Source organism: Mobula hypostoma, chromosome 5 (genome assembly GCF_963921235.1).
Source record: "Mobula hypostoma chromosome 5, sMobHyp1.1, whole genome shotgun sequence".
NCBI lineage: Eukaryota > Metazoa > Chordata > Chondrichthyes > Myliobatiformes > Myliobatidae > Mobula > Mobula hypostoma.
In genome coordinates, this window is record NC_086101.1 from 54,934,866 (window position 1) to 55,006,954 (window position 72,089).

General features: G+C 39.3%; 1 long non-coding RNA gene across 1 annotated transcript; it reads left to right on the top strand.

Moving 5' to 3' along the window:
* The first annotated feature begins 11,146 nt into the window (after nt 1-11,146).
* On the top strand, nt 11,147-36,885 carry LOC134346813 (uncharacterized). The gene is made up of 3 exons (XR_010018037.1): nt 11,147-11,278; nt 15,445-15,519; nt 31,152-36,885. It is a non-coding gene; the product is annotated as an uncharacterized LOC134346813 (long non-coding RNA).
* Nucleotides 36,886-72,089: the final 35,204 nt, after the last annotated feature.

Here is a 72,089-nt window from a genome sequence, read left to right on the forward strand (position 1 = left end):
TACACAGCAAAATTAGATTTCAACAAGAAACTTTATTAAATGGATCAATAAACTCATGTGCTGTTCATTTTGGACACCAACATTTAAAGATACAAATGATGTTTGGAATTTGTTCAGTCTACTTGTACACATGATGCTGCTAGTCTGTTTTATTGACTAGCCACTTAGAAAGGAACATGATGCTACATGACACTCTTTGTAACGTTGATGGTTTGACATGTGCATGTTTTCCTTTTGTAGGGGATGACAGTTATTCAGACTTCTCATCCCAGCTTAATAGCTTTTATGCTGTTACTTTGCCGTCCATTTAATTGTCAGAGTATTTTGTCATCCAGAGCTCAACTCATGGAACAGCAGAAGATTATCTAATGCTTGTATCATCTTCTTTTCAATAAAATGTACTTTCTTCCCTTTGAAATCCCTTCTCGGTGCCATTTATCCAGGATACTTCATTGCACAAACCTTTTCGAAGTCTAAAGGTTGTTATTAAAGGCTCCCATTACAAGAACATGATAGGCCTCTGGAATAGAGATTTAACATAAAACACATAATTAAACTATCAATTGTAATAGATGTCAAATCAACAGGGCAATGGACTATAAAATGCTCAGCAAATAAATTATTGGTCGCTGTTTAAATAATCTGAACACTTGGGTTGCTTTTTAATCTTATCAGTATTTTTTAAAAAATTCTTAGCTCAGTCCTTTAATAATTCCAACTGGAAGGATTACTAATTCCTTGGAACTTTTTGTACACTTCTGGGAGTCTCCTAAGCTGATAGGTTTCAAGAGGAACAGAGCTGTCAGGTAACTCAAAATGAATGGGATATGCCCTGCCATTACTTTCTGTACCCCTTACAACTGTATCTTCAAACAGACCAAATCAGCTCTCGCTCTGAATGAAAACTTGACCATACAAGACTCTCTGTTTCTGAAGAAAGCTTATATAGTACTTCACAATCAGCCTTTATAGTGTTTGACTATTCACTGTAGGCACTTAAATTACAATGTTTTCTGTTCTTTGTGATAGTGTAAAATCAGAGATTATGCTGTCCAAGCTCGAAGTATAAACATAACATAAGAAACAACTGCAGAAGTACAGTATTTCAGACCATAAGATATAGGAGCACAATTAGGCCACTTGGCCCATCAAGTCTGCTCAGCCATTTCATCATGGCTGATCCAATTTTCCTCTCAGCCCAATCTCCAGCCTTCATATCCCTTCATACCCTGATCAATCAAGAATCTATCAACTTCTGCCTTAAACATGCATAAAGACTTGGCCTCAACAGCTGTCTATGGCGTATAATTGCCATAGATTCACCATAGCAGCATCATGTGTAAAAGTAGACTGAACAAATTCCAAACATCATTTGTATGTTTAAATGTTGGTGTCTAAAATGAACAGCACATAATTTAATAAAGTTTCTTGTTGAAATCTAATTTTGTTGTGTAAAAAAATTCCAATTTCGATATTTTGTTGCCACATAGTGGAGCAGAGCAGGTTTATCAAACCACTGCTGAAAACAAACAGTGATCATGCGATGTGATGCACTTTAACCAGCTGCCTTCACAACAGCAACACTCTAATTGGTCCAAATCTTCATTTGAGTGAGAGTAAAGTGGAGATCAACACACTGATCTGATCTTTGAACTTTGGTCTGTTTGGTCCACGGTGGGAGACAGCTTTGTAAAAGTCTGCTCTGTAGGTAAATACGTACTGACAAGGGTGCTGCAACTCTTGATTGTCTCTCCTGGTTAGTTTCAGGAATGTTGAAGTAGCTAGTACAAAACTGCAACTGAAGCTACATTTCTTAAAACAAAGTTGGCCAAATTTGGAGCATTGTAAGCAGTTCTGATCACCTACTTGCAGGGAATATAACCTACCTAAAGGTTAAGTTGAAGGTTGAGTCAAAAGGTTAACTTACAGGTTGGGTCAGTGGTGAGGAAGGCAAATGCTATGTTAGCATTCATTTCAAGAGATCTAGAATACAAGAGCAAGGATGTGATGCTGAGGCTTTATAAGGCACTGGTGAGGCCTCACCTTGAGTATTGTGAACAGTTTTGGGTCCCTCCTCTTAGAAAAGGTGTGCTGAACCAGAGTAGGTTCACAAGGATGATTCCAGGAGTGAAAGGGTTATCATATGAGGAACGTTTGATGGCTCTGGGTCTGAACTTGCTAGAATTCAGAAGGATGAGGGGGGATCTCACTGAAACTTTTGATATGTTGAAAGACCTAGACAGAGTAGATGTGGAAATGATGTTTCCCATGGTGGAAGAGTCCAGGACGAGAGAGCACAGCCTCAGCATGGGGGCCGGGGGGTGGCGGGTGGCACCATCTCAAAAACAGAGATGTGGAGAAATTTCTTTAGCCAAAGGATATTGAATTTGTGGAATTTGTTGCCACATGCAGCTGTGGAGGCCAGGTCATTGGGTGTATTTAAGGCAGAGGCTGATAGATTCTTGATTAAAACATGGCATCAAAGATTACGGGGAGAAGTCCGGAAACTGGGGTTGAGGAGGAGAAAAAAAAAAAGAATCGGCCATGATTGAATGGCGGAGCAGACTCGATGGGCCAGATGGTGTATATTTGCTCCTATGTCTTAGGGTCTCATAATATATCTATAAGATTGAAAGAATGCAGAGAAAATTTACAAGGATTTTGACAAGACTTGAGGATCTGAGTTATAGGGAAAGGTTGAATAGGGTACGTTTTTATTCTCTAGGGTGCAGGAGAATGAGGGAGAACTTAAATATAGAGGTATACAAAACTATGAGGGGGATAGATAATTTAAATGCAAGCAGGCTTTTTCTCCACTGAAGTTGTGAGGAACTAGAATGAGATATGATCAGTTATAGGTTTAAGAGGGAATTTCTTCATTCAGTTGGGTGGTGAGAGTGTGAAACAAACCACCAGCAGAAGCGGTGGGTGTGGATTCAATTTCAACACTTAGGAGAAATTTGGATAGGTACATAGATGATAGGGCTATAGAAGGCTATGGTCCAGATGCTGGTCGATGGGACTAGACAGATTAAAAGTTCAGTAGGACTGAATGGACTAAAGGACCTGATTCAGTGCTGTAGTGCCCTATGATTCTATAAAGTCATAAAGTCATGGAGAAGTACAGCACAGAAACAGGCCCTAAAGTCCATCTAGTCAAAGCAAAAACCATTTAAACTGCCTGAGACCATCGACCTTCACTGGAACCGTAGCCCTCCATACACTTACCATCTATGCACCTATCCAAATTTTTCTTAAACGTTGAAATTGAGCTTGCATGCACCACTTGTGCTGACAGCTCATTCCACACTCACGACCCTCTGAGTGAAGAAGTTTCCCTTCACGTTCCCCTTAAACCTTTCACCTTTAAACCATGAACTCTGGTTGGAGTCCCACACAAACTCAATGGAAACGGCCTGCTTGCATTTACCCAATTTATGCCCTCATAATTTTGAATACCTCTATCAAATCTTCTCTCAATCTTCTACATTCTATGGAATACAGACCTAACCTAATCAACCTTTCCTTTTATCTCAAGTCATCCAGACCCAATAACATCCTTGTAAATTTTCTCTGTTCTCTTCAACTTTGTTTACATCTGTCCTGTAGGTAGGTGAACAATAATTGGGGGAAGATGGCGGCGCGACGACAGCGCGCACGGCCTCTCCGGTGATGAATATCTGTTTTCTGTTAAGTAGGGGACCGTGCACAATCCTGATTTGATGGAGACAGACATGAGTGCATAGCGGAACATCTGGAAAACTTCTGAAATGTCCGCTTTGCTACCGCTGCTACTGTGTGGTAACCGGAATCTCTGGAGCTGAAGGCCTCGAAATCCTCGGCTTTGCGTGTTTCAGCGGCTGGGGAGAGGTCGAAGGCGCTGGGCAGAGGATGGCGCTCGGGAGGCTGTATTGCAGAGGCCACTCGGAAGCTCGGAGTTTTCGGATGGATGGACTCGGGGTCGGCTGTGGTCAGCTACTTCCAAGGTATCGGCAAGTTGACAGTGCCTGCAGGTTTATGGCAGGGAGTTTCTCCCTTTTGCCGCCGCTATCGGGGACTCGGGAGTCGATCGACTCGGGGGCTTTGAGGCAATTTTTTTTTACTGTGCCTATGGACTGTTCTTCATCAAATTATGGTATTGCTTTGCACTGCTGTAACTATATGGTATAATTATGTGGTTTTGTCACTGTTAGTCTTTGGTCTGTCTTGTTTTCTGTGATATCATGCTGGAGAAACATTGTATCATTTCTTAATGCATGTATGCATTTCTAAATGACAATAAAAGAGGACTGAGTGTTCTCATAATCTAAAAAAAACTGCAAATAATACTCCAAATTAGACTTCACCAAAGTCATCAACAACCACAAATAACATTCCATCTCCTGTACTCAATACATTGATTTATGAAGGCCAACGTGCCTTTATGACTCACGCTACCTGTTTCGCCACCTTCAACAAATTATGGACCTGTATTCCCAGATCACTTTGTTCCACCTAACTCCTCAGTGTCCTAATATTCACTGTGTAAGATCTACCCTGGTCCTACCTGTCACATACCCCGTGACAGGTTAAAGATCCAGCAGAAATGGAAAACACTTTGGAGTCTGGTATTGCTATTCACTAATGGTATTTATTAGTAACTACGCAATACAGTAATATAAAATCAGATATAAAAACAGGTTAGCAATGATTATATACAAGTAAGTGTGGAAATATATGAAAACCAAGCTTCTTCAACTCTAAGGGTAAGTAGATAGTTTTACGATGATAAGTAAAGTTCAGTTCAGTTCGTGGTATTGAGTTGATTAGTGATGGGGAGAGAGAGAGAGAGAGAGTTTTGAGTCTTCAGGTGAGCTGACGCCGTCGATCTTCCCGTTGTCCTCCGAAGTCCTTTAAAAGTCACCGACTGTGACCACAACAAAGGGGACCGTTCTTCTGTTGTGGAATTATCGACCCAGGCGAGGGTTGGACACACGAATAACTCCCCACCGGTCACACCATTTTCACACTGCAAGAGCCACTCTCACACTCTCACCACCCATCTGAATGAAGAAATTCCCTCTTAAACCTATAACTGATCATATCTCATTCTAGTTCCTCACAACTTCAGTGGAGAAAAAGCCTGCTTGCATTTAAATTATCTATCCCCCTCATAGTTTTGTATACCTCTATATTTAAGTTCTCCCTCATTCTCCTGCACCCTAGAGAATAAAAACGTACCCTATTCAACCTTTCCCTATAACTCAGATCCTCAAGTCTTGTCAAAATCCTTGTAAATTTTCTCTGCATTCTTTCAATCTTATAGATATATTATGAGACCCTAAGACATAGGAGCAAATATACACCATCTGGCCCATCGAGTCTGCTCCGCCATTCAATCATGGCCGATTCTTTTTTTTTTTCTCCTCCTCAACCCCAGTTTCCGGACTTCTCCCCGTAATCTTTGATGCCATGTTTTAATCAAGAATCTATCAGCCTCTGCCTTAAATACACCCAATGACCTGGCCTCCACAGCTGCATGTGGCAACAAATTCCACAAATTCAATATCCTTTGGCTAAAGAAATTTCTCCACATCTCTGTTTTTGAGATGGTGCCACCCGCCACCCCCCGGCCCCCATGCTGAGGCTGTGCTCTCTCGTCCTGGACTCTTCCACCATGGGAAACATCATTTCCACATCTACTCTGTCTAGGTCTTTCAACATATCAAAAGTTTCAGTGAGATCCCCCCTCATCCTTCTGAATTCTAGCAAGTTCAGACCCAGAGCCATCAAACGTTCCTCATATGATAACCCTTTCACTCCTGGAATCATCCTTGTGAACCTACTCTGGTTCAGCACACCTTTTCTAAGAGGAGGGACCCAAAACTGTTCACAATACTCAAGGTGAGGCCTCACCAGTGCCTTATAAAGCCTCAGCATCACATCCTTGCTCTTGTATTCTAGATCTCTTGAAATGAATGCTAACATAGCATTTGCCTTCCTCACCACCGACTCAACCTGTAAGTTCACCAGCAACTTTGATGTATGTTGCTTGCCTTCTTAATAACCTGTTTTTATCTGCAAGCCAACTTTTTGCAATTCATGCACAAGTTCTCCCAAGTCCCTCTGCACAACAGCATGCTGCAATCTTTCACCATTTAAATAATAATCTGCTCTTCTATTATTCCTTCCAAAGTGGATGACCTCGCATTTACCAACGTTGTATTCCATATGCCAGACCTTGGCCCACTCACTTAACTTATCTATATCTCTCTGCAGACTCTCCACATCCTCTGTACAATTTGCTTTTCCACTCAGTTTAGTGTGTGACGAGAATACACATAAAATTAAGATGTTTGCTGGCCTGGGCTAGCATCAGTGGCATCAGCAGTTGGTCTGCCACCTGCCCTCAGGGGAAGGAGAGATAAGGAACAATGGAGCAGCGTCTGGAGATGTGTAATGAAGACACGTGGGAGAGAGAGCTGTCTGGAGCGGCTCCCCCCTTTGAACCTTGAACTGTTTGAAGTATGGACAGGCGATACCCCAGCAGGGGGATAAAAAGGGACAGGTTCGCCAAGGCGACACACACGCCACCCGAAGTAACGAGACCCTGGAAGCGGTGCGCCTCTCACGAGTGGGTGAGAAGTATCAGACAACGCCCGGGGTGGAAAGGTACGATCAGCGGGAACCCGGTGTGTGTCCGCCCTTGCCTGGGTGCTGGGTTCACTGCAGAGGATCGACCGCATCTGGAGGTGGGGTCACAGTCGGTGACCTCAGGTGACATCACCAAGGACCCGCCCAAAAGTTGCTTGTGAGCAATCTCGCCGGTCTGTGAGTGAAGCAGTGTTCTGAATGATCAGTTGTTCCTGTTCTATCTCTCTCTTCCCCCACGTTGTCCATCGCCATGGCAACGATTACTGCGAACTGAACTTTGAGTCACTTTGAAATTTGGTCATTTACCCCTAGACAACAATAGAGCTTGATTGATGCTGTTATCTTAATTCTGTGCACATGAGTGGTTATCATTGCTGAACTGTTGCATTTATTATCCTTTCGATTACTGTGTTGCTTATTTCTTTAATAAAACTTTCTTAGTTCTAGTACTCCAGACTCCAACTGAGTGATCCATTTCTGCTGGTTTGGCAACCCAGTTACGGGGTACGTAACAAGTGTCATCAGCAAATTTTGCTACACTTCACTCAGTCCCCTCTTCCAAATTATCAATGTAAATGGTAAACAACTGCGGGCCCAGCACCGCCCTCTGCGATACCCCATTCACTACTGACTGCCAACCGGAGAAACAGCCATTTATACCAACTCTCTGCCTTCTATTGGTTAACCAATCCACTATCCATCCCAATACACTTCCTCCGACTCCATGCATCTGCATCTTATTTAGAAGTCTCTTGTGCCGCACCTTACCAAATGCACCATATCAGACCTATTTTTTGCATATTTACTTTGAAAATAACGACATTGTGGTCACTATATGCAAAGTATTGCCCTATGTAAGCTTCTATCACCTGCCCTGTCTTATTCCCTAATAGCAGATCCAATATCGCACACTCTCTCATTAAGATTTCTATGTACTGATGAAGGAAACTTTCCTGAACACATTTGACAAACTCTATCCCATCTAGTCTTTTTACCGTATGGGATTCCCAGTCAATATGTGGAAAGATAAAATCACCTACTATAACAACCTTATGTTCAGCTGTCACTCCTAATCCTCTTGCAACCAAGTCTCACTAATGGCTACAGTATATTATTTCCATGTGTTAATCCATGCCTTGAGCTCATACGCCTTTCCTAGGATACTTCTTGCATTGAAATATATACAACTCAGGACACTAGTCGCACCATGTTCAACCTTCTGATTTCTGATTTAGTCTGAGATCTTACCAACATCTGTCTTTGCTGCCTCTCCACTAACTGCACTGGCATTCTGCTTCCCATCCCCCTGCAACCCTAGTTTAACCACCCCGCCCCCCCCCGCCTCGCTATTTGCAAACCTTCCCAGTAGAATATTTGTCCCCTTCCGGTTCAGGTGCAAACCGTTTCTTTTGTACAGTTCCAACTTTACTGGAAGAAAGCCCAATGATCCAAATATCTTATGTCCTCCCTCCTACACCAGCTCCTCAGCTTCCTACTTCTGGTCTCACTAGCATAGTCATAGTCATACTTTATTGATCCCAGGGGAAATTGGTTTTCATTACAGTTGCACCATAATTAAATAGAATAATAAAACCATAAATAGTTTAATAGTAATATGTAAATTATGCCAGTAAGTTATGAAATAAGTCCAGGACCAGCCTATTGGCTCAGAGTGTCTGATCCTCCAAGGGAGGAGTTGTAAAGTTTGATGGCCATAGGCAGGAATGACTTCCTATGACGCTCTGTATTGCATCTCGGTGGAATGAGTCTCTGGCTGAATGTACTCCTGTGCCCACCCAGTTCATTATGTAGTGGATGGGAGACATTGTCCAAGATGGCATGCAATGTAGACAGCATCCTCTTTTCAGACACCACCGTCAGAGAGTCCAGTTCCATCCCCACAACATCACTGGCCTCATGAATGAGTTTGTTGATTCTGTTGGTGTCTGCTACCCTCAGCCTGCTGCCCCAGCACACAACAGCAAACATGATCGCACCGGCCACCACAGACTCGTAGAACTCGTAGCATATGACATGGGTAGCATCCTGAGATTACAACCTTAGAGGACCTACCCTTTAAATTAAAACCTAACTCCCTGAGCTTCCTTTGCAAACCTTGTCAGTCGTCCTACCCATGTAATTGGTACCTACTTGGATCACGACCTCTGGTTGTTTGCCGTCCCACTTAAGAATGCTGAGGATTCGATTTGAAATGTCCTGGACCCTGGTGCCTGGCAGGGAACATACCATCCAGGAATCTCATTCTTGCCCATAGAACTTCCTTTCTGTTCCCCTAACTAACAAATCCCCTGTCACCACCTCATACGCCTCTTCTCCTCCTTCCCTTCTGAGTCACAGAGGCAGACTCATTGCCAGGGATCTTACTGCTGTGACTTTCCTCTGTTAGGTCAACCCCCCCGCCCCAACACCAACAGTATCCAAAATGATGGTAGATAGCCACAGAGGTACTCTGCACAGGTTCCTTAACCCATTCACTCTATTGATATAGTATTACTTGTTCTATCAGTGTGGTAATTCTACTCAATGGAGCTCTAGGAGACAAATTCCAGCGTGGTCTGATTAAGAGGCTCAGGGACTCATCTGTACCATGCCTCATGTATTCCTGCTGATTTTAATTTAATTTGCTCTTCAAATTGGACAGGGGGAAGCCTTTTCATGAATTTGCACATAACCGGCCCTTAATGAACAATTAAGTGGTGTCACATTGTGCTTGTACAGTATCTCTCCCTTAATGCACATTACTCTCAGGCAGAAATGAACTGATTTAAAAACAGAAAAATGCTGGAAACATTCAGCAGGTCAGAGAGCAATTGTGCAGCAAGGAACAGAATTAATTTTCAAGTAAATGACCTTTTACCAGAACTGCGTTCTGACATCTCTGTTTTTATATCAGATTTCCAGTATCTCAATTACATTGCTTTTGGAAAAATTAGCTCATATTCTACTATTGTGGATACATCAAATTATAACTTACTAGTGTAGTTAGCTTCAATGAGAAATAAAATGGAACTGTGTATTAGATAGTTACTAGTTAAGATGCTGTAACATTTCCTACAAAAAGGCCTGAGCTGCTAAAACCTTTCACCTTCCGCTAAGAACATGTTGAATATATTGTAGCATTTTAATGACAGATAGAGGAGTATAATAGATATGAACCATTTCCAAGTTGGAGAGAGAGAGAAAAAAAAACACTGCTTTCAAAGTAACTGCTTGCCCCGTTTGGAAAGACTTCCATTATAGCCAATGGCTTTTGAACTACAACATTTTTCCTGATTGTAAAGAACATTATTGGAATAATTTTGGAACAAGCTTGAACTTAGACACTTACGTTTACACCAATATTTATGCACATTCCTGCATAGATAGAGTAATAAAGTTACACAGCACGGAAAATGGCCTTTCACCCCAACTGCTCTGTGCTGATGATTATATTCTAGCTCATCCAATTTGCCCACTTTTAGTCTATAAACCTTAAAAACTTTGCTAATACATGTAACTACTGAACTGTCTTTGAAAAGTTTTTATTGTACCTCCCTCAACCACTTCCTTTGGTAAGTTCATTCTACATATATACGTGCTTTGTGCAAAAAAAAACTTACTCCTCAAGTTCCTATTAAATCTTATCCCCTCTCACCTTAAACCTCTGCTTTCTAGTTGTTAATTCTGCAGCTCTGGAAAACAGATTGAGTGTGTTCACCCTATGCCCCTTGTGGATTTATACTCTTCTGTAAGATTACCACTCAGTCGTCAATAGTCCAAGGTATAATCAGAATCAGAATCAGGTTTATTATCACTGGCATATGACATGAAAGTCACTGTGGTAGGGTTCAAAGTGGCAAATCTTGATAGAAGCATTACTGGCACTAATATCAAATCTCTTCTGGGCGTTTGACAGAATGCTACAAGATGCAATACATCATTATTTTGAGGGCTCCCTTTTGGCTCTATAAGTGCTTACTCAAGATCAAAAATTGTAAGTTGGTTGAATCCGGAAAACACAACCACTAAAGTCAGCTTCATCATCCCTTTTCAATCTAGTAAAAATCTTCCTGCGGGACCTTACATTTTTTTCTGCCTTATTCTCTGGTACAGGGATGGATGATTCTCCCTTGTCTTTTCACCATGTCCCTTGGAATTCTCTACAACTTTGGTAACTTTGACCCTGGAACCAGGTAGGGCATCTTCAGTCCTGGAGTTATACCCATTACAATGGAAATTCCCACAAGTATTGAAGACTTGACCTTTATCTTTTCTTCCTGAACATTAGCGATAGTCTATGGTGTTGACTAATCAGAGCAGCATAGTGGAGCATTAATTGGCACTGATGCCTCACAAGTCCAGTTACTACCATTGATGATTACTGTTATTGGGCAGGAGGTACAAGAGCCTGAAGACCCACACCCAATGTTTTAGGAAAAACCTCTTCATCTGTTGTCAGATTTCTGAATGGTCCATGAAACCGTGAACATTATCTTGCAAACAACAGGAATTCTGCAGATGCTGGAAATTCAAGCAACACACATCAAAGTTGCTGGTGAACGCAGCAGGCCAGGCAGCATCTATAGGAAGAGGCGCAGTCGACGTTTCAGGCCGAGACCCTTCGTCAGGACTAACTGAATGAAGAGTGAGTAAGGGATTTGAAAGCTGGAGGGGGAGGGGGAGATGCAAAATGATAGGAGAAGACAGGAGGGGGAGGGATGGAGCCAAGAGCTGGACAGGTGATAGGCAGAAGGGGATACGAGAGGATCATGGGACAGGAGGTCCGGGAAGAAAGACGGGGGGGGGGGTGACCCAGAGGATGGGCAAGAGGTATATTCAGAGGGACAGAGGGAGAAAAAGGAGAGTGAGAGAAAGAATGTGTGCATAAAAAAGAGTAACAGATGGGGTACGAGGGGGAGGTGGGGCCTAGTGGAAGTTAGAGAAGTCAATGTTCATGCCATCAGGTTGGAGGCTACCCATACGGAATATAAGGTGTTGTTCCTCCAACCTGAGTGTGGCTTCATCTTTACAGTAGAGGAGGCCGTGGATAGACATGTCAGAATGGGAATGGGATGTGGAATTAAAATGTGTGGCCACTGGGAGATCCTGCTTTCTCTGGCGGACAGAGCGTAGATGTTCAGCAAAGCGGTCTCCCAGTCTGCGTCGGGTCTCACCAATATATAAAAGGCCACATCGGGAGCACCGGACGCAGTATATCACCCCAGTCGACTCACAGGTGAAGTGATGCCTCACCTGGAAGGACTGTTTGGGGCCCTGAATGGTGGTAAGGGAGGAAGTGTAAGGGCATGTGTAGCACTTGTTCCGCTTACACGGATAAGTGCCAGGAGGGAGATCAGTGGGGAGGGATGGGGGGGACGAATGGACAAGGGAGTTGTGTAGGGAGCGATCCCTGCGGAATGCAGAGAGAGGGGGGGAGGGAAAGATATGCTTAGTGGTGGGATCCCGTTGGAGGTGGCGGAAGTTACGGAGAATAATATATTGGACCCGGAGGCTGGTGGGGTGGTAGGTGAGGACCAGGGGAACCCTATTCCTAGTGGGGTGGTGGGAGGATGGAGTGAGAGCAGATGTACGTGAAATGGGGGAGATGCGTTTAAGAGCAGAGTTGATAGTGGAGGAAGGGAAACATTATCTTGCTATGCTTCTTCTGACGTGCTTACCTATTTATTCGTAACTTAATCTGGTTTTTATGTTGTGCACTGTACTGCTGCCACACATCAACAAAATTTCACAACACATGTCAGTGATAATAAATCTTACAGTATTCCAATTCTGATTTAGTGATCCAAGTTCAATTCTGACCGAGCCTGCTATCATTTGAAAATCCTCCCTATGAATGTGGAGATTGTCCCCAGAGGCTCTGATATCCTCCCACATCCCAGAAATTAATTGGTTCCTCTAAGTTAGCCACAGTACTGAGAAAATGATGGGAGATTCAGAGAGGAGTTGATAGGTATGTGAAACAGACTAGATGGCGGGGCAATAAGTGTGAGAAAGGGATGGGCAGGAAGGCTATTAGAACAAGCGTAGACTAGATGAGCTGAGCGGCTTCCTTCTTTGATGTAAAAGTTCAATTGGCTCCTGTGAATTTGCTCTAGTGTAGTTGTGTGACAAGGGAACTGGTGGAAGTTGATAAGCATGTGAGAGAGAATAATTGAATAGCTGACAGTAAATGAATGAGGGTGGGGCTAATAGGAATGCTCTGATAGCTAGCATAGAATAATGGATCAAATAGCCCCATTCGATGTTGTGGGGAAATATGAAATATGCCACCTCTCCCTTATCAAGCCTTCAATGAGCCTTTACTCTATAGGAGTGGGAGGTGAGCACCTACTGTGATATGTGACACTCTTGCGATGGACCACAACGATGTTAGCTGCTGCTGGATCTCCATACCACAGAGCTCAAACATCTTCAGCTGATGTCCCTTCCTGGACATGTAGTTATCCTGAAAGAAATGGGAAGCATCCTGGAGTTCTCAGATGTCTTTGGATATGTAACCCATGAGTTGGAGATATCGTCTTTCTGCATCTACTTGTTAATTTAATAGACTATTAGAACGCCATGCTGAAGTAATGAGTTTTTGAGAGTATTTTTTATGACTACCTGACACTTGTCCACCTGATTTCCCTTCCAATTACATATATTTTGTTTTACAGCAACATCCCTATCAGTGACTAAGAGTTAATTTAATTATTTCTGTCTGTTTCTTGACTTTTCTGGCTTCCTAGGAATGGATCATAACAATCTAAATGCTAGAGCTGTAATAAAGAAGCACCATATTGTCAGCAGTGCTATCCTTCAGATAAGTTATGTAACCAGCCTCGTATAATTCTATCTTTTACCATTATAAACATAACAGGATTCCACTTCCTAATTGGAAATTAACCTTAAAAATGTCTTCAAAAGACCAGAGGAAGATCTTAATGGTCCATTCTCTGGTTAACTCCATCTCCTTCCATGGGTGGATATATAAGGTCCTATGATATGCTTTCAAAGTGTTAGTGGTTTTTTGGTGGTTACTCTTTGCCCTAGTTAATATGTAGCTCTCACACAACATTACCAGCGAACATTTGTCTAAAAATGGACTTTGAGCATTTACTGTGTACAAAATATTCTTGAATATAACACTAATGTTGAATAACACAGTACAAAAGTAAATCTTAAATTGATGGATATTTGCTTCGAGAAATCATTTACTTCTGTTTCGGTAATTTAAAAAAGCTGACCTGTCATTTCATAGATAACAACGGCTTTGTAAATAAACAGTTTCTGCATCATGTGTGCACTGACATAGGGGAATCTTGCTCAACATTTTCAAACGGAACATTCCTGGCAGACTGTGGAATATGTATCTCCTAGAGAGAGTATCTCCTGTCAGATGGAATAGGCCAAGAATAGCTCCGATCATAGGTGGCCTGAATCTTTATGAACAAAAGAATTATCTGTCCATAGACCAAGCGTTCTGAAAGCCTTTTGATTGAACTGTTTAGTTTTCAGGGTCCTTCCATATTTTGTATCATTCTTCTTGCTTACCTGAGCTTTGGAAGCTGGTTAAAATTTGGCAGAAAAAATGGAAGGTGATCAGCACGATTTTTTAAAATAAAAAAAAACTACACTGGATGCTACTTTACAGGGAGGAGTAATGTTCGTGATAGAACAGTATTGTCACTAAAATTTATATATGGTTTACTATTGTTCTTCAATGCACTCTTTATTGTTTCTTTATTTGAAAAATTCGTAAGACAATTTTTTTTTAATCTAATTCTTGTCATTGAGTAATGTGCAAGATAATCCAGAGAAATAAGCCTTCACAACAAGAAGTTCCCCATCTACAAAATTGCTAGTGGGACCTCAAAAAGGAATGGGTGCACACACTTCAAAGCAGCCACCTCTGTTTCTCGTGTGAGATTTATAGACAATAAACAGGTGAAAAGAAGTCTAATATACAGAAAATTATCTGAGCACAAAGATATTGCTGATCAGAGACAGCTCTCAACAAATTGGCTGGTAAATTTAATTAATAGCAATGGAAATTACATTGAAAGAACCGATGTGTTACCTGTAAGTGCAGAGGCAGTTGAAATGTTCAATCTGACTTTCACCTCCAGATTCACTCGCCTTGAATTTTTTTTCATGTTGTTTGTTTGGGTTTAGTCTTTGCACTTCCTTTTATGATTTTGTTTGTTGTGCAATGATGCTTTTTTTTTGTTCTTTATCTTTCACTTCCAATATATTCTTTGAAACAATTCAGCAATTTATAAAGTATAGTAAGACCAGGCACCATTCAAGGGAAAAGTTTCCTTGAATATTATCTAATGGCCACCTGGTAATTCATTCCCCTACCAATTCTCATGTAATTAATTGTATAAGTTTCATACAAATATGTTCATCATTCTATAAAAATTATCGGCAGTAACATCTAACAACCTGTGTTCGTTTGTGCACATTGCTCAATAGGCATCAATGCCTCCAGAGAATAAGTAATAAGTAATCATGTTTTACATGGCACCATGCTCCTGCAACAAATGAGGAAAATAATTACTTCATATGTTAATCATTTTATTCACATCCTACTGTCACTTCATCTATTCATCATTAAATATCACTATTCAGCATCGTTACCTTTCCTTCCTTATCACTTTGGCATGTAAATTAGTCTGTAAATTGAAGAAGGATTTATTCTCTTTCACATTCAACACAATGCACTGTCTTTGCTGTATTGCATTCATCACCTTCTTTGTTTTCTTGTGACTGAACTTTTTAATTTTTAGCAACTTTTATTTTTTTCAGCTTGATGGTTTGATTTTGAGTCTTGGAACTTACACCAAGTCACTATCTACACGACTGGAAATAATGTCATTGAAGGTATTTATACTCAGTCCTGTCTTTCGGTCAATGTTCTTCTCCAATTTCAACAACACCATTCCCGATCTGACTTGTCGGTCGATGGTTCATTGCGCCAAAATGAGGCCACCTTCAGGGTGGAGTAGCAACTCCTTATATTCCGTCTGGGTAGCCTCTAACCTGATGGCATGAGCATTGACTTCTCTAACTTCCACTCATGCCCCACGTCCCCCTCGTACCCCATCCGTTATTTATTTATATACACACATTCTTTTTCTCTCTAACCTTTTTCTCCCTCTGTCCCTCTCACTATACCCCTTGCCCATCCTCTGGGCTTCCCCCCTCCACCCCTTTTCTTTCTCCCTGGGCCTCCTGTCCCATGATCCTCTCATATCCCTTTTGCCAATCAACTGTCCAGCTCTTGGCTCCATCCCTCCCCCTCCTGTCTTCTCCTATCCTTTTGGATCTCCCCCTCCCCCTCCCACTTTCAAATCTCTTACTAGCTCTTCTTTCAGTTAGTCCTGATGAAAGGTCTCTGCCCAAAATGTCAATTGTACCTCTTCTTAGAGATGCTGCCTGGCCTGCTGCGTTCACCAGCAATTTTTATGTGTGTTGCTTGAAATTCCAGCATCTGCAGATTTCCTTGTGTTTGCGGCCTCAATATCCTACTTGTTTTTCTTGTCCATTGAAGTAAATAGAAGGGGAAACTGGGTAAAGGCTTCAAGTCCCACTCCTTGGATTGTGCAAATGATCTTGGTTATACTTTCTTCTCTGAAGTGTCTTGGATGCAGCTCTTGCTTTAAAAGATTTCTACCTTCCAAATGAACAACCATTTTCTCAAATAAAGTTTATTTCTCATTTACACATGCATGTCCCCAAATGCATGCAAATTAACCACCAACTTTTCAACTTTAAAAATAATGTTGTGTTGGGATCACCTAACGCTGTGAAATGCGCTATACAAATACAAGCTCCAAATCGTGCATAATGAAGGTAAATCTTTAATTAATGGCTGATAAACAGCTTAGGTCTGTTGGACCACACAAACACGCACCTTAATATGTGCTGATGCAACTTACTTAAATTAAAAGTAAACAGATGAGGATTTGCAAAATAAATATCCGTGAATAATTAAGTATTGTGTTCAAATCAAAAACTACACTGGCTGGAAAGGGTTTGTAGCAATCAATTGAGAGCAATTTTGGTCTTCAAAACTTGGATCTTTCAAGTCACCTACTGTGAAATTAGAGTCTGGCACTCATATAAAATAATTTGCATATGCATTTGTTAAAGTAACGTATTTTCAGTGCTTTTTTTTTGCAATGAATACCCTTTTAAGCTTGATGAATAAAGCATATTTAATACTGAAAAAAACATATTTATAGCAATGTATGCAACCATTTTAAAGTGTTAATCAGTGGAGCTCTCCTTACTTCTTGCTTACAGATCAGTGCTTATTGAATGTTGATACCAAAGCTTCCACAACTGATATTGATAAGTTCATAAGAGATAGAAGCAAAATTGGACCATTTGGCCCATTGAACCTGCTCTGCCATTCCATCAAGGTTGATCATTTATCCCTCTCAATTCCATTCTCCTACATTCTACCCATAAATGTTGGTGCTCCGACTAATCAAGAACCTATGGTGCCTTGAGAAAGTATTTAGCTCTGCAACTACTTTCACATTTTATTGTCTTGTTTTCTAAACTTAAAATATAGCGAAGCAGGATTTTTTGAGCTAATCTACAAAACATTGTGCATCACGTCAAATCAAAAAAAAAATCCAAAACCTTTCAACAGTGTACTAAAAATTTAAAATCAAAATTGTAAGGCTGAAAAAATATTTATCCCCATTTGTAATTACAAAGCTAACTCTCTTCAGTTGCAATATACTGCAATGCCTAACAAACTCACCCAATTTGTTGATGTAGAAATTTGGAGGATCACCTGTTTTCAATAAATTCAGAAGAATAAATACCCCGTCTCTCTGTAAGATTTTCAACAGACCAGACCAAAATGAAGACAAATGATCATTCAAGACAAATCAGGGAAATGATAATCGAGAAGCACAAATCTAGGGAAGGGTACAAGACTATCTCAAAGACACTGAGCATAACTCAGAGCCCAGTGCTGTCCATCGTGAAGCCACAGCAACACCTCTGAGGTCACCAGCCCTGTAAACTTATTCGCTGGAGGAGAATGCCACACATAAGAGAGGCTACTGTAACACAGTCACCCTGAGTGAGCTTTGGAAGTCAGTGTCTGCAATTGGAGCTGAAGTTCATGGCTCCACGACCTCCAAGGCCTTGCACAAAAAAAGTATTTATAGAAGAGTGGCATGGAAGAAGCCTTGGCTAAAAGAAAAACATATCCTTTCCAGTAAAGACTTTGCAATGTGTCACTTGGAAGATACTGCAAAGATGTGGAGGAACATGCTGTGGTCAGATAAGGCTAAAGTGGAATTTTTTTGGCCTCCAACACTAAGCGGTATGTGTGGTGTAAACCTAATACTGTGCCTCAGCCAGGTAACACCATCACCTCTGTAAAGTACGGCAGTGGCAACACCATGCTATGGGAATGCTCTTCAGCACCAGGACTGGATATCTGGTCAGGACTGATGTGAAGACGAAGGCTGCTAAATACAGAGGGAACCTAATAAAATCCTGGTAGCCTCTGCCAGAAAGCTTAAGCTAGTGAGAAAGTTTGACTTTCAGCAGGACAACAAACCAAAGTATATAGGTAGAGCAACCATGGAGTGAGATCTAATGAAGAAAATGAAGAAAATTGATGTCCTTAAGTGGCCAAATCAGAGTCTTGACCTTAATATAATCAGACATCTCTGGCAAGACATCAAGATTGCTGTCTACCGCCGCTTCCCAACTCACCTGGCACAACCTGAACAACCTTCCAGGGAGGAATGGGCATATCTTGCTCCATTACATTGTGCAAAGCTAATAGAGATTTATCCAAAAAGACTCCTGGCTGTAATAACTGCGAGAGGTGATTCAACTAAGTACTGAGTAAAAGGGGATGAATACTTTCGAACTGCTAACATTTCAGTTTTTGAATTTTTAGGTTTTCATGCTTTTCAATTTTCTCTGTTTTTTGTGCTCTACTGTGAAAAAAGGAGCATGTGATTCACAAATACGACTCTGCCTTCTGCCTGTGGACATGTAAGACACAGTGTCTTTCTGTCTGCCTTTAATTTCTCCCTTTCCCGACTTAAACATTGAAGTTTTAACTTTATTCAGTTGGATCTTTCATAGTGTTAATTATAACTATGGCTACCTTGAGAAGCACTAAAAAAATTTCCAATACAGGTAATGGTAAATCTAAAAAAACTGACGAAGCTTCTGAAGAGCCAGCCTGGGTTAATAGATTAGAGAGTCAAATGAGCTCTATTGTCACTGAATTAACTCAACTAAAAGAAAGTCTTCTTCCTTTGGTGGGAAAAATTGATTCTTTGAGCTCGGATCTTAAAGAAGTAACCCATAATGCGGCTGATATTTCCTCTTGTTTGGAAAAAGCACAACGTTGGTTTGTTGATTTGGAATCTCGTTCTTGTCGTTCTAATATTCGAATTGTTGGATTGAAAGAGAGATCAGAATCTGCTGACCTACTGGACTATTTCGCTAAAATGTTTCAATCCCTATTTCCTGAGGCATTTTCACAATTGCCCAACATCGAGGTAGTTCACAGAGTTGCAGCTCCCAGGGAAGGTAAAGACAGGCATGTTATTGTGCGTTTCCTCCATATTCGAGACAAAGACCGTATTATTAAACTGGCAATAAAACAAAGACTGTTTAAATTTCAAGGCTCTGAGATTCGTTTCTTTCAAGATTTTCCACGCAAAGTTGATCGACAACATTCTGGATTCGCGACTGTAATGCAAATGGCCTTTCAGAAACAGATGCATCCCTTGTTTCTTTATCCAGCTAAATTAAGGCTTTTCGCTAAAGACTCTAGGGTTCATATCTTTGAAAATCCAGCCGAAGCACTGCATTTTATTAATTCTCTCTCGGATGAGTCCGAAGTCTGAAGTCTAAAAGACTTCAATTATTCGATTGTTTTGCAGTATAAGGAATGATGAAATAGGAAGAATTGAGAAGTACGGAAAGTCTTGGTATTAAAAAGTACCTTTATCTTTGAAATAGACTGGTTTGGACAGTTTAAACTTTAGAAGATATTTCATGGGATCTATTGGAAGGCTGTAGAAATTTTAAACCATTTAGAATTTCTTTCTGCTTGCTCTATATATGATTTAATTGTTTCTTTTTGCTTTGTATAGTTTTGTTAAGAACTTTTAGCTACTATTCGGGTTTTTTTTTACGTTTTATAGTTAGATGTAAACATTTTAAGATGGCGATGTTTTCTCTTCTGTGCAACTATTTCAAGAATTTGTTTTGGAAGAGCTTTTTTTCTTATCTAATGTTATGAAGGTTACTTTCTAAATTGAAGGCCGTTTCTGTTAATTGTTTTTTCCAATTTAATTGAAATGGGTTGTATGTCAACTGTAATGAGTCATATACCTGGGAGAGGGAGACAGATTACTTTTTTTTAATTCGTACCTTTAACTTAGGCAGGTGGAACTCAGAATTGCTTCTATACATTTCTTAGGGCTTGAGTCGATTAATATTGACTTATTTCTGGGCTTTGTAGGTTGGGTGTGTTTTTTTCTTTTTTTTCTTTCTATTTTTTATTCCCATTATGGAATTCCGGAGCATATACAAATTATTATCATTGCCGCTTATCACTACCATTTAAAATTTCTTTATCCTGACATGTGTTTAACTGTTTTCTTTAGATAGAAAGTTTCATGATGTTAGTTAAACAGTTAAATGTTTTAAGTTGGAATGTCCATGGTTGGAATCATCCTATTAAGTGTAAGAAAACATTTAAAATTATTAATTGATTCCAACCTGATATAATTTTTGTACAAGAGACACATGTCAGGTTATGTGATAACAATCGATTTTTTAAATTTTGGAAGGATACTCAGATTCATGCAAACTCTCAAAGTAAGATTGAGGGTGTTTCTATTTTTATTGATTCCAATATTCCCTTTAATCAGGAGGATATTATATCTGATATTAATGGTAGATTTTTGTTTGTTAAAGGAACCATTTACAATAAGAAAATGGTTTTGGTTAATATATATGGACCAAATACTGATGATCCTTCATTTAAAAAAAAAATATTTTGCTCTATTACATGATTTAAATGAATATATGTTATTAATGGGTGGAGATTTTAATATTTGCTTAAATCCCTTGTTAGATAAATCATCATCTAGACATCAACTCCCTAATTGTTCTGCATCACTTATTAATTCCTTTTTAATTGGTTATGTTTTAATCGAAGTCTGGAGACATATGCATTCTACTGATAGAGAATATTCCTTTTTTTCACATGTCCATAATAAATATTTTATAGCCGACCCTCGACTTTCACTTAAGGTTCAGAAATGCGAATATGATGCAATTGTTATTTCTGATCATGCTCCTTTAAATTTAATATTTGATTTGAAGGGTGTTGTTTCTACAAAACCACCTTGGCGTTTTCCAGAACATTTGTTACAATGTTCAGATTTTGTTGAGTTCATTGAAACTCAGATAAAAGAGTTTTTTTCTCTTTAATAATACAGGAAACTTCTCAAAGTTATTAACTTGGGATATGTTAAAAGCTTATTTACATGGTCAGATTATTTCTTATTTAGCTAAGTTGAAGAAACAGACAAAAATAGAATTAGATAAAATTGCTAAACAAATTAAATAATTAAATAATCTCAACACTATCTTTCCAAATGTTGAATTGTTTAAAAGAAGAGTGAAACTACAATCATAATATAATTTATTATTAACTTATCCCATTGAAGGTTATTTGCTTAAATTAAAAAGTCAGTTTAATATTTTTGGGGATAAAAATAATAGGCTATTAGCATCCCAATTAAGGGCTGTTAAAGCTAAAAAGACAAATGTTAAAGATTTGTAAAGATAATGGAGATATAGTAAGTAATTATGATGATATTAATAATATCTTTCAGGATTTTTTTTCCGATCTTTATAAATCTCAGATTCCAGCAGATACCTCTAAAATGAAAGCTTTTTTATATAAGATTAAATTTCCTCAAATTACTGCTGAAGATCAAGACACCCTTGATGCTCCAATTGTTGAGCATGAGATTCAGAAAGCTATATGATCAATGCAATCAGCTAAAGCTCCTGGACTCGATGGTTATTCGGTAGGATTTTACAAAAAAATTGAAAAATTACTTTCTCCATACCTTTTGGAAATATTTCATGAATCTTTTGAGAAAGGTAATTTACCTTCTTTTATGAAGCTTCTGTTTCTTTAATCCTTAAGAAAGATAAATATCCTACTGAATGCTTATCTTATAGACCTATTTCATTATTAAATGTGGATGCAAAAATTCTTTCCAGGATAATAGCTAACTGTTCGGGAAACATTTTATCTAAAATTATTTCTATGGATCAAACAGGCTTTATTAGGGGCCGTTACTCTTTTACGAATGTTCAGAGATTGATGAATATTATATATTCACCATTATCCAAAACACCCCAATGTGTTATTTCTCTGGATGCAGAAAAGGCATTTGATAGAGTTGAATGGACTTATTTATTTAATGTATTAGAGAGATTTGGCATTGGTAATAATTTTAATAAATGGATTCAAATGATCTATAAGAACCCTATCGCTACCGTCATTACTAATAATCTTAGGTCTTCCTTTTTGTTTACTTTCACGAGGTACTCGACAAGGGTGTCCATTAAATCCTTTATTATTTAATCTCGCATTGGAGCCTTTGGCTATAACAATTTGCGAAGCTGAAAATATTCATGTTATTTCTATAAATGGGACCATACATAAGACTTCTCTTTATGCAGATGATCTTTTGGTTTATATCTCGAATCCTGAAGAATCTATTCCTAATCTTTTGGAATTATTAAATGATTTTGGAAAATTTTCAGGATATAAACTTAATTTAAATAAAAGTGAATTATTCCCTTTAAATGTTCCTGTTTTTATATATAACGATATTCCATTTAGAATTGTGAATTCTTTTAAATATTTGGGTATTATCATTACAAAAAAAATAAAGATTTTTATAAAGCTAATGTAGTTCCTTTATTGAACTCTATGAAACAATTATTTTCTAGATGGAATCCTCTTGCACTTTATTTTATAGGTTATATTCATGCCGTGAAAATTATGATTTTACCTAGATTTTTATATATTTTTCAAAATATACCTATCTTTCTAACTGAAAAAATTTTGATCAAATTGATTCTACTATTTCGTCCTTTATTTGGAATAATAAAAAAACAAGAGTTAATAAGTTTCATTTACAAAAATCTAAAAAAGAAGGTGGACTTGTGCTACCTAATTTAAGACTGTATTATTGGGCTGTTAATATTCGACAATTATGTTTTTGGTTATATTGGCTCAATAAGAACGAAAAACCAGATTGGATTGATTTAGAATTTAAAGCTATGAATCAATTTCATTTAACTTTACTATTAGGAGCTCCATTACCTTTGCAACTTGTTAAAATTTCTAATTTAAATTACTACCCTGTTATTAAATAGTCCTTACGGATTTAGTTTCAGTTTCGCAACTCTTTTAATTTCAAACAATTTAAATTGTCTAGTCCTGTATTTCGAAATTTGCTATTTAAACCTTCAATTACTGATCCCGTCTTTTTTTTATGAAGAAATAAGGGGATTTGTTCTTTTGAAGATTGATTTAGTGATGGTCGATAGATGTCTTTTGAAGAGCTAATAAGTAAATATTCTCTCTCACACACATATTTCTTGCAATATTTACAAGTTAGACATTTTTTACAAAAATATGTTTCAAGATTTCCATATATGCAAGAATCTGATTTGTTGGACACTATTTTGAATATGAATCCCTTAGTGAGAGGTTCCATTGGTAGAATTTATAATTTATTTTTACTACAAAAAGATAACCTCTCACTAAAGATTAAACAAGATTGGGAGAGAGAACTTAATATGGCTTCTGTTAATGAAGACTGGTCACTAGTTTTGAAAATGGTTAATTCTTCTTCGATATATGCCAATCATTGTTTAGTTCAGTTTAAAATTGTTCACCGCTATTATTTAACAAAGGAGAGGCTATCCAAAATATTCCCTAATATAGATAATTACTATGATAGGTGCAAAAATGAAGTAGCTACTTTGTCACATATGTTCTGGTCATGTCCCTCATTGAAATCTTTATGAAGATCCTTTATTTTCTACAATTTCTAAAGCTTTGAAAATTAATTTACAACTTAATATATTGACTGTTCTATTTGGAATAGTTCCGCATCATATTCGGGGTATTTCATTTTCAAACCAACATGTAATTGCATTCGTTACATTGTTGGCAAGAGGAGCTATTTTATTGAAGTGGAAAGGTACCTCTGCTCCTACACTAACTCAATGGTTTTCCCAAGAAATGTTATGTCTTCGTTTGGAAAAAATTAGAAGTAGAACTTTTGATCCTCGATTTGATTTTGAGAGAAGGTGGGGCTCTTTTGCTAAATATTATCATTTAATTTGAATCAATTTACATGGTTTCCTTCCAATTTTATGTTATATAAATGTGATTTGGTGGTTGTTTTTTTCTTAAATGATTGTAAGATGTATTGCTCCGGGAATTGGTTCCTAATGGTTTTTTTTTTCTCTTTTTTTTGTTTTATAGTTAGTGGAATTTTTTTTTGTTAGCTGGGGTTCTCTTTTTTCCTTCTTTTTCTTTTGTAATTTTTTTTCATTAGCATATATGCTTTTTTTCTTCAGCTTTATTAATTATATATATACTAATTTGTTGAATTTCTGTATTTTATAGCTGTAGAAGATTATATATTAATAAAAAGATTTAAAAATGAAGTGATTCACAAATACAAAATCTCAGTTAAATTTGTTGTAAGACTAATTTATGTGAACAAAGGATTGGGCGGTGAACACTTTTACAAGGCACTCAATCAACCTCTGCTTTAAATATGCTTAGTGACTTGACGTCCACAGCCACCCATGGCAAATAATTCTGCAGATAAGAATTTCTTCCTTATCTCTGTTCCAAATAGATATCCCTCTATTTTCAGACTGTGTCCTCTGGTCCTACTCATCCGCTGCAGGAAACATCCTCTCCATATCCAGTCTGGATTCTCCAGTGCATCAGTTGATGATAGTTATTTCAATGCGGAGAATCCTGGATTTCCCAAATTGACTGAAAGTCTCTGTCTATTAATTGGAGTATGGTCTGAAGTACCAAATGCTCTCTTGGGGCTGTGGTCGATATTCACTGTCCAAGGCTGGGGGGGAGGCCCTTTTGCCAATCTCTATTTTCTAACACAGCAGTGGATACTTCGAGTGATCAGAGTTGATTTTGAGTAAATTGAACTTCCGACCAATATTCTCTGTTCAGCTTCTTAGAAACATAGAAAACCTACAGCACAATACAGGCCCTTTGGCCCACAAAGCTGTGCCGAACATGTCCTTACCTTAGAGATTACCTAGAGTTACCGATAGCCCTCTATATCTCTAAGCTCCATGTGCCTATCCAGGAATCGTAAGTGGGAGCCAGTCTTCTGTTTCTAAATGTAAATTGCAAGCAATAATTGGTCTCAAGTAAAAAGGACAGCTTTGTTAACAAACATCACTATCTAAATAGCACAGGTTGCTGACCCACAGCATGGGACTGGTTGCAGTATAAAACAATGGGGTTATCTTAATTGAGCTTTTATCAAACCTGACAACACTGCTAAGTTCAAACAAGAGAAAATCTGTAGATGCTGGAAATCCAAGCAACGCACTCAAAATCCTGGAGGAACTCAGCAAGCCAGGCAGCATGTATGGAAAAATTTTCAGTCAGTAGTTTGGGCTGAGGCTCTACAGCAGGAGTGGACAAAAACAAAGATGAGGAATAGAGTTTAAAGGTGGGGGGAGGGGTGGGAGAAACATAAGGTGATAGGTGAAACTGGGAGGGGAAGGAGTAAAGTAAAGAGCTGGGAGGTTGATTGGTGAAAGAGATACAGGGCTGGAGAAGGGGGAATATAATAGGAGAGGACAGAAGGCCATGGAAGAAAGAAAGGGGGTGTGGGGGAGGAGGACCAGATAGAAGCAATGGGCATGTAAGGAGATAAGGTGAGAGAGGGAAATGGAGAAGTTGGGGGGCATTACTGGAAGTTTGAGAAATCGATGTTCATGCCATCTGGTTGGAGGCTACTGAGACGGAATATAAGATGTTGCTCCTCCAATCTGAGTGTAGCCTCATTGCCACAGTAGAGGAGGCCATAGAGAGGCATTTTGGAACGGGAAGTGGAATTAAAATGAGTGGGCACTGAGAGATCCTGCTTTTTCTGGCAGATGGAGCAGAGGTGCTCGGTGAAGTGGTCTCCCAATCTGTATTGGGTCTCATTGATATACAGGAGGCTACATCAGGAACACCAGACACAGTAGATATCCCCAACAGACTGACAGGGGAAGTGTGAGTCAGCGTTCACAGAATTAATTGTGGGTATCTGGGACCTCTGTCCCCAAAATCTTTTAGGCCATCTCTGTGTAAAGCTATCTGAAAGGATACACGGGTGTGTGAAGTGTTCTAAGTGACAAAAAAAAACAGTATAAATGTTAGAGAGAGGTCAGGCTTGTTGGAATTTGTCAATTAACATAAAAGACTTACTGAAAAATGGGGCGACTGGAATCTATTCTCTATGTTCAAGTGGTTGGCCTGTCTTCATAGATTATAGAAATTGTACCTGCATTTTCAAAATCCTTTGTGTTTTAGGAATTGTTTGTACAAACGTTTGTAATTCAGAAATCTTTTATAAGATAGAAAACATCTGTGAGCTTTAAATGTGCTCTAAGAAATTGATCTAAATTTAAACATGTATCTGTGAAACCATAAGATATAGGAACAAAACCAGCCATTCAGCCCATCAATTCCACCTGATTGCCACACCATGTCTGACTCGCCATCCCTCTTCTGCCTACTTCCTGTAACCTTTGATGCCCTGAGTAATCAAGAACCCATCAAACTTAGTATTAAATATACCCAGTGACATGGCCTGCACAGGTGTTTGTAATAATGAATTCCACAGATCCACTACCATCCGGCTAAAGAAACTCCTCCTTATCTCTGTTCTAAATGGATGTACTTCTATTCTGAGGCTGTGCCCTCTGCTTCTTGACTCACCCACTATAGGAAACATCCTCTCCATATTTACTCTATCTAGATCTTTCAATATTCAACAAGTTTCAATGAGATCCCCTATCATTCTTCTGAACTCCAGTGAGTGCAGGCCCAGGGCATTCAAACACTCCTTATGCATTAACCCTTTCATTCCTTTAATCTTTCTTGTGAAATTCCTCTAGTCCCTTTCCAATGCCAGCACACTGACACATCACAATACTCCAAGTGTTGCTCCACCGATTCCTTATAAAGCTTCAGCAGCACATGCTTCCTCTTATGTTCATGTGCTCTCTAAGGCTACGTCCACAATAGACCGGATAAATCCGTAACCCAATCGTTTTCTCTTCGTTTTGACCCTCTCTCCAAACTGAAACGGCATTTTCCTCCCCTGAAAACGAAGATTTTCAGAAACGTTCTCCAGAGTGAGTAAATCTGAAAACCCCTAATATCCAGCGTAGTGTGTACGGGGGTAACCGGCTATTTTTAAAACCGCTATCATGACGTGCCAGAACAGATGGTGGTGGCAGCGCGACATTTCATTGTGTTCTTGAACACAACCTCCAACACCACAACAATATCTGACAATAGATGTGTAACAGCCTAATGTAACATTGTATGGAAATACAAGATAACACTGATGCAGACACGTTTTATACATTTAACAAGGTGCTTTATTAAGGTATTGCTTGTGCAAACATTCAATAGATGCAATTCTCACTTTTGCCCAGTAACTCATTTTATCGCACATGTTAAATAAAGCAAAATAATACACAAAGACATGACAAAAGAAAAGGCAAACAAATGAGGTAACAGCTAATTTTACTTTTGCCCAGTAACAAGCCTTATTGCATTTAGATGTAGCTGTCGTCCCTTTCATCAGTGAAAAGACTATGGCTGTAGGAAATGTTTCTGGACAAATGTACACCAAGTCTTTTGTTTGGCAACTTCCTTTTAAGATTTTCTAGTCTGTAACTGGACAAACGCGCACCAAGTATACCGTTTCCTCTTTGCTTGTTTTCTGTGTGTCCTGTGCATGCCCAGTAGGAGGAGGTCTGCCCAAATATCCATTTTAATGTGGACAGAGGTATTTTTAAAAACGCCTAGTGTGGATGCCTGTCGTTTTTACGCGAAACCGGTGTTTTCAAAATTAGCCGGTCTAACGTGGACGTAGCCTGAATGAACATTAACTTTGCAGTTGCCTTCATTACCACTGATTTAACCTGCAAATTAACCTTTAGGAAATCTCGCACAGGTACTCCCAAGTTCTTATGTACCTCTGATTTTTTTTCTCCACTTTTAGAAAATAGTCCACTACAAAGTGCTTGACTTTGGTAAAATATTCCTTCTACCAAAGTGCATGACTACATACTTCACTACACTATATTCCATCTGCCAATTCTTTGCGCATTCTCCCAATCTGTTTGTCCTTCTGTAGACTCCCTGCTTCCTCAGCACTCCTTGCCCCTCCACCTATCTTTATATCATCTGAAGACTTTGCCACAAAGCCATTAATTCCATTGTCCAACTCATTGCCATATAATGTGTAAAGAAGCGGTCCCAATACCAAATCCTGTGGAACACCACCAGCAGCCAATCAGAAAAAGCTTTCTTTATATCCACACTTTGCCTCCTTCCAGTCAGCCACTCTTCTATCCCTGCTAATATCTTTTCTGTAATACTGTGGGCCTTCATCTTCTTGAGCAGTCTCTTGTGTGGTATTTTGTCAAAGGCCTTCTGATAAAATCCAGTAAACCACATATAATAGCACTCTTTTGTCCATCTTGCCTATTATTTCCTAAAGAACTCCATCAAATTTGTCAGGCAAGATTTCCCCTTAATCATGTGCCTCCAAGTACTAGGAATACTCATCCTTAATAATGGACTCCAATATCTTCTGAATCACTGAAGCCAGGCTAACTGATGGGAAATAGTTGAACAGTATATACATCTACAAAATCCATCAATCTGAATACTGAAGATAATTTGAAGAATTTAAAAATCTTTGTTTCTTTAACGGTGATTTTTCTTTTCCTTTGAATCAGCACAATTACCATTTGAAATCACATATTCAACTGAGTATTCTGAAATTGTAGTTGAATACTGTTCCAAGAAAGTGATGTTTAAGTTTTTCTTACAATTTCACTTGTGCCACAATATTGTCAATATCACTATTTGCTGTTCTTTCATTTTGATAAAATAGTACTGTATATTCAATGCACAGAATGTTATAGTGATATCTTCATGTTCAATTTCAAATAAAGTCTCCTTCAAAGATCTTGTTTTCAATTTATGCTCACTGAACATCATAAAGCCAGATGACTATTTCTCTCCTAAGATGCACCCAGTAACTAAACAAGTAGCTCTTCAATCAGTCAAAGACAGATCAGTGGAGTTAGAAACAACACAACCAATGCATCAAGGCTAGTATCTTCTCCATTCAGATATTTTTCTTCTCATACTCTTAGCATTAATTCATGGAGGCTAAGCTAATGTACAGGATGTTTCTCAGTACATTGTCGTTACTTTCTAAGATGACATGAATCATTACTCTACCACACTTCATAACCATGGTAATCTGAAATTCTATTACTGACTTACCACCCATTAACTGTTTATTGTTCAAGTTTTCTACATGGACAGTATTTGTCTTTTACTTCAGTATCTCTGCTCCATATCAATTTCTTCAGAAAATTCATTAATATTATTACTATTTGAAATTTTGCAATTTCTCTTGTGAAAACTTTCAGTAACTATGTCTGATGAGAAAGGACAGCATAGTGCTTCAGCAAAAATCTGATAACCTGGATTTTTTTTTAACTTATTTATCCAAAAACGATAGAAGTGGAGAAATTCTTCATACTTGAATAAAAAGACACTGCTTTAATATTAAATCTCAAATGCTCTTGTAGGGGAAAATAACTTTGGTTTTCATCAACTAGCCTTCAATTACTTAATTGTTACATCAATTCTAATTATCTGTATGCAAATACTGTATGGTTGAGTGAGATAAATTCTTGTTCCATCAAGTTTTTCTAAAATATTGGAATTTCTGAAAGATATTATCACATTTATCTTTGGTGTAATCCATTATTAATGTTGGTAATCTAGTAAACTATCTCTCTAGAGTTCATTATAAGTGAATAAAATTCAACTGAAAATGTACATTTTAATCCAGTATTTCTTCATTAAGCACCTATAAGGGTACAACATTGTTTTCAAGGCTATTCTGAGCAGTGACATCTCCTTACCTATATAGTTTTGAACACCATATCTATTTTTCTTTTATATTTAATTTTCAATTTAAATATAATTACTATATACAATGCTTAGACACAAACTCCTTACGTGATCACGGTGGTAATAGAGAAATCATGATGGGACCTTGTACTTGTTCATCAATGAATTCTTGTGAAGATAAAACCTATTAGATTTCCTCACTTCACCACTCAATATGAAATCTGAATCCACAATGGGAAATGGTCCATTCTGTATATGAAAGGAGAATAATAGTTCACATTATTGATCAGTAGTCACTGAGAGATTTAAACAAAATTTAAAGCTTTGGATAAGACTTACTAATTTATTCCCATTTGATACTTGCATGCCAGACAAAATGATAATTTTTCATCTATGCAAAGTCAAAGGTTTATTGCAATTTTCTAATAATAAAAAATAATGAATATCATCAGCATGGTAGTATTCCTGAATTTTATTTAATGATTAGTTTGCAATTCTTACAACCATTAAGGAAAAACATGTTTGAATTAGACCTAGCTGTTTCTGCAAGGGGAAAATAGATTCCCAAACCTATTTCTTTCATCTCATATAGGGACAAGATTGAGTGCAAATGATTAAATAGGATATACAAATCCATATGTACTTTGGTAAATATCTCCACCTGGTTCTACTTGTTGCAATGTCTTGTGCAATAGTTTTACTCAAAACTTCATTAAGAATTACAATAACTCAAGAGGAATCTTGCCTCCAAACCACAGGCAACAGTACTTCTGATCACTATTTTGCATTTATGAATTCAAAAGAACATCTTTATACCTCAAAAGCAAATGTTTAGAACTAAAAATATCAATTCCATTTTGGCCGTGTGGTTTTTCCCACTCCATGGATTGAACAATTATAATTAGTTTTCAGATTTTCAGTAATCAGATTCTGATTATTTATTTATCACAGACACATTGAAAAACACACAGTGAGGTGTCTTGTTTGTCTTAACAACCAACAAAACCAAAGAATTTGCTGTGGGTATTCATAGTATTCAGCCATAAAATAGCAATTCACACCATTTACCCTTGATAATTTCCCACGTTTCCGAATATGCACTAATTCTATTACATCATTGGATCAATTAAGTTCACCTGTAGCTGATGTTTAACTAACTAATGTTAACCAGTTTTTGTTTCTCCTCCTTCATGAACAGAATATTGGCGATACTAGAGACTGCAGTGAAACCGCAATCTGCTTGAGGAAATCAGCAATTCGAGCAGCATCTGCTGAGGGAGAGAAATTGTGGAAGTTTCAAGTTATAACTCTGCATCTGCACACTAAGATTGGTGCAGCAATTTGACCCAAAATGACAATTATTGTTGAACAGAAAGTTGTTATTTTCTCAGAAACTTCCAGGTTCTACTGACAGGTGGACTGTCCAATTTTACTGGTCAGAGCCCTCAAGATAAACTGCTTCCTACAGTATGGTCTGAAAACCAGTCTCTGGTCTCTGACACCTTATATAATGTTTTGAAACAATTTGAAGATGCATGGGCACTTCTAAAGTATTTCAAATAATATTTTATTGTATTTTAATTTTCTTACAACACAGAATGCCATTCAACTTATTAAGTTAATGCCAGCCATCAGAACAAATACATCAATCCCACTCCTTCACTCATTTCTTCACAACCCATTCTCTCTCTCATGTCCATGAATTCTAGTTTGATTCTCCAATCATTTATCTACACTATGGGTGCTTTACAGTAACCAAGTGTAGCCCCCCGGCCAGCTTCAAGGTCGCTCGGCTCGCTGCCGTCTAGGGAAACAGCCCTTGGACCCGCCAAACTGGGGAATCAGTTTGTGTGGATGCTGTGTGATGTACCCTACCCCGCCCAAATAACAGACAATACACCAGATACAATTAAATGATTTACAGTTTATAGATATTCCTGGAACTATATAATTAATAGAGAATAAAATATAAAAGGAAAATAAAAAGCACCACACATCAAAGTTCAATCTCTTCGTGCACAAACAGTTGGAGCTCAGGACCCTTCTTCTTCACCCTGCGACACCTTGGATCACCTCGAACGGTTGGCTGGGACCAACAAGGGTGGTCGACCAGACGCGCCACACAAGTCCGTCTCTGTCTCTATCTCCATCTCTTCTCCTCGCTGAACGCTCCGCTCAGGGTCCGACCTCGTTAGCGGACCCACAGCACCTGGTCCATCCTCTGTCTCTCTATCCCACCTTCTGCCCCAAACCCCGTGCATACAATATCTTACAGACACACCAAAAGTATAACAACTATCCCAATTGGTTCAATCGACCTCTTATCAATAGATAATCCAAAACAAACTGCTAACGGGAGGACTTTCTCAGCAGTTAACATAACAAAGAAGCCCTTTCAATTATAACATAACAAAGAAGCCATTTTAATTAGACTACGCAGTGGCATAAAAAAAAGAAACCCCCTTACGCAAGTAACCTTGCAACCAATATGTCTTTGAAAGTGGGCAGGAGTCAGAACAAAGTAAATAGGAACAAGGGAGATCATGCAAACTTCACACACAATCTAGCATCAAAGCCAAGCTATTGGAATGTGAGCCAGCAAACCCATCTACAAAACAAGAAGCAAAATAATTAAGCAAATTCTTTTAATCTTATCATCTTTTATATCCCAGTTAATCCAACAAATGAATTAATACTTTGTACTCCCAAGATGCCCCAGAGCTAAAATCCCAGTGACATTTCAGTTATCAAGGATACACAACGTTTTCAACATCTTTAACTTTTTGAGCGCCGTCCAACACCATTGATTTGTGTTTTATGTTTGATCTCACAACATTAAGGCTACATTTCTCCCCTCTCACACACTTGCCATTTTCAGTAAACTTCTCCAGTGGCAGTGTGTTAAAATGTAAGGAGATCACAAAGGAATACTGTGTTCTCTATTATGTGCACAGTGAGTCATTTGATCATAAAAATCATAATTATGACAAACATGACACCCTACTATCAAATCCACAAACTGTTCTTAAAACTTTCATTTTCTAATGATGCATCAATCTTACTCCTTAACTCAGTGAAGTTTGGTCTCCGACTAACTGCTGTTTCCACTTTGTCATCCTTATCCTCTTTGAATGTAGGATTGATTTTCACCCCTCTAAGTTAATAATTTATTTAAAAGTAATTGGTAAAATAATGAAAAATACTTCACCGTAAATATTTCTGCCTGAATGCACCATAAATACACTGCATCAGTTCTAATCATATGCTACAACAGAAACCGATGACACAATACTGTCTAATAGGGAATGTGTTAAGCTCCTAATATATGTACTCCAGATATTAACCAGAAGTGTGATGCCATAAGTACAAGGAATTAACTGTAACTGTGTTATGGATTTTTATGAGAACTTCATTGTCCTTCACATAACCTAATATTCCAGATAAGTAATTATTGTAGATAGAAAACTTTAATACATTAATATTGAACTGTGATGTTATCAGCTTTGCTGACCGCAAAACTCAAAGGAAGACCTTAAGCCTGATCCAATACAGATAGCTAGCTACAGGTACCCTCATGAAAGAGAGATTACACTGTAGCAAACTACTCTTCAAAGACTAGCTAATGTCCCTGTTTATTCTCCACAGTGAGATTAGCTGCCAATATCCACTATTTGAGTGGTGGGTCCATTATTTGAGTGGAGGAGATATATTGAGCTGACAAAGTAATTTGTTGAAATTACTTACTTAACAAAGGACAGAAGGTATTATATTTGAATGCACATGCTATATGGAATAAGGTAGATTATGTTGTAATGCAGTTAGGGTTTGGCTGGTATGATGTTGTGGATATCACTAAGTCATAGCTGAAAGAAGATCATAGTTAAGGGCTTAACATCCAAGAATAGATATTGGGTCAAAAAGACAAGCAAGTATGCAGAAGGGGTGGGGTGGCTCTGGTCGTAAGAAATGAAATCAAATCCCTAGAAAGAGGTAACGTAGAATTGAAAGGTGTAGATTCCTTGTGGGTAGAGCTGAGAAACTGAAAGGTTAAAAAGACCCTGATGCAACTTACATACAGGCTTCCAAACAGTAACCAGGATGTATGGTACAAATTACAACAGGAGACAGAAAAGGCATATAGAAAGAGCAATGTTACAATTGCTAAAGGGGATTTCAATATGCAGGTAAATTGGGAAAATCTGAATCCTAAGAGATGGAATCTGTGGAATGCCTACAGGATTGTTTTTTAGAGCAACTTGTGGTTGAGCTCATGAGCGGAAAGACAATTCTGGATTGGATGTTGTGTAATGAACCAATTTTAATTAGGAATCTTAAATTAAGGATCACTTAGGTGTTAGTGATCATAATATGATTGAATACACCTTACAGTTTGAGAGGAAGAAGCTAAAGTTAGATGTATCAGAATTACAGTGAAGTGATGGGAATTACAGAGCCATGAGAGAAGAGCTGGCCAAGGGGACAGTAGCAAGGATGACTGCAGAACAGCAATGGCTATACTTTCTCAGGACAATTCGGAAAGCACAGGATAGATGCATTCCAAAGATGAAGTATTCTAAAGGGAGGATGCAGCAACCATGGCTGACAAGGGAAGACAAATAAGGCACAAAAACAAAAAAGAGGGCATATAATATAGCAAAAACATAGTGGGTGGTAGAGAATTAGAAAGCTATTAGATGCCACCAACAGAAGGGTACTAAGAATCTATAAGGAGAGAAAGGTAAGCTCGCCAATAATATCAAAATTTGAGAGTGTCTGGTGGCAGGACTGAGTGTAGCCACACTTACTAATGAGAAGGTGCTTGGGAAGCTGAAAGGACTGAAGGTAGATTTGTCACCTGGACCAGATGGACAACAGCCTAGAGTTCTGAAAGAGGTGGCTGAAGATATTGTGGAGGCATTAGTATTGATCTTTCATGAATCACTAAATTCTGAATGGCTCTGGAGGACTGGAAAATTGCAAATATCACTCCACACTTCACATAGGGATGGAGGCAGAAAGAAGGAAATTATTAGCCTATTATCCTGACTTTAGTGGTTGGGACAATGTTGGCGTCCATTATCGAGGATGGGGTTTTGGGGTATTTGGACGCATATGATAAAGTAGGCCAAAGTCAGCATGGTTTCCTTAAGGGGAAATCTTGCCTGAAAAATCTATTGGAATTCTTTGAGGAAATAACAAATGATAAGACGAAGGAAAGTCAGAGGATGATGTGTGCTTAGATTTTCAGAAGGCCCTTGAGAAGCTGCTGGACATGAGGTTCCTAAAATGATATTGCTAAAAAGATACCAGCATGGATGGAAGATTAGCTGATTGGCAATAGGCAAAGAATTGGAATAAAGGAAGCCTTTTCTAGTTGGCTGCCGGTGATGAGCAGTATTCCTCAGGGGTCAGAGATGGGACCACTTCTTTTCACATTATATATCAATGATTTGAATGATGAAATTGATGGCGTTGTGGACAACTTTGCATCCAGTACAAAGATAGGTGGAGGAGCAGGTAGTGCTGATGAAGAAGGAAGTCGGCAGAAGGACTTTTATTTTCTAAATATGTATAATATTCAAAGATCAGGGATGCAAAGGGACTTGGGATCTCTCGTGTAGGATTCCCTAAAGATTAGCAAGCAGGTTGAGTCAGTGGTAAGGAAAGCAAATGCAATGTTAGCATGCATTTAAGAGGACTAAAATATAAAAGCAAGAAATTAAATTTGAGCCTTAATGAGGCTTAATAAGGTGTTGGTCAGACTGCATTTGGAGTACTGTGAGCAGTTTTGGGCCCCTTATCTAAGAAAAGATGTGCTGGCATTGAAGAGGATCAAGAGGAGGTTCACGAAAATTATTACAGGAATGGAAGTGTTAAGTATCAGGAGCATTTTATGGCTCCAGTCCTGTACTCACTGGAATTTAGAAGAATGAGTGGTGATCTCATTGAAACCTATCAAATATTGAAAGGCCTCGATAGAGTGGATGTGGAGAGAAGTTTGCTACAGTGAGTGAAACTAGGACCAGAGGGCACAACCATAGAGAAGAAGTTCCCCTCCACAACCACCCCCCTCCGTCAAGCGAAATTTGTCCTCACTCTTAATGATTTCCTTTTTGGCTCTCTTTGGCCCCACTTTCTTCAAACAAAAGGTGTAGCCATGGGCATTTGAATGGGTCCCAGTTGTGCCTGCCTTTTTGTTGACTACATAGAACAATCTATGTTCCAAGCCTACACTGGTGGCCATCTCCCACTTTCCCTACGCTATATTGATGACTGCATTGGTGCTGCTTCCCGCACCCATATGGAAATTGTTGACTTCATCATTTTGCCTCAAACTTCCACCTTGCCCTGAAACTTACCTGGTCCATTTCTGACTCCTTCCTCCCACTTCTTGATCTCTCTTTCTTTATTTCCAGAGACAGCTTATTTACTGGTGTCTATTATAAACCCACAGACTCTCACAGCTACCTGAACTCTACCTCATCCCACCCTGTTACTTGTACAAACACCATCCGTTTCTCCCAATTCCTCTGTCTCCACTGCCTCTGCTCTCAGGATGAGGCTTTTCATTTGAGAAAGAAGAAGATGTCCTCCTTCTTCAATGAGAGGGGCTTCCCTTCCTTCAGCGTCAACGCTGCCCTCAACCGCATCTTTTCCATTTCACGCATGTTTGCCCTCAACCCATCCACACTTATCCTTGCAAGTGGAACAAGTGCTACATCTGCCCCTACACCTCCTCCCTCACTACCACTCAGGGCCGCAAACAGTCCTTCCAGGAGAGGCAACACTTCACATATGAGTCATAAGAACATAAGAAATAGAAGCAGGAGCAGGCCATCTGGCCCATCAAGCCTGCCCCACCATTCAATAAGATCATGGCTGATCTATCTGTAAACTCAGCTCCATCTACCTGCCTTTTCCCCATAACCCAATTCCCCTACTATGTAAAAAATCTATCAAACTGAATCTTAAATATACTTAGTGAAGAAGCCTCAACTGCTTCCCTGTGCAGAGAATCCCACAGATTCACCACTCTCTGGGAAAAATAGTTTTTCCTTATCTCCATCCTAAATCTTCTTCCCTGAATCTTGAGGCAATGTCCCCTAGTTCTAGTCTCACCTACCAATGGAAACAACTTTCCTACTTCTATCTTATCTATCCCTTTCAAAATTTTGTATGTTTCTATAAGATCCCCTCTCATTCTTCTGAATCTCAGAGAGTATAGTCCCAGGTGACTCAATCTCTCCTCATAGGTTAACCCCTTCATCTCTGGAATCAACCTGGTGAACCTCCTCTGCACCGCCCCCAAAGCCAGTATCTCCTTCTTCAAGTATGGAGACCAGAACTGTACACTGTACTCCAGGTGCGGCCTCACCGGTACCCTGTATAGTTGCACCATGACCTCCCTGCTCTTGAATTCAATCCCTCTAGCAATGAAGGTCAACATTCTATTTGCCTTCTTAATAACACGTTGTACCTGCAAGCCAACTTTTTGCGATTCGTGAACAAGCACTCCCAAGTCTCTCTGCACAACAGCACGCTGCAATCTTTCACCATTTAAATAATAATCTGCTCTTCTATTACTCCTTCCAAAGTGGATAATCTTGGATTTACCAATGTTGTATTCCATCTGCCAGACTTTGGTCCACTCACTTAGCCTATCTATATCCCTCTGCAGACTCTCCACATCCTTTGATCAATTTGCTTTTCTACTCAGTTTAGTGTCATCAGCAAATTTTGCTACCCTGCACTCAGTCCCCTCTTCCAAATCATCAATGTAAATGGTAAACAGCTGCAGGCCCAGCACCGACCCCTGCGGCACCCCACTCACCACTGACTGCCAACGGGAGAAACACCCATTTATACCGACTCTCTGCCTTCTAATGGTTCACCAATCCACTATCCATGCTAATACACTTCATCTGAATCCATACATCCACTGGTGTCATCTCCTACAACCAGTGCTCCCAATGTGTCCTCCTGTATATCGGTGAGGATCGATGTATATTTGGGAGACTGCTTCGATGAGCACCTACACCCTGTCCACCAGAAAAAGCAGGATCTCCCAGTGTCCACCGATTTTAAATCCACTTATCATTCCCATTCCAATATGTCTATCCATGGCCTCCTCTACTGCCGTGATGGGGCCACACTTAGGTTGGAGGAACAACACCTTATATTCTGTCTGGATAATCTCTAACCCGATGGCATAAGTATTGAACTTCCGGTAATGACATCCCCCATCTTCACCATTTCCCTTCCCCTTTTCCCTTTCTCACGTTATCTCCTTGCTTGCCCATTGCCTCCATCTGATCTTCCTTCCCCCCAGCTTTTCTTTCTTCCAAGACCCTCGGTCCTCTCTTATTAGATTTCCCCTTCTCCAGCTTCTATCTCTTTCACCAGTCAACTTCCCAGCTCTTTACTTCACCCCTCTTCCTCTCAGTTTTACCTGTCTCCTTGTGTTTCTCTCTCCCTCCCCCCACCTCATCTTTTTTTTACTCCAGTCCTGCTGAAGGGTCTCGGTCTGAAACGTCAGATGTACGTTTTTCCATTGATGCTGCCCGGCCTGCTGAGTTAATAGACAATAGACAATAGGTGCAGGAGTAGGCCATTCAGCCCTTTAAGCCAGCACCACCATTCACTGTGATCATGGCTGATCATCCACAATCAGTACCCTTTTCCTGCCTTCTCCCCATATCCCTTCACTCCACTATCTTTAAGAGCTCTATCTAACTCTTTTTTTTGAAAGAATCCAGAGAATTGGCCTCCACTGCCTTCTGAGGCAGAGCATTCCACATATCCACAACCCTCTGTGTGAAAAAGTTTTTCTTCAACTCCGTTCTAAATTGTCTACCCCTTATTCTTAAACTGTGGCCTCTGGTTCTGGACTCCCTCAACATTGGGAACATGTTTTCTGCCTCTAGCATGTCCAATCCCTTAATAATCTTATATGTTTCAATCAGATCCCCTTACATCCTTATAAATTCCAGCATATACATTCCCAGTCGCTCCAATCTTTCAACATATGACAGTCCTACCAACCCGGGAACTAACCTCGTGAACTTACGCTGCACTCCCTCAATAGCTAGAATGTCCTTCCTCAAATTTGGAGACCAAAACTGTACACAATATTCCAGGTGTGGTCTGAGTTCATCCGGCATTTTGTGTATGTTGTGAATAGAGGATATCCATTTAGAACAGAGATGAGGAGGATTTTTTTTCAGCCAGAATGTGGTGAATCTGTGGAATTTATTGCCACGTATGGCAATGGAGGCCAAATCATTGGGTATATTTAAGGTGGATGCTGAAGATTTTTGATTTGTCAGTGCATCAGAGGTTAGGAGAAGAAGGCAGAAAAATGGGGTTGAGAGAGATGGTGTGTAGGCCATGGTGTAATGACTAAGTGGACTTGATTGTTTGGGTGGTCTGCTTCTGCTTCAATATCATCTGGTCTTAATTTAAACCAGTTCATTTATTTTGAGTGTTATTTTTAAAAATTTAGATAAAATTATTAAAACCTATTTTAAACTCATAAAGATTTTCTAACTTATAAATATTTCAAACTTTCAATCAAATTGTAAAATACCCAGGATTTTCAAAAGACAGCAACAATTCTGAAATACTAAAAAAGACATACCAATGATTTATAGACAAACAAATTGTCTGTCACACAAGTCGAAGGCAGAATAACGGATTCTAGCTCACCCTGTCTTTCTGTCATTCTTCTTGTGTTCTTTGACAAATCATAACAAGCTAACTGCTGTTTTACATTTACAGTATATGGTTATTTTTCCCAACTGGGAAATTTCACGCACATGTGATATTCTTTCAGATTTCTTTTCATACGGATGGTCTAAAAGTTTCTGGGGACAGTGTTCCCTAATACCCACAATTATTGGTGTGAATTCTGACTCTCTGAGCACACAAATCTTCCACACTTCACAGATAAACTATCTGAAATGCTGAGTATTAGTATCTATCTATCTGCTTCCTTGAACAAAATAATTTAGCCATATTGACTGGTTTAATACAAACCCAATTAACATAATCCCATTGTTTTATAATGCAACCAGCCACATGCTGTGGGCCTGCATCCCGTGCTGTCTGTTTACAAAGCTGTCCTTTTTAACTTGAGACTGATTATTGCTTGAAATTTACATTAAGCACAAAAGATTGGCTTCCATTTATGACAAGAAGTTGAACAAAGAATATTGGTTGGAAGTTTAATTTACTTAATAACTCTTCAATCGCTAGAAGAGTCGGCAGCTCTGTTGGAAAACTGAAATTGGTCAAAAGATCCCCGGCTTTGGACAGTGAGAATATTCACCACAGACCCAAGAAAGCATTTGGTTCTTCAGACATACTCCAATCAATAGACAGAGACTGTCAATCAATTTGAGAAATCCAGGATTATGTACATTGAAAGAAGTGTCATTAACTGATTCATAAATGGAGAATGCAAAGTGGCTATGAAAAGGGTGTTTCCTAAAGTGGCTGAGTCTAGGGCCAGAAGGCACAGCCTCAGAATAGAGGGATGTCCCTTTAGAACAGAGATGAGAAGGAATTTTTGTAGCCAATAGGTGATGAATCTGTGGAATTAATCGCCACAGACAGCTGTGGAGCACGTCATTGTGTACATTTAAAGCAGGGGTTGACTGATGGCCTTATTAAATTATTCCTGTATTACAACCAGGGATTTTGATTAATTTAATTGAGTATTTTTATTTGTAAATCACATGCCCTTTTTTCACATTAGAGCTCAAAAACAAGGAAAATTGTGTGCTCACCTCCAGTTGCAGCCATTGAATTTTGCAGGTCACTCGGAGTTGATGTCACAGTAGCCTCTCTTACAAGTGCCATTCTTCTCCGGTGACTAAGTTTAGAGGAGCGGCCTGCCCTAGACAGTGTGGCTGTGGATTCATGAAGGACTGCACTAAGCTCTGAGGTATGTTCAATGAATTTAAGATGGTCTTGTCCCCTTCCCCAGATATGTGCTTTGCTACTAAAATTTCCCCTGACTTTTTTTGAATGTTCTTTTGTCTTTGTTTTGGTTTGGTCATTGAAAACCAACCACTGCTGGCCCTTAGTGAGAGAGGGTGTATTTATTCTTAAGAATTCATTGGAAACAGGTGATCCTCCAATTTTCTATATCAACAAATTAGGTGAGTCGTTTAGTCAATACATTATATTGCAGTTGAGGAAAGTTAGTGTTGTAATTACAAAGAGGAAGAATACTTTTTCCAGCCTCACAATTTCCTTTTTTAATTTTTTTATAAATTATTGATAGGGTTTGGAAATTTTCTTTTGATTTGACATGGTGCACAATGTTTTGCAGATTAGCTCAAAAATCCTACCTCAGTACATTTTAAATTTAGAAAACAGAACAATACAATGTGAAAATAGTTGTGAGGGGCTGAATAGTTTTCCACAGCATGGTAAATCTATTCATGTTATTTGGAGTTGTAGAGTTTTACAGTGCAAAACATGCACCTCAGCCCAACTTGGTTAAGCTAACTAAGAAGCCCACCTAAGCTAGTTCCAGTTCTTTGCGTTCGTCCCATATCCTTCTAAACCTTTCTTATCCATGTATCTGTTCAGATATCTTTTTAATGTTGCTTTTGTACCAGTTTCTATCATTTCATCTGGTACTCTTTACACATATATATCACCTTCTGTGTGAAAAAGTTTTCCCTCAGGTTCCCATTAAATCTTTCCATTCTCACCTTAAACCAATGTTCTCTTGTACTAGACTTTCCAATCTTTAGAAAAAGACTCTGTACATTCACCATAACAATCCCCTCATGAATGATTATACCTCTATTAGATCATCCCTCAATTGCTGAGCACCAAAGAATAAAATTCCAATCTTCCTAACCCCTACCGATAACTCAGCCCCTTGAGTCCAGGAACCATCTTCGTAAATCTTTGGTGCACTCTTTCCAGATTTTTAATCTCTCCCTCTCCCAGTGTAGAGTGCCCTCCTGCTTCAAATTATTCACCATTGTCCTTGTACCAAAAGAGACCAAGGTAACATGCCTGAATAACTGGTGTCCTGTTGCACTCACCTCAATAATAAGCAAATGCTTTGAGAGGCTGGTCAAGGTTTACATCTGCAGCTTAGAACCACACAAACTGGACCTCCTATATTTCATAGAAACATAGAAACATAGAAACATAGAAAATAGGTGCAGGAGTAAGCCATTCGGCCCTTCGAGCCTGCACCGCTATTCAGTATGATCATGGCTGATCATCCAACTCAGAACCCTGTACCAGCCTTCCCTCCATACCCACTGATCCCTTTAGCCACAAGGGCCATATCTAACTCCCTCTTAAATATAGCCAATGAACTGGCTATATTCGCCTACCAACACAACTGATCAACAGATGACGCATTAGCCACTGCACTACATCCCGTCCTTACACATCTGGAGAAGAAGGATGGTTATGTGAGAATGCTGTTCTTGGACTATAGTTCAGCATTCTACACCATAGTTCCATCCAGATTTGATCAGAAGCTCAGAGACCTCAGCCTTGAATCTGCCTTGTGCAGCTGGATCCTGGACTTCCCATCAGATCATCAGCAAGTTGTAAGAGTGGGCTCTCTCACCTCCAACCCTCTAACTCTCAATACAGGAGCCCCTCAGGGCTGAGTACTGAGTCCCCTCCTTTACTCCCTGTATACCCATGACTGTGTCGCCACCCACAGCTCCAATCTGCTAATTAAATTTTCCACCAACACTACATTGATTGGCCTTATCTCAAACAATAACGAGGTGGCCTACAGGGAAGAAGTCATCTCTCTGACACAGTGGTGTCAAGAAAACAACCTCTCCCTCAATGTCGCAAAAACAAAGGAGCTTGTTGTGTATTACAGGAGGAATGGAGACAGGCTAACCCCTATTGACATCGGTAGATCTGGGGTTGAGAATGTAAATGTCTTCAAGTTCCTCGGCATCCACATCACTGAGGACCTCATGTGGTCTGTACACACCAACTGTGTGGTGAAAAAGACACAACAGCACCTCTTCCACCTCAGACAGTTGAGGAAGTCTGGTATGGGCCCCCAATTCCTAAGAACTTGCTACAGGGGCACAATTGAGAGCATCTTGACTGGCTGCATCACTGCCTGGTTTCGGAACTGTACCTCCTTTAATCACAGGACTCTGCAGAGAGTGGTGCGGACAGCCCAGCGCATCTGTAGTTGTGAACTTCCCATGATTCAGGACATTTACAAGGACAGGTGTGTAGAAAGGGCCTGTAGGATCACTGGGAACCCAAGTCACCCCAACCACAATCTATTCCAGCTGCTACCATCTGGGAAGCGGTACCGCAGCATAAAAGCCAGGTCCAACAGGCTCCGGGACAGCTTCTTCCACCAGGCCATCACACTGATGAACTCACACTGATTTGAGTGTGCTCTATATTACATTCACTGTTCTATTTATTATAACTTACTACGATTGCACATTGCACATTTAGATGAAGACACAACGTAAAGATTTTTACTCCTCATGTATGTGAAGGATGTAAGAAATAAAGTCAATTCAATTCAGCTTATTAACATCTTTCCTCTAGCAAGGTGATGAGAACTGAACAGAATACTCGAAGTGCTGCCTTACCAACGTTTTATACAACTGCAGCGTCCCAGCTTCTATACTCATGGCCAATGATAAAAGACAGCATGTTAAAAGCTTTCTTCACCTGTCTACCTGTAACATCACCTTCAGGGAACTATATACATGTACTATTCCTATTTTGAAATTGCTACTCTGGTTTGTCTTCCCAAAAAACCACACCTTGACATATTAAACTCCATTTGTAATTCTCAGTCACAATTATTGAGCCGAAGAAGATCCTAACGAATCCTGATGAAGGGTCTAGGCCCGAAACGTCGACTGTACCTCTTCCTAGGGATGCTGCCTGGCCTGCTGCGCTCACCAGCAACCTTGATGTGTGTTGCTTGAATTTCCAGAATCTGGAGAATTCCTCGTGTAAAAAAGATCCTGTTATTATACTTAATAAGTGTCTTCACTGTCTGTAATTGCTCCTTATTTTATTGCCATCTGCAAACTGACTAACTAATCTTTATACATTTTCACTCAAATGGTTGACAGAGATGATGAATAACAATGGGGCCAGCTCTGACCCTCAAGGCACACTATCAGTCATGGGCTCCACTCTGAGAAACAATCCTCCACCATCACCATTTCCTATCATCAAGCCAATTCGGTATTTAGTTAGCTAGCTCCTCCTGGATCCTATGTGATCTAACTTTCTAGAATAGCCTACCATGCTATCGGAGGCCTTGAATGGATTGAAATCCTATCGACCACTGTAATATAGAAATTAATCTAGTTTATGAGAGTTAGGAGGGAGGAAGCTGAAATAATATGGCTTACATACTGCAATGAAGGTTCGAGTTAGTAGTGAATGTAAATATATATTGGGAGATTTGTAGCAGAAATTCAGCTCTGCTTGTCAGAGAAGTAATGAGAATCACTAGCCACTGTTCCTTCAGATGCACCTTTATGAATATGATTCACTCTTGTGAAACAAAATGCTCGGCTGGAAGGTGCTAAGCATAAGAAAAAAAAGATACATTACATTATACCCCTGCCAACACCGCCCCCCCCCCACCCCATGTTAACTACAAATTTATATGGCTTCCTCTGGCAAGTGATGTAGTTGCAGGAGAGGTGTCCTGGATGAATGCGGATAGATTGTGAACAGTTAAAAATAAAAATTTAGAGAAACTGTGTAATAAAATTAACAGTTGGCCCCCTGGACACTGCTTAATAATGAGGACATTGTGGAAATTTGAAATACTTTACATCTGGCATCACAGCAGCAAAAACAATAAACAAATATATGAACAAAAGAAGGAGAAAAATGAATGAATGGGAAATGAAAGAGAAAAGAAAAAATGGCACAGGGTGGGTAATGGAGGATGGGAAACTCTCGTCAGTGGGAGAGAGGAGAGAGGTGGGTCGAGGGTGGTGTTGGACTGAAGTTGGAATATGAGATCAGAGGAGAATGGATGGAGTTATGATGAGGATAAAAAGAGAGATGAGGTTTCAGGACCCCATAGAACATCAGTGGCCCGTATCTGGGGTTTGGTGCGAGAGTGGGAATGTCCCTGGGGACAGTTAAACTTCATTGTTTAGCTAGTCTAAGTAAATATATCAAACCAGCTTCTGGGCAGTAGACATTATCTTCAATTTATTTAGCTGGTTTTGTTCAACTTCTATAGATGTGTAGTGGAGAATATATTGATTGGCTGCATCACAACCTAGTATGGAAAGGCCGATGCCTTTGAATGGAAAATCCTACAAAAAGTAGTGGATATGGCCCAGTATATCATGGTTAAAACCCACTCAATCATTGATAACATCTACATGAAACACCATTGCAGGAAAGAGGCATCCATCATCAGGAACCCCCACTACCCAGGACATGCTCTATTCTCGCTGCTTTCTTTTTCAATATTTTTATTGATTTCTATATAGAAGAATGCAGAATCCAAAAGAATACATATATAAAACAAAAGAAAAAATATAATAATATTAGATACAGTATATTGAATAACATTAACAAACTCCTTACCCTATATTCATATAGATTAGATTAATTTGTATATTAGAATATAAACAGATTTATATAAAAAAAGATCTATACCCACTACCAAAGTCGAAGCTGTTTGGGAAAAAAAAACAAAAACCTTATCAGATAATAACATATGCTATTAACCAATTTCTGCACTTTAACAAGAAGTCAAAGATTATGAAAATAATTTAAAAACGGTCCCCACAAATTTTGAAAATCATGGTTATATTCAGAAATTGAACAACAAATCTTTTCTAAATTTACTCACAACACGCTGGAGGAACTCAGCAGGTCGGGCAGCATCCGTGGAAAAGATCGGTCGACTTTTCGGGCCGGAACCCTTCGTCAGGAGTGACAGTCGTGACGAAGGTTTCCGGCCTGAAATGTCGACCGATCTTTTCCACGGATGCTGCCTGACCTGCTGAGTTCCTCCAGCGTGTTGTGAGTGTTGCTTTGGCCCCAGCACCTGCAGATTATTTTGTGTTTTCGAAATTTAGGCATGCTATAACATCCCGTGACCACTGAGCACGGTTAAGCTGAACGGCATCCTTCCATTTAAACAAAAGTGCGCTTCTAGCCATAAGAGAGATAAAAGCCAGAATGTGCAAATCGGATGTCTTCAAGATGATATCTTTCCTTCCAGCAATACCAAATAGGGCTGCTGCCATCAGGAAGGTACAAGAACCTCAGAACATGCACCACCAAGTTCAGGAACAGTTACTATCCCTCAGCCATCAAGCTCTTGAACCAAAGGGGATAACTTCACTCAACATTACTTTTCCATCATTGAAATGTTCCCACAAGCAATAGACCCATTTTCAAGGACTCTTCATCTCATGTTCTCAGTATTTATTGCTTATTTATTATATTATTGTTTCTTCTTTTGCATTAGCACAGTTTGTTGTCTTCTGCACTCTGATTAAACACCTCAGTTGAGTAGTCTTTCATTGGTTCCGTTATAGTGATTATTCCATAGTTTTGTTGAGTATGCCCATAAGAAAATGAATCTCAAGATTGTATATAGTGACGTACATGTACTTTAATAATAACATTTACTTTGAACTTTCTACTTCGTCCATTGTCAATATGCTACCTCCTTTAGATTACATGGAAATTATCGAATAGACTCATAATAACTTCATTAATCCAATTCTCATTTATGTTCCTTCTCTTTTTCTCTTATTTTCAACAAAGTGTCTGTCCAATTTTCTTTGAAAGCCTGATTGATTCTGTTTGGAGCAATTTATAGACAATTATTTTCAGATCATAACCACTTGGCATGGTACTCCACCCCACCACAAACAAATGTTCCCTACTGCTGCCTTTTGTACATAGTTTTAATTTATGTCCCCAGACCCATAGTTACAAATTGTGCAAGCTTTAATGTATTGTTAAATTGCCTGGATCAAAGCTATAGCGGTCTTTGAAAAGAAAAATTTGAGAAATAGTGTTTTACCTTTACCTTTAATAGTCCTCAAGGCAAACATTGTTGGAATGTGCTTCAACTAATTGTGTAGTAAAAGATTCTGAGTCTATTAATGACTTGATGATTTAATTTGTTTAATGCTGAATAAAATGCCTTAGCCATTTGGCTCAAATCTTCCTGAAAAAATAATCATGAGTTTGCAGCAGACTGTTATTACAGCAAACTGTAATGTATACACCTCTTCGAATGTTCAGGCACCGAAGAGCTAATGCCTTGAATTGTAAACAGATCTAACTTTGTGGGTGCCTTGACCCATTGACTGTCTCAGAAAACAGCTCACCCTCACATACTCTGACATTTTCTGAGATTGCAGGATTTATGATTCAAGAATACATCCTCTATTTCACTTCCCTGATTTCACAGACTTGAGCAAATCACTCTACTTACTCCTTGTTGCAAACAAACCACTTTTAAGACCATAAATTACCGATTGCTCCCACCTAAGTAGAACCTTCTTCATGATCCTTTAAGCCAAGATCCTTTCTTGCGACTGTACTAATCTCTTTTGCGGACACAGAAGGAAGCCATCTGACACATCAATTCACATCAGCTCCAAGAGGAACAATCTCATTTGTCCCACTCCTTATCATTGGTAATTGGTTTATTATTTTCACATGTACCAAAATTATCTGTGCATTCAGGTAAAACTTTTAATTGTGCATTTTTGTTTAATTTTAATTGACCCAATTTTCCGTTGCAGTGTCATTGACATTCTCTCTCTCTGTCTTCAACAACCTGCTTGATCTTTTCTATACAAACAATTTAGCTCTGGACATAGTTTGCATTGTTACTCTGAAGGATAAACAAGGCAAAGGTGTTGAGGCAGAGGTTAGGTGGGGCTGCCAACCTTCATTTACCAACTTTCAAAAATAATCCTGCAGTCTTCTGGAAAATGCACTTGTAGATGCACTGCATTTTATTTTCAATTTTGTCAAATACTTCTTAAGTTATTGAAATTACAGAAAAAAATCTGTTTAGACTCTTTCAAAAGCTATCCAATTTGACAATTATTTGCTTCCTATGATAGACAAGGAGAAGTTTTTTTTAAGTGGTGAGTAGAGGGCATACGGCAATGTAATCTGCAGGAATGTGTGCAACCACTGTTAACAATAGTGTATCCTTCTGGAAAGTTTGTCTCTGATCAACAGTACTTGCGAGTCTTTACCCAGAATCTGGCAAAGTTCCACAGTGAGCTCCTCATTACCATAAGCCTCCAATAACAAATCATTCTCCAAAGCAGTTACAGCATATCTTGTTTTCCTTTGAGTTCTGATTTTTACTTGCACTTTAAGACTCAAATCTTTAGCTTGCATCGCACTCCTATTCAAGCAAAGAGGTATGTGCTGCTTAAAGAATCAATATTTGAAAATAGCACACTATAGGGTATACAGTAAAATGAAAAATAACAGTAAATATAATATAGCCAGTACACTTACCACTGTCTTTATATAAAATACTACCTCTGACATTCCCTTTATTCTTTCCACCTATCGCCTTAAAGATATACACTCTCACATTAGCCATTGTTGTCATGTTAAAAGGTGCCAGCTCACTACTCTCCCTATGCCTCTTATCATCTTATACACTCTATCATCTCTATCAAATCACCTCTCTCCCCCGTCACTCCAAAGAGAAAAGTCCTAACTCGCTGTAATGAGCTGGGTTGATCAGACTCAAACTATTCAAGTGTCTAGGAGATGATATAATAAGTGTAGGAGCACAACAAACCACAAGTAAGCCACATAAACTATTATGTAGTAAGTCCAACGATTTCCAAAAAAAATTTCAGGGCTGACGATTCTTAGTCATACTTGATTGTTGCTGTTGTCGGGGGATCTCTGAATTCTGACTCACTTATGAATTGACCCCAGATCCCAGGCACTGATTGTCATTCTCCAGTACAGGCGAGGTCCAATTAACTGAGAGATAGGTACCCCGATATATAGGAGTCCCATGAGCGTAGCGAGACAAACTCTTTGATCTTTTGTTCTCATGCTATTAATCCAGTCTGGTTTCTTTCATTCAAACACATCGTGTATTCATTAATATGGTGTTCAGAAAAATTTATAAATCCAATAGACACTTTAATGTTCTCTCCTTATCTATCAGTCTGCCAAAGTCTTGGACATAACACAAATATGAGGGAATCTGCAGATGCTGGAATTTCAAGCAACACACATAAAAATTGCTGGTGAACGTAGCAGGCCAGGCAGCATCTCTAGGAAGAGGTACAATCGACGTTTTGGGCCGAGACCCTTTGTCAGATCTAACTGAAAGAAGAGCTAGTAAGAGATTTGAAAGTGGGAGGGGGAGGGGGAGATCCAAAATGATAGGAGAAGACAGGAGGGGGAGGGATAGGGATGGAGCCAAGAGCTGGACAGTTGACTGGCAGAAGTTTCAAAATGGTAGGAGAAGATGTGTCCAGCTCTTGGCTCCAACCCTCCCCCTCCTGTCTTCTCCTATGATTTTGGATCTCCCCCTCCCGCTCCCACTTTCAAATCTCTTACTAACTCTTCTTTCAGTTAGTCCTGACAAAGGGTCTCGGCCTGAAACGTCGACTGTACCTCTTCTTGGACATAACATTGCTTTAGTTACAAAAGGTATTAATATTACATATAAGCAAGAATCTGAAGAGAATCTATCAAACTAATTTGACAGAGACTAAGAAAGTATCCATCGACCTAGCTCTCAAAACAGCCAGCAGACATGTAGTCATTAAAAGAAATCCTCATGGTAATGGTGCCTGAGACCAAGAAAGAATCCAGCAGCTATCAGCAAACATTAGACATTAACAAACCTACAGTGTTTATCTTGTACAGACAGTTTATATGCTGCAAGCTCACAAAGAGTTAAGTGGTCATGTTGAACTGTTTAGACATTCATATAGAATTTTATAAAATTTAATACAACACTCACTTAACCTTCTATCATATATTGTGATCCCTATTAATTCATGCAACAATAAAATCCTTTTCTACAAAATAAAATTCTGTGTTTTCTTTTGTAACTTTAACTTGGATGATCCATTAAAAAAACATAAAATAATCTGGTCATTACTTGCAATGCTTAGAGGATTGTTCAGATTGCAAAATGTGTCTCCATTTTGTGAATTTCAATCTAGCTTTATTACAATGATCCTCCTCTGCAATGACTTAATGATTGATTTGTCTGTTGCTTCTGCTGGTTTAGAAGTTATGCAAAAGTGGAATGAGCTGCCAGTGAATGTGGTAGATGTGTGTTCAACTGTAACATTTAAAACTGGACAGGTACATGGGTGACAGGGAGATGCAGGGCTATGGTCCAGGTGCAGGTAGATAGGACTCAGCAGAAGATCAAGTTTACACAAACTAAAGACAAAGGGCCTGATTTTCTGTTGCAGTACTCTATATTTTGAAAATGTTATTGGTTTACTGATGTTGTATGGACTGATTCCAACACAGGTAGGGACATTCAGCTCATTGGATCCATGTTGGCTCATGCATGAAAAATCACATTAGTCCTATTTTCTCCCTCCCTAGCTTCCTGCACTTCTGCTGTTGTCTCACACATGACAAGTCTAACAACTCCATTTTTTATTCTTGTTTCCTAGCAATCTATAGAAAGAAGCAATTTACAGTTATCAGTAAAATTATCAGCAAACTTTGGGATATGGGAAAAAAGTTGGAGCAACCAGAGGAAATCCACACTTTGTCAAGATGTGTGATGTCCACACAATCAGCCCTTGAAGTCAGAATTGAACTGTTTGCCTTCCTGACTACCAGCTCAACCTTCGAGTTAACCTTTAGAGGATCATGAACAAGCACTCCCAAGTCTCTTTGCATCACTGATTTCTGAATTTTCTCCTCATTTTTAAAATAGTCTAAGCCTTTATTTCTTCTATCAAAATGCATGACCATACAGTTTCCTACAGTATATTCCATCTGCCACTTCTTTGCCTATTCTCCTAATCTAAGTCTTTCTGCAGACTCCTCATTTTCTCAACACTACCTGTCTGTCCTTCTTAATGTCTCAAGCTTTTCAATCCACTGTAAGTCATCCCTACAATCACCAAGATCCTTTTCTGTAGGATAGCTGCAAGGCAGCAGAGGTTTGAGAGTAGAGTTTTCCTTCTCCTGGTTAAGCTGCCAACCATGGGTGATGAGCCCCATCTGCCTGAAACAACTGTTTTTAAGGCACCAGTAACCTGACTTTGCCCCTTCTTTTGTCAGTAGACATGGTTCCACTGGGTTTAGTAACCAAGTCACATGTGAAGGCCAGGGCCTGGACTAGGTTGTCAAAAGCTAATTGAAACGCACGTCATTGGGAGTGTTTAATAGGTAGTAGGAGCTTGACCCCATTACCATCCCTTGCTATAACAAGCTTAAGGAATCACTTTGTCAAAGTTCTTCTGAAAATCCAAGTAAACATTTTTTACTGACTCTCCTTTGTCTATTCTGTCTGTTATTTCCTCAAAGGAACTCTATAATGGGGAATACATTCTGCATGCTCCAGTTGCTTTGTATTTATTATAACCAGTAGTTTGATTGGAAATTTTATGGCAGTCTTAAGAGGCGTGGTGAAGAGTGATGAAAAGGAAGGGTTCACTTCTTTCTGTATTTTAAAAGAACCCTCTTGACTAGACATGCCTCCTCTTGGATATGGTGAAGATAGTTTCATAGTGGTAAACCATATTCATCTGCAAGCTTTCTGAAATCTTTGGAACTGAACTGAGTCTCACTGACCATCTCCTCAGGATCTCCATGTGTGCAAACAGGAGTTGAACTTCTGTACCTTTATTAAGGCTCCCTTGTCCTTTTTTTTCCTCATTTGACGAATTAATAAATGGGATCCTGAAGTGATATTCTACAACTATATGCTATCAGTTTTGAATGTTTGTAAACAAAGGTTTTGCTTTATCTCTGTCGCCTTTGTCTCTTCTTTCTGAAATACATTTCTGTGCTTCATGTATGTACAGCATGTTGATATGATTCTTTCCATATTCAGAACACAGGATGCTTCTTTCTTTCAATGTCAGTAGGAGTCAGAGTTACAGATAGATACAAAACAGAAGCAGAACTTACAGCCCACCAAGTCCATGCTAACCCATCAAACACTTATTTTTACAAAAATTCTTCTCTAACCTTTACATTTGCATTAACTCCACTCTAACCCATTCGACTGTTACCACCTTCCTATCAACTCTCCTCCAGATATTTAGACACACTAAGGGAAATTTACAGTGGACAATAATCTACCAACAGACATATTTGTTTTTTTTTTGAGATATGGGAGGAAAATGGAGCCCTTGGAAGAAGACAATACATAAAGAGCATGCAAATTTTACACACGCTGATCTTAGGATTGAATGAGGCCCTATGAAGCTATGAAGCAGTAATTCGTCTATGCCCCTATGCCACCCTCTTCTAGGGTGAATTTCCTTTCATAAAATTATAGAATCATAGAATTATACTGTTTGGAAACAGGCCATTTGTCTCAACTCATCTGAGGCGGCCATGCTTCCTAACTGAGCCTGCCCCATTTACCTACGTGTTTCTGTGAAACATTTCCATCCATGTAACCATCCAAATGCATTTTAATGATCATAATTGTACTTGCCCCTGCCACTCCCCTGACAGCTCCATATCCCCTCACACACTGGGTAAAATAGATGTCCCTCAGGTTCCTTTTTAAATCTTTTCCCCTGTAACCTTGAAACTTATGCCCTGTAGTCTTTAGACTCCTCTATTCTGAGTAAAGATTTTAACCATTCAGGTAATCTCTGTCCGTCATGACTTTGTAAACCTCTGTAAAGTCACCTCTCAACTTCTTATGCTCCAGTGAAGAAAAATGCCTACTCTTTCCAGTAGGTGGAGGGGTGGAGGTAAGTGTCTACCAAACAAGATGTAAGGTGCTCCTTCCCTCCACTAGCCTACGGTCACCCTTGGGCAAGGTGTAGCATCTGTTTAGCCCCCTGATCAAGGTTATGTGAAAGATAGGGGCAGGTGGTGGATGGCCGTATGAGCAGCTGGTGCATATCTCAAGTCATGACCACTGACACCAGGCAGATAATCTCTGGTGAGTATTGACAATGGCTGGAATCACCTGTCTTGTAAAGACACCGCCCAGAAGAAGTCAATGGCAAACCATTTCTGTAGAAAAAATTGCTGAAAACAGTCATGGTCATGGAAGGACCATGATTACCCACATCGTGCGACACAGCAGATAACAAATGAACAAACTCTATCCAGCCACTGGAACACAGCTGATATAAATATCTGAGCACCAGCAGTGAGGTGTCCATCTGATTGACCAATAATATTTGAATGCTTCCAGTATTAGCTCCATCATTTTAGGCCAGCCAAACTCATGTGCTGAGAACATATCTGCAAATCCTGATCTTTGTCACTCAGCTCTCTGACATTTGTCACTATTGCACTTATTAGCTGACATATCCGTTGATGAAGTTAGAGGTGATTTACTGTGTTTATCAGTATTATTTCTTCTTTTTTGGTTTTACTTCAGTGTGGAAGCATTTCTCTGAAGCCTTGTACATCCACATAGAATTTCCTTGTTCATTTGCTCTACTGGTCAATGACCACTCTAGATCATTTTCTGTAAAGATGAACATTAACCCAAATATAACAACTGCGTTGGCTCATTTTAGTTTTTTGAAAATGCGAGTGCTTTCAATAGTGTTTTGCACAAGGTCTGCCCCCAATCCATTAGAAGAGATATATGTCCATAAGATGACAGGTGATTTTTCCTGTGTTGATTTTGCCTCAGTGCATATCATATCCTTAAGATTTTCAATGGGCTGTGCCCACAGGATTCTGTATCTTTTTCAGCGTCTTATGATTTGATCTGGTATGTGAGGAATAGAATTAATTCAGTTATTGGATTTGCCCTAGAAGTTTTTCTTTTTTTTTGTACGTTGGTGTTTACTTTCTATTTCAGTCATAATTCTGTTGGATTAACTCTGTCCGACGTGTGTCTTATCTGCAGTTTGATCTATATTCAGGGCCTTTACTTTAACCTTGTAAACTTACATGGTCATCTATTGTTCCTGATTGATTCATTCTTTTTCTCATGCTTTCTTGTTCTCTCAGCACTGTTTCCTTTCCTTGGATTGATTTAGAGACTGGCTCATTGAGTAACCAATGTCTTAATCTGCTTAGTAGTGCTCTGGCTATATCTAGAGCTTGCACTATGCTGGTCTCCTTCCAGATCAAGGCTTTCTGCAATGTTTATTGCAATAAGCATCATGAACTGGTTAGCTAACTTTTCACTTCATTCTGTGAATCCACATTTAATGGCCTTGTAATTCTCGTAGGGAATTCATTACCAGACTGCAAGCAACACGTTATGATTAGTCTTCTCAGAGTTCTGTTTTTAAACTGCACATTAAGACTAAGATTTGTGGCTTATTTACTTTCAGACTGCAGACCCTGTGCCACTGAGAGATGAAACTTGATGCATCAGTGCCTGCTTCCCATCAGATTGTGCTTCATTTAGACACAGTGGCTTCTCCAGGTCCAAACAGTGTTGTAATTATTTGTCCTTTACCTCCTTCTTAAGATGGGGTGTATGGGGTGTCAGGGAGAGGTAGCACCTCTGGTGGGGGAACATGTTGCATCCTTTTCAACGTGGTTATTCCACCTTTGGTCCCCACCTGGCATTCAGATCTCATGTTTTGCATGCGACAGCGGCTACACCCCAGGCAACGGTTTCAACAAGCCAGCCAAACAGGTGAGGGTAGCCGACGGGACTCAAACCCTCGGTGAGATAGGGAATTGTCTATCCCAGCATATGAAGACAGACTCCGGCGGATTGAGCGACGAGACCAATGGAAGGTCCAACGGTCAAGAAGGCGGTCTCCGCAAGCGTTGTGGAACGTGTAGAGCGGGACAAGACACAGAAGTTGTCCTGGTCATCCACTGCGCCTAGTCCCATCTCCAGTCTTGCCACTTTTTTCTTGCCACTTCATCCAGATGGGAATTGGGAAGAGGGAGTGAGGCTGACGCTGTGCAACTCTCCATCACTTAAATCCAAATCAAGCGCTAGTCTCAACACCATTAAATGGTGTCGAGGTCTTCATCAACGTCAACAATGGAAAAACAACATAGCCTCATTTGTTCCATCTGTTGTTGGTGCATATACCTGTATAATTGCTAAATCAAATGGTTGTCCTCTGAATCTAACAAGGAGCATTCTTTCTGATATTGCCCAATGTCCTAAAACACTTTTTGCCATTTTTTCATCCATAAGAATTCCTATTCCCTTAGTATGGGACGTTCCACAAGAATAAATTAGTGTTTTATTTCTATTCTGACATGTTCCAGCACCTGTCCAACGAACTTCGTTAATTCCCATGATGTTAATTTTTAGTCTTTCCATTTCATTTATCACATTGTTCAATCTTCCTGCTTGATATAGGGTTCTTACATTCCAAGTGACAATAATTTTCTTTTGGTTACTTGGATTTTATGAGTAGTTGCTTGATGACGGTCAGGGATCCCCTGCTGCCCAGAACCAACCCTACCGAGCGAAGCGTCTTCAGAATTGCCTTGAAGAGCCTCTTGACACTGTTGTTGTGCAATGCATTTTGTGAGTTTGACCATGGTTTTCTTAGCAAGTAGATTCTAGGAAACCTAGTATCTAGCAATGGTGATTTGCTACTGTCTTCCGTTGGGTGAACTGAAGAAATCGCCATTTCTCTTCCCAAATGTTCATCTGTCTATACTATTGCCGTTGTCTTTTGAGGTCGTAGTTCATTCACCTTCTCTGTCATAAGTTCAGTTACTGAACGTGCCCGATATGCCATTGGCCTTCGCTCGTATTCTGAGCGGGAACCCTTGCAGGTGCTACTGTTCCGGGTCAGAGCGGCCCTGGGAGCAATGAATGACCAAGGGGTAACTCCATTTTCCCCAAAGCTCTGAAAGTCCCCAATCAGAGCCTCATCACCGGTTGCAGTTTAAGGTTATACCCAGGACTGCCTTGCATGCCTTGCAGCTCCACCATCATCCAGCAACTTGCTTGGGAGGTTGACTCACAGCACTTGTTGTCCCTACTCTATGAAGAGCTTGAACAAGCAAAGAATGGATGCAAATCTCAAGGTATTGTTATTGTCATGGGAGATCTAAATGCTAAAGTGGGACAAGGTGCTGATGGAAATACCATAGGAAAATTTGGACTAGGGCAGATAAGTGAAAGAGGCAAGAAATGGATAGAATGGTGCAAGATGAATAATCAGGTCATTATGAATACCTACGTTAAAAACCATCCAAGATGCTCGTGGACCTGGAAAAGTCCAGGTGATAACACCAGAAATCAAATTGACTTTATTACTATAAACCAAAGATTTAGAAATTCAGTGACTCAATGCAAAACATATCCAGGTGCAGACTGTAATAGTGACCATAACCCAGTAATATGTCATGTAACAGTAAAACTTATAAAACTAAAGAAGCAAAAACCTGAACAATCCCTTCACTACTCACAATTAATTAAAGAAGAAAACTTAAGACAAAAATTTACAATTGAAGTAAGGAATAGATTTCGAAGTCTAGAAATAGAATCTGTTCAAGATGATAGCAATCATGCAGAAATGAAGTTTAATTCTCTCAAGAATGCCTTGGTAGAATCAACAAAGTCTATGATTCCTAAAAAAGAAAAATGCACAAAGAATAAATGGATGACAGATGAAATCAAAAACCTAATGGAAGAAAGGAGTCTGAAGAAAGCAAATCCTACAGAATATAAGTCCTTAGATGAAAAAGTTAAAACTTATGTCAAAAGACCAAAGAAGAATGGTTAAACCAGGAATGTGAACAACTAGAAAGAATCCCTGTTACTGATCCAAAAAGGTTACATCAACAAATCAAGAATATCACTGGTAAAAAAAAAATCCTCTGTTGTTCAGTTGGATGTTTCAAAGCAAAGGACGGTACCATTATCATGGAAAAAGATGAGATTATGAACAGATGGACTGAGTATATTCAGGAATTGTTTGAAGACGATCAAGGTGAAACACCTGAAATTAAGAAGAACATTGAAGGTCCAAGTATTTTAAAATCTGAAGTTCGTAATGCAATAAATAAGATGAAGAAGGGAAAGGCAGCAGGTCCTGATGAATTAGTAATAGAACAAGTTATTGCCCTTGAAGATTATGGAATTGAAAAACTTACTGATTTAATCAATGAAATTTATGAGACTGGAATAGTACCAGATGAGATGAAACAATCAGTATTTATCACTCTTCCTAAGAAACCTGGAGCAATAGAATGTGACTTACAGAGGGCCATAAGTTTAATGAGTCATATCGCCAAGATACTTCTAAGAATTTTGATAACAAGAGCTAAAAGTATGATACAGGCTGAAATAGGTAAAGAACAATGTGGTTTTGTGGAAGACAAAGGTACAAGAAACGCAATATTGATGTTAAGGATACTATCAGAACGATATGTTTGTTTGTTTTATCGACTACACAAAAGTATTTGATAAAGTGAAACACAATAAATTATTTGAAATATTACAAGAAACTCTAGCTCTAGATTCGAAAGACCTCCACCTAATCAGAAATCTGTACTGGGAACAAACTGCCGCTGTAAGAATAGATGTAGAAGTGAGTCACTTTACGAAAATCAAGAGCAGCGTTAGGCAAGGGTGTGCTTTCTCCCCTGATTTGTTTAATTTTTTACAGTGAAACAATATTGCAAAAAATAAGAGACATCTTGGGAATCAAATTTGGCAGTGAAAACATCAATAATTTCAGATATGCCGATCACACTGTGTTAAATGCAAGTACGGAGGAAGAACTACAAAACTTAGTTGATATAGTTGTTGAAGATAGTGTAAAAATGGGTCAATCTATCAATCGCAAAAAGACAGAATGTATGGTGATATCCAAAAAGAAGGAGAATCCTATCTGCAGGCTGAAAATAAATGGGGAAGACATAAAACCAATACAGAACTTTTTGCTACTTAGGAAACTGGGTGACATCAGATGGCAGGTGCGACATGGACATCAAAAGAAGAATAGGGATGGCAAAAGAAGAATAGGGATGGCAAAAGACACCTTTATGAGAATGAAGAATATACTGACTTACACTAATCTAGGATGACAACCCGCCTCAGAGTACTGAAATGTTACGTTTATCCAGTTATGTTATATGGATCAGAATGTTGGACACTATCTACTAACATGAGGGAACAAATTGAAGCAGCAGAGATGTGGTTTTTGAGGAGGATGCAAAGAATATCATAGATGAAACAAATATCTAATGAGGATGTCATGAACAGAGCAAGCGCAAAAAGAGAAATAATGTATGAGATCATGAAAAGGCAACGTAACTTCATTGGACATGTGATTAGGAAAGAGGAGTTAGAATGCACGGTAATTATGGGAAAGATTGAAGGGAAGAAAGCAAAAAGAAGGCAAAGACAAATGATGATGGTGACAGCAACCAGAGAACTGGAAATGAATACCAATGAATTGATCCACTTGACCCGAAAAAGGAGTATGTGGGCCATGGCAGTCAAAGCTCAAACCTGGGCACGGCACCTGATGATGATGGTGATGATGATGATGATGATGATGCAAGGCATGAGCATGTTCCATACCATTTCTTGCCTGCTTCAGCCACATAGGGAAGAAGACATTAGAGGTGATGCATGGAGGCTGTACACAGTCCAACAAACAATGCAAATTATTGTCTTGGATGTTTTTTGTTTGTTAAAAACCCAGCTGGCCGTTGGTATTGTAGAATACTGTTAGTCTCGTTCATTGCTTCATTGGTAAGACTGGAAGCAGGGCAGCTGTGTGGCCTCAGTTTTTCTGTAGACCAGACCCTCATGAAACGGTGTTGCCTATTGCTTCCTCCCCAGGGGAAGAGGTGTCAGAGGTGATGAAGAAGAAAGCAGAGGTGTGGTGGACGTGCTGGAGTCAAGGCTGATGCTGCTCTCCAGTGTCTGTTTGGTGGATAACAAGCTGGATTGTGTTTGCCTGCAGCTGCACAAGCACATGATGAGGAGTCGCTGAATATCTGTTCTTACAGAAACTTGGCTCCAGGACAACATTCCATGCACCACCAATCCTCAGGTCATGCCACTCAGGGACTTGGGCTAGTTTCCTTTTCCCATTGAATGAATTGATGAATGGGAAGCAAAATGATATTCTACCACTATGTGTTATCAGTTTTGAATGTATGTAAACTAAGAGTTTGGTTTATGTTATGTTTCTGTTGCCTTCATCTCCTCCTGTTGAGCTATATTTCTGTGCTTCAGGTATATACAGCATGTCGATGTGATTCGTTCTGTATCCAGAATACAAGTTGCATCTTTCTTTCCATGTCAGTAAGAGCCATGGACTTATGGATAGATACAGGACCTTCAGCACATCAAATCCATGCTAATGCATCAAGTCAAGTCAAGTAAAGTCAAGGTTTATTGTCATTTAACTATATACATGTATATACTGTATATAACCATATAATGCAGTAGTAAGGTATGGTCTGTAACAGGGCCAGCAGCTGCCACACAAGTGTAAATTATCAATGCACAATGAATCATACACTATTGGATACTCTATCTGGAGGCGTGTTTCAATGAGTTGGGATATTCAAATTTGTTTCCAACAAAATTAAAATCAATCATACCAAAGCTGAAAATCATAGATACAAGCGAAACTGCAGATGCCTGAAATCTTTAGCACTGCACACAAAATGCTGGAGAAACTCAGCAGGGCAGACAACATTCATGGAGGAAAATGAACAGTCGATATTTTGGGCTGAGATCTTCATCAGGTTGTAGAAGCCAGAATAAAAATCTGAGACAGTGCTCTGCCAGCTTGTACTCTCATGCATCCCCTCCAGAAATGAAATGAATAAATAAATAGTGCAAAAGAAGAATAATGAGGTCGTGTTCACTGTGATCTTCTTCATTATCATTATCATTAGCATCCCCTTCTCCCCCTCTGCTAGCTCTGCTTCTCCTGCCCATTCCACTCTGTTACCTCCACTTTTGGGAAAGAGAGAACAGATAGTTTATCCCATCATCTTGTAAAGCCAAAGGGTCAAGAGGTTACACTTGCAAGCTCTGCATTATGTATTTTTACGGTGATGCAACAGTTCATATGCTAATGAGGTTGAATAGAAATATTCAAACCAAAGGAGATATAGTAATTACTATGAAACATTATTCACTAAACCTTCCGGACAGCATATGTGGTTGCTTATTCCTCAGTGGTCCCTCTGCCTATGAGATATAGGGTTATCTCTTCATTATGGGTCAGGCACAGCACATAGAATGTCCTTTCTCCTGAGTGGGTGAAATTCCTCTAACCCTTCCCTATCTATATCAATAGTCGGTAGTTCCATTTAATATCAGAGAAATGTATTCAACATCCATCCTGAAGTTCTCTTACTTCACAGAAATCCACAAAAACAGAAGAGTACCCACTGCGAGTGTCAGTTACAACGTTAGAACCCCTAAGCCCCACCCCAGTACCCCCTCCCATGCACAAGCAGCAGCAAAGCAACAATCCTCCCCCACCACCACCCATTTTCACAAAAAAGAATGAAAATAAAGAGGATTGAATGACATATTCATTTTGGTTCCATTGGTCAGGTTTATCAATGAGAAACCATAATATCTAAGCTGATGTGGTATTGGGGTGACATTGGAGGGGAGTCTGTGGAAATGGCATGGAGGGCTAAAATAGATCCACAGTATGTGTATGACAGTCATCTAATGATAGAGTTATACAGTTCAATAATGGGCCCTTCCGTCATCATATACATACCAGCCATTTCATCAATCTGCACTATTCCTACTGGCCCACCTTTAAACAAGAACCCTTATACACTTTGTCTATTTTAGTGCCTGCCTAAAACAGGGGTTCCCAACCTGGGGCCCACAGAGCCTTTGGTTAATGGCAGGGGTCCATGTCATAAAAAGGGCTGGGAACCCCTGTTCTCAAAGCTGCTTCAATATCATGGTTGTATGTGATTGTCATCACTTTCTCTGGCTGCAAGTTCCAGATATCAATATCAGATTCATTTATTTATCACATGTACCTACATCAAAACATGCACTGAAAAGCAATATTTGCATTAACAATCAACTCACTCGAGAGGAACTCGGGGCAGCCTGCAACTTACACCACACATTCTGGCATCAACATATCACACCCATAATGCTCAGCAGAAGAACACAGAACACAACAAACAGCAAAACAGCAACACCTGAATAATTCCCTTTCCTCTGTTTTACACACACACACACACACACACCCTCAGGACAGGACAGGTGGGTCTCCATTCTCCAGTTTCCAGTCTCAAGCCTTTGGCTATCTGGCTCTGACTTCTGGACTGCTAATTGACGTTCACGCTTTGAACCCAGACAAGTCAATGACAGGACTCAGAATTCCAGGCTTCAACTCATGGCTCTTTGACCCACCAGCCCTTGTGCCTCCTGCTTGCACATACTTCTGATCCTGGACTCACCAGCCTGGATCAGTCCACTATCTATGAATATCCTTCTTCACCTATCTACATCACTGGCTTTTGAACATGGGACATGGCTTAGTCTCAGGATGTCCTTCATCTCTTTGATTGCAGAGCAGAGACTGTACCCCAGATATCCTTCATGCCATGTCCACATCATTGTCCATTGTGTCCGGAACAACAGTGGTCTGAACTCCTGCCTGATCACTAATGCTTCCACATTCCTATCCTTAAATTGTAATCTAACTTCAAATTCCATGGCATCCCTGTCCCTGAACTTAACCTTAACACTAACTTCCCTCTCTGACTTCGAAAGCATCGGTAAGTACTTTGTACATAAAAACACAACTATCTCACCCATGACTTTGATAGAGACTGCAACTCAACACCATCTTAATCAGAGCTTTGTAAATTTGCAATATAATGCCCAACTCTTATATTCAGTAAGTTCAATAATTCTCCATGTAGAAAAGTTATCCTTCAAATTACCTTTAAAGCTCTTTCCTCACATCTTAAACCTGTGTCCTTTTGTTTTTGATACTCCTTTAATGCAAAAATGATTCAGATTATCTAACCTATCTATGATTCTTAAAATCTTACGTACCTCTGTCAGGTTACTCTGCAGCCTCCGTTGCTCCAGAGAAACAAGCCTAGCTTATGTAATTTTCCCCAATTCTTCTGCAACACTGGAACATTAGAAAGGTTTGGCAAAAACTGGCTATTTGGCCCAACAAAGCTTGCCAAATTCCTATTCACATAATGTGTTGAAATAACTATTCGATTTTGGATTTGGAAGTCTCTAAGGTACTGCTCTCAACTGCAGAACGAGGTAGTTTGTTCCATTTGTCCACAATTCACCATGTAAAGAAATACTTCCTGATATTACTCCAAAATCTCTCTTTAACCAATCTCCACCTATGGTCCCATGTCCCTGATGACGGATTAATGTTGAAGTAACTGGTGGCATCCACCTTACTTATAACCTTAATGATTTTGAACACTCCTATCATGTTTCCTCTCATTCTACGTTCTCTTAGGCTAAAAAAGTTTAATTCTTTCAAGCTTTCTTCATAGCTTATACCCTGCAGATCTGGAATGTTACCCTTCACTGAACCTTTTCCAGTGCCTTCACATCCCTCACAAAATATGAAGGCCAACACAGATCTCAAAGTGTGACATCAGAAGCGTGTTATACGGTTAAAGGAGAACATCTCTAGACTTGAACTCCACTGACATATACAGCCTAACATTCTATTAACCTTCATAATCACTTCTGTGCATAGTCTAGATGTTGATAGTGATGAGTCTACCAAGACACCCAAATCCTTCTCAGACAGTGCACTTTCTAACTCAAGACCTCTCATTGTATATTTATATTTAATATTTCTGCTTCCTATATGTCATAATTCACATTTTCTTACATTAAAGGTCATCTTCCATATATCTTCCCACATGTGGATTTTTCTTTAGATCTAACTGTATTGATTCTGCTGCCTGAATGTTATCAGCCTATCCCCCTAATTTTGTGTCATTAGCAAACTTTACCAGTTTATTGGAAATGTACTTATCTAAATCATTAATGCAAATTAAAAACAGCAGTGGCCCCAAAACTGATCCCTGCAGAACCCCACTTTCAACTCCTAGGTGTGAAAATAATCCTCTCACCACATCCTCTGTTTTTAAGCCAATTCTGCACCCATTTGCACACCTTATCCTCAGAGGTGCAGTGCCAATTTTTTAGGTGCCGGAGCCGTACGAGGAGTGATTGATAAGTTCATGGCCTGAGGTAGAAGGCCTAGGGTTATACGTTTGTACATCCCTCGTTACATGCACGTGCAGTTCAACTCTTTGAGTGATTATGCACAAAGTTTGAAGTTAGTAACTTTTGTGGTATTCCTTTTTCAGATAATTGAAAATTGTCAGGTTTTCTAAAATTGACTCCTTCCACCTTAGGCCACGAACTTAACAATCAACCCTCGTATGTCACACCCAATTTGTGTACCCACTCATTTCATGTACGTTATTCCTGATACACTCCTCAGCTTGTTTACGGAAGAAAGAAGTTAACATTGTTTGCTTAGAAGCTGTAGGATTGGTTTTGAGAAAAATTTACCTTTGTATTCGCGAGTAATCCATGGATCACCACAGATGGAGCCTTACTTATACAACTGAGTCAGAGCAGACAGCGGGGCCCGCAGCGCTTAGCAGTGTTCCTAAGCAGGTATAAAAATGTCAGAAATAAAGCAAATAAGCTTTTTACACTTTTAGCCCCCTAAATTGGAACCAAGTAATCAAGAATGAAAAAAGAATGTCTAATGACCATTGGTAAAGCCATGAATATTGCTCAATATTCATATCAAAAGCGGTAGGTTGGCAACTCTGCCTCATACCATTTCTCTCGCAGAAATGGTTGGACAGGAAGTGTACCTGTGAGTGTTAATACTCACAATATCCTCACACGTCAGGTATTACATGGTTAGACTAATACAGATCCTGTTTAGTCTTCAAACATATAAAAAGTTAAAGAAGCTTGAATCTTTACATACATTATTATCATATCTATACAAATAAAAAATGTCGTATTTTGGAAGTGACAAATGTTAACGGGGAGGAGAGCAACCACTTGGGAGGTTTGGAAATGCGTTTCGTCTCTTTCATTGCCTCACTAAATTACTCTTTTTCCTATCAACATAAAGAGAAAAAGAGCCTCTTTCCAATCAACTATAGTTGGTGGAGCTAGGCCAAGGGGTTACGTAAAACTAACTTATAGCCTAGAATTGTTTTTTTTTCCCAATTGGCTTGTAAAAAAAAACTAAATTCACTTTATCCAGGTGTAGAAGAGGATTTTGGATGATTATCTTGCATATTGCATCAAAATCAGGCCAAAGATAAGTGAGTAGTGAATTTTTCTTTCATTGCTTTCGACTTTTAACCTTAGGTTCTGTTGCCGGGGCCGGGGTAGAAGCGCTCGGCAGAGATGGTGCTCGGTGCTCGGTGTCAGAGGGCTGGTCGGAGGCTTGAAGTTTTCGGACGGGCTCAGAGTCAGACTGTGGTTGTGTGCCTCTAGGATGCTACATCGGCAAGTTTGTGGCGCCGGAAGCTCATGGCAGGGTCAGTTTCTCCCTTCAACCGTCTGTGTGAGATGGGACTTTCGAGAGACTTTGAGACTTTTTTTTACCGTGCCCATGGTCTGTTCCTCATCAAATTACGGTATTGCTTTGCACTGTTGTAACTATATGTTATAATTATGTGGTTTTTATCAGTTTTTTTAGTCTTGGTTCGTCTTGTGTTTCTGTGATAACATTCTGGAGGAACAAATTGTATCATTTCTTAATGCATGCATTACTTAATGACAATAAAAGAGGACTGTGTGTCCTCATAATCTAATCTAATCTAGGTTTTGATGTTCATTCCTTGCTTAATATAGCTCCTACCTGGAATCCAGTGGTACCCTTCGGAAAGAGCGGAAAAATGCTCACACTTGTGTACAGTCATCCCTCTGCTAGAAAGAGACTGAGGATCTGTGAAATGACGGGAGGCAACAGCAGGGCATGCTGGGAAAACAACTGGTCGAGCGAGGACGAATTTCACAAACACCTAAATAAAAAACAGTCACCTCTCCAGGATTTCACCAAAAATGATCAAATATCCTTTCCTAATGTTATTAGTGGTATTTTCCCCACCAGCCACCAACCCCCACTTCTGTAAAATTCCCTCTGTTTAATATGTGACCGCTGTTAAATTCCCCACTTGTTTATTTTGACTTTTTTTTATAGAGGTGCTGGAGCAGGGCTCCGGTGAGCTCCAGCAGCGCTGCACCCCTGCTTATCTTGAATCACTACCTCCTTTAATTTGATTATTAACCTCTCATGGGGTACCTCGTCAAAAGCCTTCTAAAAGTCTGAAAGTAAATGATATCAGCCTCTCTATTGTTATCATAAGTTTTAGTTGCCTCTTCATAGAACTCCACAGCATATTAGTAAAACATGGTTTCACCCTTCTGAACTCATGCTTGCTTTCTGCTAACATACCAGTTCTTATTACCTGCTTTTCCATCTCATTCTTTATTATTTTTTTCATTATCTTACCTAAGATACACATTAAGCTTACTGGCCTATGGTTGCCAGGGTCAGTGCGGTCACCTTTCTTATACGCCAGGACAACGTTAGCCCATTTCCAGTCATCAATAACTTTTGAAAAATATATGTTACGGGTTTGTATATATAACCACAGTCCTATTTAAGTATCCTTAGATATATGTTATCTGGTCCTGGAGATTTAATAACTTCCAGCTTTTTCAGCTAAATCAGGACGTCACTTTTTAAAATCTCTAAGTCACTTAAAGCAGCCTTATTTTTCTCTGCACTTACTGGCATATTGCTAACATCTTTGCAGGTGAATACTTTAGCAAACCACTGTTGTTCCTAATATACTTAACTTCTTCCTTGATTTTTCTTTCACTAAACTATTGAAAAAAATCTTTTGGGGTCAATCCTAGCATTATTAACAATATCCTTTTCAACCTGCATTAAGGCAATCCAAATTTCCCTCTTGACTATAGCTTTCATAATTTCATATGACCTCTGATTAACATATCTCCCTTTAATCCAGGCAACATCCTGTTGAATCTTCTTTGCACTCTGTCCAGCAAAGTCACATCCACCCTATAGAGTGGTGACCAGAAATGCACATTAATGACCAGAACTCTAACCGTGCCCTACATATGTAAAATTGCAACATAATCTCCTAATTCTTACATTCTATGCCCACCCAGAAAGACAGGAATGCAAAAAATCTTCATGCCCCTATCAACCCGTGTTGCCACTCTCAGGGAACTAAAGACTTGGGAACATCTCTCTATTCATCCTTTCATTAATGCCCTAACATTTACTGTATGTGTACTACTCCTATTTCTACTGAAGATCTGTGCTAATCAGCTGACTGGATTGTTTACTGATATCTTTAACCTCTTGCTTTGGCAGTCTGAGGTACCCAGCTGCTTCAAGCAAGCTTCAAACATACTCGTGCCCAAGAAGTTTAGGGTATGGATATACAGCTGAGGTGCCTAAGACCTTTGCACAATACTGTGTTTGCATTAACTGGTATACCTAATAATGTGGCCTAATAACGTGAGTGCCTTTTTTTTTTGTTCAAGGTATGTTCTCTTCTTGTAAAAATATGTACTGGCTGTTTTAAGCGTTCCTTGAAGCTTGAAATGCTGAAAACAAACCAATCAATAACACTATAGACTACAGAATAATCAAATGAGTTTGAAACAAAAAAAAAGACTGACAGGAAGAGTACACTTTGTTATTAAATGAATCTATTGGTAATAAATGTGACCAATGCCAGGACTAAGCATGTTCTGCGATTTTCATTTGAGTGCAGCATTTGCATTGTGGAAGAATTTGTTATTTTGATAGCATCACCATATCAGCCTAACAGGAGAGATTAATATTTTTGTGGACCCACAATGTTGTGAATAAGCAGAGTCCGTTAACATCTTAGTGCTTTTCAAAAAGCAGTGCATCAGAAATCATTATATCACTGCTTCTATTTTAACAGTTATTTCTCATCATTTTTGCAGCTGCTATATTATGCACATTGATTTCATTTTGCAAGCAACATATAAGCTTACCTTATGAATGAATTTTGTGATAGAGTCATAAGGTCATAGAGCACTACAGCTCGGAAACAGGCTCTTCAACATTACATCCTAATTTCAACAGGTTTTGTAAGAGTTGCTATCTTCTTCATCCTAATTATCCACAAAAATTATATGGTATGTAAATCATCAAATGATTATGAAAAGGAAATAAAAAGATATAATTGGGGATGCATGTTTATATATTTCTGTTAAGATTACATTTGTCACAATTTTTCCAAACACTATATTGAAATGCCATTTTTAAACAATCTTCCTCTTCACCCTAATGTTGCAAAGTATCTTAGGGTTGTATCAATTTTCCATCAATGAAACACAATAGTCTCGAGAGTCAAAGTTAGGTTTATTATCACATGTATGCACAGGTGCAATGAAACACCATCTGGCCCTTGCTAAAGAGTCTGTTTCCATGATCAATCACTCTTATGTCTCTGAAGAACAGAAGGATTTTGCTGTAAATATCGAAGGATGTCTGTAGGCCACAGTACAAGTAGGTAAACTTGTTAATAAAATGAAGTTGAGTTTAATGTCATATGTACAAGTAAATATATGCTCAACTGCAGTGAAAAACTTACCAGTAGTATCAGTATATGCACATAACATCATGCAAGCAGCATTCACAAAAAAAAACTCTTGTTGTGACTGTGAACAAAATCACCAGACAGACACTGAGGCTGGTGATATACAAGTCTTTATTCAGCACAAGTAGGCATCATTGCGGAGACACTCTCAGTAGAAGCTCAGAAACCCAAAGGTACATCACATTTTTATACCCTTAGGATCAAAGTTAACTGTAGGTGATTCAATATAATTTCAATAGTTACAATGACATTGTTTACTTCAATACTGGGTTGACGAATGTTTTATTTGAGATACATAGTGGAAGCACATTTTAATTGATAAAACACCTGTGAAGGTCCAAACATCTTAGGGAGAATCTAATTATCACAAATATTCTAAAACCTTTTGACGACAGTGAGTCCGTCACCCAAAATTAATGGCAATGGGGCTGTCTCTGAGTACAGAAACTATTGATTACCTATGCCTGTGACCATTTTGATATGCTAAGTTACAACATCTGTCTGATCTGCCTGCTTGTGACTCAAGTCACAATGGTGCAAATAGCTTAGCCATGTCGACTGGTTTGATGCAAGCCAATTAACACAGCCCCATTGTCTTAATGTTTGGCTCTTGCATATGCAATCTCTTAGTCTGTGAAGCAACCTGTGCTTTTAACTTCAATTTACTGCTTGCAATTTACAATAAAACTGAAGGTGAATTGCAGGCTTTTGAACTTATTTACATATACAATATAAATTGAAGTCTGTTTCTTGTTTGAAATAATATCTGCTGTATTCACATACCTCCTAAATGCTCCCTAACAAATTATACACAAATTTTACAAGAAGGAGCAAAATTAGGACAATGAAAATTCATTTAATGCAATGAACAAAGTGGTCATTATGTTGCTAAGCTCTTGTGATTAGGGTTGAGCCTGTTGGTTCAAGAACCATAGGGTCGATGGGAAGTAACTGTTCTCGAAACTGGAGGCGCAGAAGCTCAAGCTTCTGTTCTCCCTTTCCATTTGTAGCAGTAAGTAGGTGGCATAGGTGGAAGGTGTTTTTTTTTGTAATGGATGTGCCTTCTTGGAGCAGTACCTCTTATAGATACCATCAGTAGTGAGGAGGGATGAACCCATGATGTATTGGGCTGAGTCCACTATTCTCTGTCTCTTCTTATGTTGTTGTGCATTTAAATCTCCATAGTGGACCATGATGCAACCACTCACAATACCTCCAATGGTTCAGCTGTAAAAGCCTACTGGAACTTCTGAGTAACAACCACTTCCAAACCATTTTGTACTGTCTGTAAAACTTAGCTGAGCTGTTTCTATCATGGGTCACCTTTGTGATGCTGAGTTGTTTCCATTGTCAAAGGCTGATGGGATTGTGTGTGCATTCTGTGTGCAGTGCTCTTTTTCGAACATTGAACAAACTTCTACCAAGCTGCTGTGGAGGCATCCATGACTGGCCACTTTCAGGACAACATTTTCTGGGTCTTAGAGGTTGACCACAGCAGTATAGGACTACCCTACAGTACTGTGCAAAAGTCTTAGGCACCTTAGCTATATATGTGTGCCTAAGAATTTTGCACAGTACTGTAAATTGTACACATTTTTTTTACAAGAAGAGAACATACCTTGAACAAAAAAAAAGGCACTCACGTTATTAGGCCACATTATTAGGTATACCAGTTAATGCAAACACAGTATTGTGCAAAGGTCTTAGGCACCTCAGCTGTATATCCATACCCTAAACTTTTGCACAGTATTGTACCTCTCTGAATATGAGCATCCACTGATTTCCATGAGGTCCCTGACGACTTCGTTTCCATTGAACTGCTCTCTCCTTACTCCCGTGATCCCTTGTCCTAAAATTTCTCCTCCAAATCTAAGGAACCAATCACTTTCCCTAGGTTATGAACATCTGATTTATGGACACTCATACATACGAACAACCTCCCTAAACATTATTAAATTCCTAAGTCCAGTCCATTTTACACATGTATATCTTCTTTACCATGAATGCCAGAACTAGTTTCCTCTCTCTCCACCTATGGTATTTGTTCTTTCTTATCAGTCTTATGTGATTTTTCTGCCATTCATTACAATACTGTGGAGGTATAGTTACCAGATTTTTGTTTACACTCCAAATTCCACAACTCTCTGCAGCTTCTTATGTTGCTGTGCATTCAAATCTCCATAGTAGACCATGATGTAACCCCTTTGGGTGCATCTTTAAAAGCCCACTGGAATTTCTGAGTAATAATCATTTCCAGGTCTATGGTAAGGTTGAATTGATGTGGTTTATGGATTGGACTCTGTGGTTCATGCTATGATGCGTTTCTGGTTTCAGATTGCTCCTTTTTTGTTGCTATTTTTCACAGTTTTGATCGGGGCAGCCTGGTGCTACGGAATGCTGTTAACAAACAATTGATGAAGCGTCTTGGCCTGAAACGTCAGTTGTTTGCTTTTTTCCATAGTTGCTGCCTCGCCTGCTGAGTTCCTCCAGCACTTTGTGTGTGTTGATTATATTTCCAGTATCTGAAGATTTTTTTTGTGAATATTCCTGGACTGTATCAACAGCTTGTGGTTTGATGTTTTATATTCTCTTATTTATGCTGTTTACGTGATTTGTCCTTTGTGCATTGTTTTTTTTTCTTTGAACAGGTTCCATGGTTTTCTTTGTTTCGTGGCTGTCTGTGAAGAAGACAAATCTCAGTGTTGTGTACTGCATACAGATTTTGATAATAAATGTACTTTGAATCTTTGAATCTTAAATCTTATGGACAAGATGGACTTACTGTCATCTGTAAAAACAAAACCCATTAATTCCCCGGCAAAAAACTAAACACACTTACTGCTACCCGCATCTCTACCCAAACCTGATAATAGACCTGCATTTCTTTCCCACTCTTCAATCAAGCTTTCCCTAACCATAGTATGTTGGTGTGGAGTGCATGGCGTGTCAGGGAAGGGTAGCACCGCTGGTGGGGGAACATGTTGTGTCCTTTTCAAGGCGGTAATTCCTCCTTTGGTCCCCACCTGGCACTCAGCTCTCACCTGTGGCTCCCCATAGCTGTTTGCATGTGACAGCGACCACACCCTGGGCAATGGCTTTGACAAGTCGGCTGAACCAGGTGAGGGTAGCCGACGGGTCTCAAACCCTCGGTGAAATAGGGAGTTGTCTATCCCAGCATGTGAAGATAGACTCCAGTGGATTGAACGGACGAGACCAATGGAAGGTCCAACAGTCAAGAAGGCTGTCTCTGCAAGCGTCGTGGAACGTGTAGAGCAGGATAAGACACAGAAGGTGTCCTGGTCATCCACTGCACCTAGTCCCATTTCCAGCCATCTCGACTCTGTCTTGCCACCGGAACCAGATGGGAATTGGGATGAGAGGGTGAGGCTGACGCTGCGCAACTCTCCCTCACTTAAATCCAAATCACGCGCTAGTCTCCACACCATCAATAATGGTGTGGAGGTCCTCATCGATGTCGACGATGGAATAACACCACGTTAGTGTGGACTGTGCCTTTGTAAAAGTCAAGCTGAGTTTATTGTCATACATGCCAGTACAGTGATGTACCTGCAAAGAAAAGCTTGCCTGCAGCAGGATTGTGCTCAGTGAGACAACAAGAAATTGTGTAAATCAAGACCCTAGTGCACAACAACAACAAACATATTTTGAACATGTAAATGCGTAATAATCAGCTTCTTGTGACTGAGGATGAATTTTGATGCTTCCTCACTTTCTTGAAATGCTAATTTTCTAGGATATATACATTGCTGTGTCAAGGTCCAGCATTTACCACTTGTCATATGTCAGCATGGACCGTGACTTGGAGAGGCTATGTAGGTGATGATTTTCCAATATGCTTAAACCCCTTGATTTTTTGGTAGAAGGGGCTGTAAACCAGGTTCAAGGAGATCTTCTAACCCACTTTTTATCAAACACTTGAATAGGTTTCAATAGGTACGTTTAATATCAGAGCAATATATACAATGTACAACCAAAAATTTGTTTTCTTTGCAAAAATCCACAAAAGCAGAAAAATGCCCCAAAGAACGAATTACAGTCAAATGTTCGAACATCAAAGACTATCAGTTTTCCCCTCCCACAGACACGCAGAAGCAGCAAGGCAAAAATCCCCTACTCCCCCATCAGCAAAAAAACATTGGCACCCTCCACCGAGCACTCAAGCGTGCAGCAAAGCATCAATAAAGACATAGACTTGTAGTATCCCAAAGACTACGTGTTCACCCGGTAACTCGACATACCACAGGCTCTCTTTCTCCCTAAAAAGAAAAATAAAGAAACCCCATTTCACAGCAAGAGGGGA